Below are 72089 nucleotides of genomic sequence, written 5' to 3'. Positions count from 1 at the left end.
AAAACACGAAAAATACCAAGGGGGGTGAATACTTTTACAAATCACTGTACTCCAAGAATCTGTGTGCTGTCTGAGAAAGAAGTCAGGCAGCATACTGACACATCACACGGATACAAGAACATAGCCTTATTATGTATGGCACATATCCCTTAGTTTATAATCTACGTTCTTATTATATACAGCACTGTCCCTTAGTATATAGTGTACGTTCTTGTTATACATAGCATTGTTCTTAATTATATAGTTTCCTCCTTTATTATATATAACACTGTCTCTTATTTCGTACCATCCTCTCTATTTATATAAAGCGCCATAGCTTATTACACAGCATCCTCTCTAGTTATGTATGGGGTAGTTCTTTATTATACATGTCTTCTGCTATGTAAAGCGCAGTCCCATTATTACATAGTTAATCCCTTGTTATGTATAGCACCGTCACTTACATAACGTATTTTTTGTTATTGATAGTGCACTCTCTTTATTCCATAAAGTCCTCTCTTGTTAGATATAAAATGACTGCTGATGAGGCAGCATCTGACCAGAACACCAGTCCATCAGCCTTCTCAATCAGAAAAGAAGCTTCCCATGTTTCATCAGCAGTCATTTCATTATATATCTAACAAGAGAGGACGGTATTCTATAAATAACAAGAGAATCTGACATGTAAGGGATGATGCTGTCCACAACCAGAGAGGGCACTGTGTAATAAGGGCCAGCAATATACATAATGAGAGGCAACTATGTAATATACAGTCATGGCCGAAAGTGTTGGCAACCTTGAAATTGTTCCAGAAAATGAAGTAATTCTCCCAGAAAATTATTGCAATTACACTTTTTAATATACACGTTTATTTCCTTTGTATGTATTGGAACAACACAACAAAACTGAGAAAAAAAAGGCAAATTTGACATAATTTAACACGAGACCCCAAAAATAGGCTAGACAAAATTGTTGGCACCTTTCCAAAATTGTGGGTAAACAACTTTGTTTCAAGCATGTGATGCTCGTTCAAACTCACCTGTGGCAAGTAACAGGTATGTGCAACATGAAAATCACTCCTGAAATCATATAAAAAGGGGTGAAGTTGACTCAATCTTTGCATTGTGTGTCTGTGTGTCACACTAAGTATGGAGAACAGAAAGAGGACAAGAGAACTGTCTGAGGACTTGAGAATCAAAATTGTTGAACAGTATCAACAATCTCAAGGTTACAAGTCCATCTCCAGATATCTTTGTTACTTAGTCCACGGTGCGCAACATAATCAAGAAGTTTACAACTCATGGCACTGTAGCTAATCTCTCTGGATGTGGACGGCAGAGAAAAATTGATGAAAGGTTGCAATGCAGGATAGTCCAGATGGTAGATAGGCAGCCCCAATAAACTTCCAAAGAAACTCAAGCTGTCCTGCAGGCTCACGGTGCATCAGTGTCAGCGTGAACGATCCGTCGACATTTGATTGAAATTAAACGCTATGACAGGAGACCCAGGAGGACCCCACTGTTGACACAGAGACATAAAAAAGCTAGACTGCAGCTTGCCAAAATGTACGTGAGTAAGCCAAAATCCTCCTGGGAAAGCATCTTGTGGACAGAGGAGACCAAGATAGAGCTTTCTGGTAAAACATATCATTCTACTGTTTATTGAAAATGGAATGAGGCCTACAAAGAAAAGAACACAGTACCTACAGTCAAATATGATGGAGGTTTAAAGATGTTTTGGGGTTATTTCGCTGCCTCTGGCACTGGGTGTCTTGACTGTGTGCAAGGCTTTATGAAATCTGAAGATTCCCAAAGGATTTTGGGTCACAATGTAGTGCCCAGTGTCAAAAAGCTGGGTTTGCGTCCTAGGTCATGGGTCTTCCAGCAAGAAAATGACCCCAAAAATACTTCAAGAAGCACCCAGAAATGGATGGAAACAATGCGCTGGAGAGTTCTGAAGTGGCCAGCAATGAGTCTAGATCTAAATCCCATTGTAGAGAGATCGTAAAATTGTTTGGAGAAGGCACCCTTCAAATATGAGAGACCTAGAGCAGTGTGCAAAAGAAGAGTGGTCCAAAATACCAGTTGAGAGGTGTAAGAAGCTTGTTGATCGTGTAGGGTTTTATCCTCACTCAGCCGCATTTGAGGTAGGCACAGGACACTGTCTCTTTAAAAAGTCTGTGGCAGGTTTATTCAGGCTTCATAAACTTCACTTTCAAAGAAAACAAAAACACAGCCTTCACCGGCACAAAGTAACAAAACAGCAAAATAAACAGTCCATATAGTACTGCGGGTTCACCGGCTCACAGTTAGTGTCTTTTAGCACAGACACGCTGGAGGTCTCCACACCTCCAGCCACAGACACCGAATGAGACTCTCCATTTTATACACACACCCTGGGGTAAGGATATGTGAGCAGCCAATCCCACCTGTCTCTTATGACTGCTCATAAAAAACGGCCCTGATACGCCCTATTAACACTCTCAGCACTATGTGTGCTGGAGCATGCTTTCCCGGTTTTACATCACTGAAGCTACCAACCTCAGCGATACATATCTCCCCTCAAGGATGTGTCCGGCGGCCATGTTACATACCCCCTCTTTGCCTAAAGCCGGGGGACTTGGCACCTTCCGCTAACATACAGTGGACCTTTGACAATGCGTCAGCATTGCCATGCAGCTTCCTAGGCTTATGCTCTACCTGGAAGCTGAACTCCTGAAGAGCTAGGAACCACCTGTTTACTCGAGCATTGTTCCCCTTCTTCTCGCTCATCCACCTTAGTGGGGCATGGTCCGACACCAGCCTGAACATCCTGCCTAAGAGTTAGTATCTTAGGGTGTCTAGCGCCCACTTGATGGCCAAACATTCCTTCTCCACTATGGAGTAATTTCTCTCACAAGACGTCAGCTTCCGGCTTAAATACATTATGGGGTGCTCTTCGCCGTTCATCTCTTGTGAAAGGACCGCACCCAGCCCGACATCTGACGTGTCCGTCTGGACCACAAACTCCTTTGAGAAATGTGGTACCACCAACACCGGCTGTTTACACAGGGCTTGCTTGAGTTCCAGGAAGGCCGTCTCAGTTTCTGGAGACCACTTAGCCATAGCCGATTTTGTCCCCTTAAGGAGGTCTGTCAAAGGGGCGACTGTCATGGCGAAGTTAGGGATGAACGGGCGGTAGTAGCCCACGATGCCCAGGAATGCTCTGACCTGCTTTTTGTGAGAGGTTGTGGCCAACCCCGGATCGCGTCAATTTTATTTATTTTGGGCTTCATCACACCTCTACCTACGACATAGCCCAAATATCCGGCCTCCTCCATGCCCATGGCACATTTCTTCGGGTTGATGGAAAACTCTGCCTTCCGTAGAGCATCGAATATCGCCTGGACTTTGCTCAGATTGCTACCCCAATCCTGGCTGTAGATCATTTCTTGTGGGGAGCTAGGATCCGGAAGGTAGCTGGAGCTCCTTGCAACCCAAATGGCTTCCAGTGTACTGGAAACACCCATCTAGCGTTGAAAAGGCCGTCTTCTCCTTGGCTTCTTGGGACATAGGGATCTGCCAATACCCTTTTGTGAGGTCAAGGGTGGTAATGTACCTGGCCGGCCTTAGTCTCTCAATTAGTTCATCTACCATGGGCATTGGGTACGAATCAAACTTAGAGACCTCATTCAGTTTCGTATAGTCATTGCAGAACTGCCATTCTCCATCGGGTTTCTGCACTAAGACTATGGGACTGGACTAGCCACTCTTGGACTCTTCAGTGACCCCCAGATTCAGCAAGCGCTTCACCTCCTTCGAGGTTACCTCTCGGCGGGATTCAGAATCCGATATGGCTTCATATTCACTCGGACATGAGGCTCTGTAAGAACCTCATGCGCTATGACCTGAGTACAGCCCAAGAACAGGTCCCTGTGGTGCTGCAGCAACTCTCGGCATTGTTGCTTCTGGGCACGTGACAGCGACTCTGCCTCCTTGACTTCTTCCACGTCGGTTTCAGTTTTCGCCATCAAACATGGTGCTTCCACAGGCTCCCTGTCTCGCCACGGCTTAATGAGGTTGACGTGGTACACCTGGTAAGGCTTCCTTCTCCCAGGTTGGTGGACCCTATAGTTGACGTCGCAAAGCTTTTCAACCACTTCATTGGGGCCCTGCCACTTGGCCAGGAACTTGCGCTCCACCGTAGGTACCAGCACTAGTACCCTCACCCTCGCTGATCTATTGTACACCCTCGACTGTACTTGTTGTGCTTTGAGGAGGTGTTCTTTCACAATGGACATCACCTCTGCAATTCTCTCTTGCATTTGGGCCACATATTCGATTACACTCCTGTAGGGTGTAGACTTCGCCTCCCAAGTCTCCTTTGCTACATCCAGGAGTCCGTGGGGGTGTCGGCCATATAACAACTCAAGCGGGGAGAACCTAGTAGAGTCCTGTGGGACTTCTCTATTGGAGAACAGAAGGTACGGCAGTAGACAGTCCCAGTCCCGGCCATCTTTCTTCACGACCTTCTTTAACATGGCCTTCAAGGTTTTATTAAACCTCTCCACTAAGCCATCTGTCTGGGGGTGGTAGACTGAGGTCCTGAGTTGTGTTATTTGCAGGGTTTTGCACAACTCCCTCATCACCCGGGACCTAAATGGGGTCCCTTGGTGCGTTAGGATCTCCTTAGGTAACCCCGTTCTAGAGAAGATATGGACCAACTCTCAGGCTTTACATTTGGCAGAGGAGTTACGTAGTGGCACAGCCTCCGGATACCGCGTAGCATAGTCCAGTACCACCAGGATATGCTGATGTCCTCTGGCGGACTTGATCAGGGGTCCCACTAGATCTATGGCTATGAGATCAAATGGCAACTCAATGATTGGCAATGGAACTAAGGGGCTACGGAAGTGGGCCATCGGAGAGGTCAGCTGGCAGGTGGGACATGACCTACCAAAATGTACAATTTGTCGGTGCCAACCTGGGCCAATAGAACCTCTGGAGAATCCTTTCCTGGGTTTTCTCTACCCCCAGATGACCACACAACACATGTGTATGGGTCATATCTAACACCCTGCATCTGTATGGCCCTAGCACCAGTAACTGCTCAATTACCTCCCCTCTGAGCTTGGTGACCCGATATAGTAACTCCCCATTTAAGGCAAAGTGCCGATATCGGGTGTCAGCCCCCTGCTCTTGAGCAAAACCATTCAAGACAGTGACATTATCAAACGCCCCTTTTAGAGTCAAGTCTCTGAGCTGGGCGGTTCCAAAGTTTCCCCCGGACACCTCCAGCTCAGGGATGTTGACTTCCGGGGATGCTGCCTCAATCTCATCCCCAACAAGCACACAAAAAGGAAACCTGTCAGAGGCGGCCTGTGATGAGGTTTCTTCAGGAGAGACCTGGTTGTTGTCCGGACAACCTGGCTTCCTCCCTTTCTCCCACAAGTCCCAAAACAAGGCAAAGTCCCGACCTATTATAACAGGGTGCAACAGGTCCTTGACTACGCCCACCTCATGGGACTCGGCGCCACAGTTTGTGTCTATGACCACTCGGGCCACAGGGTAGTCCTTAGCGTCACCATGGATACAACGGATGCCGACCCTTTTTCCCGGAAACAGCCGATGAGGAACTGTGTCCCTCACTAGGATTACCAAACTTTCCGAGTCTAACAGAGCAGTCACTTGCACTCCATTTGCTGATACGAGGCATGCCTGAAGTCCCTCTCCTGGTTGAGGAACAGCAATGCAGGCTGGATATGCAAAGTAAGAACAGCGCCGTCCTGCGCTGCAGTCCATTGGTTTGATGGTCATGGGGCAACGAGTGGCTATGTGACCTGGAGTGTGACATCTCCAACATACAATGCTATGGGGTGGGACCTTTGGCAGCAACTCAGACCCCTCCTGAGCTCTAGGACGCCCTCCAGGTGTGGCTCTAGCTCCCCTCTTTTGGGTGTCCGCCCCCTTTTGGGATCCCCAGTATGGAGAGGCTACAACCCCTTGTTTCCCCAAGGAACTCTCAACCGCCTCTTACCTTTCCACCAACCCCACCAAGTTATCGGCATTACGGGGATCTCCCTGGGCAACCCAGGATTGCACAGACCTCGGAAGGGAGTGTATGAACCTGTCTATGACGACCCTCTCCACGATCTGTGCTGGGGAGGAAGATTCAGGTTGCAACCACTTTTGGACCAAGTGTAGGAGGTCAAACATTTGGGACCGGGGAGGTTTGTCATTGCAATAGGCCCAGTGGTGCACCCGCTGCGCCCTGACAGTCAGAGTCACTCCCAAACACGCTAAGATCTCCACTTTTAATTTGGCGTACTCTTTTGCGTCCTTCAAGAGCAAGTCATAATAGGCTTTCTGCGGCTCGCCTGTCAAATATGGTGCCAAAACCTCCGCCCACTGCTCCGGAGGCAATCTCTCCAGCTCTGCCACCCTCTCAAAGACCGTCAGGAACGCCTCGACGTCATCACCCGGGGTCATCTTTTGTAATGCTCTTCTTACCGTCTTCCTCACGTGAGAGTCATCACATGCTGCGCCTGCTGTTGCTGTAGAATCTGCTGGTGTTGCACTTGCTTCTGCTGGTGCTGCGTTTGCTGCGCCTGCAACAGATATTTAAGCAGGTCCTCCATTTTGTCCGGCATCCCGGCCTTCACCCAGGACATAAACGGTTTACTGTAGCAGTCACACTGCCCCTTGGGATTCGTGCCCCTGCTTCTAGCACCAATTGTACGGTTTTGTCCTCACTCAGCCGCGTTACAGGTAGGCACAGGCCACTGTCTCATTAAAAAGTCGAAGGCAGGTTTATTCAGGCTTCATAAACCGCACTTTCAAAGAAAACAAAAACACAGCCTTCTCCGGCACAAAGTAACAAAACAGCAAACTAAACAGTCCATATAGTACTGCAGGTACGCCCGTTCACAGTCAGAGTCTTTTAGCACAGATATGCTGGAGGTCTCTACACCTCCAGCCACAGACACCAAATGAGACACTCGGTCTCCATTTTATGAACACACCCTGGGGTAGGGATATGTGAGCAGCCAATCCCACGAGTCTCTTATGACTGCTCGTAAAAATCGTCCCTGATATGCCCTAATAACCCTCTCAGCACTATGTGTACTGGAGCATGCTTTCCCGGTACATCACTGAAGCTACCAACCTCAGCGATACATATCAAGGACATGTCCAGTGGCCATGCTACAATAGTTATAGGAAGCGATCAGTTATTTATTCTAAAGGGTGTACAACCAAATATTAAATTAAGGGTGCCAACAACTTTGTCCGGCCTAATTTCGTGTGAAATTATGTCCAAATTGTCTTTTTTGCTGTTTTTTGTGTTGTTCCAATATGTAACATAACCCTTCATCTGACCCCACTTCTAGACAGGTTTATAAATAAAATAAATACGTGGTGTCGTCTACCCATCTCAATTGTGGGAAGGGGCAACCTGGTAAAATTGGTATTAATTCCCCAATTGTTACATATATTGCACAATTCCCCTGTCTGGATACTGACATGTTATTTAAAAAAAAAGTCCACAGGTTATTTAGATCATTATTACTGTGGAAAAAGCAACAAGCCAGAATAAAGTTGGAGCATCTTCAAAGGGACAAACAGATGGGGGGGGGGCTAGCTTTTCTCAATGCTTGGATCTATTCTCTAGCTGCCCAAATCCAACAGATGAAAGGATGGGATCAGGGAAATGACCAAGTGAAAAGTGGACAGTTAGTCAAACAGATAACTCCTTGACATATACCTATTTAATTTGTAGAGGCAGGGTGAAACCTGGAAAATGACATTTACCAACATTGTCGATGATATATAAAGTGTGGGACAGAGGGAAGAACTTGCTGAATGGTAATGGTTGCACAGTAGTCACGCCACTCTGGCCCAATCCCCTGTTGCCGGAGTTCATGAAGCTGGAGAGTTGCTCTGAGTGGGAAGAGAGCGGTATTCTTAATCTGACCCAAATCCAATCCAGGAATATTTTGAAGAATTTGAGCAGTTGCAAAGTGAGTTTAACATACCTCATCACCAGTTCCTTAGATCTCTGCAGCTCAGACATGCCTACACAGCTCAGCTTAAGACGACAGGCCTCGCCATATGGCATAACCCTATGGTTGAATGGGTGTCGGGGGAAGGAACAACGCCAGGCCTCATTTCTAACCTATGTAAACTTCTGCTAACTGCATACCTAAATAAGTTCCCTCTTCCGATTATAACTCAACGGGAAGTCCCCCCTAAAATTGTAAAGTTTTGCGGAATATGTTGGCGCTATAAAAATTATTATTATTATTATAACAGGAAGCCGATGTGGGAGTGATACAGGAGGATCAGTGGGACTCCATATTAGGCTTAACGCCTCTTCTTTTCCTTTCCGAGGCTCAAAGGCTGCCGCAATTATATTTGATTCACAGAAAATATAGAACTCCAAAATTTCTACATTGGATTGGAGTGAAACTGCCCAAGATGTGCTTTACCTAATGGCCACCTCATGCATTGGATCAACACCCCTGGTTTACCGTCGAGAATCCTACTGCTGGAAAATATTTTCGCCTCTCTACACTAAACTTACGTTCCCTTTCAAGGCTTGTAATAAATGGAAACTTGCTGGACGGCAGATAACTTTTGTTTACACGTTGAATCAGAGGAATTACTCTTGATCTTATTTGCATATATGGCAATGGCAATATATGCTATAGAGAAGATACTCTTTAATCTTCCTACATAAAAACAGTTCCAGGACTTGTGTTTCAGAATGGAGGGGAGTTATCATTATCATCTTTTCTGTTTTTGTATGTGATTTATTCGGGGAGAACCATTACAACCATGGGGAATTACAAGCCTATGGTTGTAATTATTTGAAAAATGCTTAATAAAAAGAATCTGATTAAAAAAAAAAGTGGCTACTCTGCTGGGGAAAAGTCTCATACAGAATTTCTTATCTCCGGATTCCCTAATGCAGCATTTGATAGCAGTGAATATCCATAAGATGAATGGAAAACTAGCAGAATGCAGCACTTTGTCTCCACCTGCTGGCAACTACTTGCTATGACTCTATGAAATAGAGAAAGATGAACAATGGGCAGATTTATCCCATGAAATACTACAGAAACGCAGTTAGGCCTTGATTCATCATTTGAATTTTTTAAGTCAGTTTATCATCTTGTCTTTCTTTCTGCGCTGGCGGATATTGAGTAATTTGTTGCACAACACTTTCCAATAAGCTTTAAAAGGTTGTAAGTTAAGTCTTTAACTGTGCAAAAAAGGACAAACAACTTCATATTGTAATACCACATTTTGCCATTTATGTGACATAATTGCTAAATGTTTGTCACATATAAGGTATTTGAAGCCTACACGTTGGATGTAAGTTTGGTTTCTGGCTGCTGCTAACTTGCTATATAAGATACAGTATTGTGCTCTGAGTTTTCATCTAATAATACCGATGCACTATGAGTTGTCTGATTATGAGATTTATGCAATATTGAAGAGATTTTCTACTAACAGTATTCAATGCAGCATAAGAAATGAGACCCATAATAGAGCTATGGAGGAGTTTGTTTAGTTGTTTAAGGCCATGACTAAGGACAATCTGAAATGCGAAGGCCAGCAATACGGACTCTGGAATATTGTGTCCATAAACTGGACGTATAAGGGTGTGTGCACACTGAGGCTTTCTTTAGACTGCCGTTGTATGCGTCTGAAGAGGAGTGGTGGAGCACATGCTTCTTAATGAATTAGGCATCTTAAAAGTGGTGTGTGCATCCGTGAGCCTTCCTACAAATCTTACTCTAGTCAGAGATTGTAGTAATATTTGTAGCGTCACGTATGCCCAAAGATGTAACACTAATCACTAATAGCGGCCCCCGCCCGGCATCACACTTTTAACTATATCTGAATCCTGGAGTGTGTGAGTATATATAAATATATATATATATATATATATATATATATATATATATACACACATTTTTTTCCCCGTGTGTGTAAGAGGAAGCAGTGATACCCCTGAAGAGCGGGATGTGACATTAGTGGAGAAAGACTACCATCTGCTGGCCAGGCAAAATCAGGTGGAACCAATTTGTTCCGCAAGAATTGCAAGGGGAAGAACTTTGTGTGCTGGACCTAATCAGGTGACTCGCAAGACAGAGTTCCTGAATATAAAAGCCCTGCACACCAAATCACAGGTAGATTTGGCGCCAGGGAGAAGAGCGAAGCAGACGTGAACCAGTGTTTGCGCCAAGGCCAGCGTGACAGGCCTCAGCAGGAAGTCTACACCACAAAGGTGCCGGTCACCGCCGAGAAGACTCAGAGTTCCAACTAAGCCGGTCAATACCAGGATCTGGGCCCTACGCCAGCCAAGTCCCAGAGACCCAAAGTCACCCATCAAGAGCTGAATCCCAGTCCTTTCTGCCCCAGGCCCAAGAGACTCCCACCGACAGTCAAGCGGCGAAGATCCATGAGGTGACAATGACTAGAGAGGCACGCCTGCGATTACAGAAAGACAGCACAAGTGAACAGGGCCGTTACTTCCAGCTCTAACACATGGTACCGGGGTCAGCCGTTAGTGGGACAACAGGTTGGGAGGGGGCCAGATGATGTGTGGGAGGCTCAACGCACTTTTTTTTTATAACTGTAATTTTTATTAAAATTTTTCACATATTTTAGCAAACATAGAACACAGAAAAGTCATTCACATTTTCATATCAGAGCAAACACTTAGGCCTCCAACAGGCCGGCCCATTAGAGATCACTTTAAAGCTTTCAAATTCAAATATCTGATATGACATCCATTTTAAATAACAGTCCATGAAACACAAAGAAAAAAAAAAAAAAGACAACACAGAGAGAAGGAAGGGAAAGGAAGAACGATATAGACAAAAGATCAAGAAGCAGTTGATCATTCACTACGCTGCGCCCAATAGTAGTCCCATGGGACCCATACTGTCTCGAACAGGTCCATCTTTGCATTAAGACTTTGCATCCGCCTCACATCACAGACCCTAGCGTAGTACTCTTGTCTAGAGGGTGGTGAGTCCCTTTTCCAGCAAAGAGCAATCATGCATCTCGCTGCTGTCAACAAGTGGAGGAGCAATTTGGAAGAATGTTTACCCATTCCCCTAGGGGTCACATTGAGAAGGAAAACAGAGGGCTCCAGAGAAATCTCTGTAAAAACCTCCTGAACCAGTTTTCTTATTGTTTCCCAAAAGGGAACTATTTTGCTGCAGGACCAGAAAACGTGTCAGAGTGCCGACAGATGATCCACATCTCCAGCATACTCGGGACCTGCGGGTTCATTTTATTCAGGACATCCAGCTTGTGGTACCAATGCATTAAAATTTTATATTGGTTCTCCTTGTATAGGGTACAGATTGATGTCTTAGCTGCTTTAGACCATATTGTCTGCCATGTCTGAGGGGAAAGCCTACTTCCCAAGAATCCCTCCCACTTAGACATATAAAGGTGCTGGAAGATGGGTCCACCCACCGGTGAATTATTTTATATATATCAGAGATCAACCCCTTGGTAGAGGGACCTCTCCTGCACAGCCTCTCAAACTCCGTGGGGATGGACACTTTATATGAGCCAAACAGGGATCTAGCAAAATACTGAATCTGTATGTACTGATAGAATTCCCGGTTAGTGATGTTAAAACTTTCTTTTAAATAATCAAACTGATGTATTACTAAGGTGTTTCTGTCCACTATATCCGCAAATCTAAACAATCCTGCGTTGATCCAGGGATGAGCCATCGATGATTCTTGGCTCTGAGGGAGCAAAGGCTGAAAGACAAACGATATCATCGGGGAGTGTTTAGAAGAAAGAGGAAATCTCCTCCTACAGGTGTCCCATATGTCTCTAGTGAATTGCATAGGGCCCAGTAAAGTGGTTTGGAGTTTAACAGATTTCTCAGACCACAGTAGTGAATTCGGATGAACTGGGGCTATCCATAATTTTTCAATTTCTGTCCACTTATTATATGCCCAAAGGGATGACCACGAGGTAATCCTTCTCAAGTGAGCCGCCCAATAGTATTTAACCATATCCGGGACCGATAACCCCCCTTGCTCCCTCCCCGAGATCAGTACCTGCTTGGAGATTCCATGCCTCCCATTATTCCATATAAACTTCATTATACAGGATTGGAGAGCCCTCAACTCCCCCATAGGAACCCCAACTGGCAGAGTTTCAAAATAGTAGTTGAGTTTAGGAATAAGGGACATTTTCACCGCCGATATACGCCCCAAAAATGAGATATGAAGATTGGCCCACTTGACCATAAGACCCTTCAATTCTTTAAAAAGGGGTGGAAAATTATGAGCAAACAGGGTCCCATAGTCTGACGTTATGTTAATCCCCAGATATTTGATACTCTCTGACTTCCACCGGAATTTGTAATTCAGCTTAAGATGATCTAATTCTTCATGGGGAAGGTTTAGTGGAAGTGCCTCTGTTTTTTTAGAATTAATTTTATATCCTGAGATCATGCCATATTCCCGAAGTGTCACTTTAAGATTAGGGAGGGTGATATGCAGATTCGTGAGGGTCAGTAGCACATCGTCTGCAAATAGGGAAATTTTAAATACTTACCTCCACCCCCGATATGTCAGGATTAACTCTTATTGCTGCCGCTAGAGGCTCGATACACATGGAAAACAAGAGTGGGGATAAAGGACAGCCTTGCCTTGTACCATTTGCTATAGAGAAACTGGGTGATACACAATGGGGAAGTTTAATGGACGCCGTGGGAGAAGAATAAAGGGCCTTTAGTGCTGTTAGAAAAGCACCTGATATCCCAAAAGTCTTCACTGTCTCAAACATAAAGGGCCATTTAAGGCGATCAAAAGCCTTTTCCGCATCAAGACTGAGGAGAAGCGCCCGAGACTTATTCCTATTGACCACATCCACCAGGTCCACAGCCCTCCTTGTGTTGTCTCCTCCCTGCCTGAAGGGCACAAACCCCACCTGATCCTTATGAATCATGTGCGTAAGCCAGACATTCAGTCTATTTGCAAGGAGACGGGTAAATATTTTTAAATCCGAGTTCAAGAGGGCTATGGGCCTATAGTTGGCGCAGTCAAGGGGATCTCTACCAGCCTTGTGAATTAACACCAAATATGAATGAGACAGCGAGCTAGGAATCAGGGTTCCCGTCAGGAAGGAGTTAAAAAGGTCAACCATATAGGGGAGTAGTATATCCGCAAAAGTTTTATAATATAGATAGGTCAAACCGTCCAGGCCTGGTGACTTACCCAGGGGCAAATCTTTCAAAACGTCAGTTAATTCCCCAAGAGTGATCTGTTTGTTAAGGGACTCTTGTGCCTCCCTTGAAAGAACTGGCAGACTAATCCTCCGAAAAAAGCTGTCTATCTCTGATCGCCTATATTCTGGATTGCCTGCCAGTGGGTCCTGAAGATTATATAATTTCTTATAAAATTTATAAATGATATTTGACAATTCCCCCGGGTCATAGATGGTAGTTCCCTCATCGTCTCTAAGAGCCTGAGGAGCCACGGCCACAGAGCGATCCTGCAATTGCCTAGCCAACAGGGTATGGGCCTTGTTCCCTTTTTCATAATATCTCTGTTTTGAAAATACAAGCATCTTCTCCACTTTACAGATGGAGAGATCCTTCAATTTGTCCCTAGTGGCCAACAGCTTCCTCAGAGTCCCAGTCGACGGAGAAGAGGCAAATCTACGTTCCAGAAGGCGAATCTGAGAATTAAGATTCGAGAAAAGTTGCCTTGAATTTTTTTTAAGCCTCGCTCCCTCTGCAATACAACACCCTCTTATTACCGCCTTATGCGCTTCCCACAAAATAGGAAGGGAGGGCACAGATCCCAAATTTAGTTCAAAATACTGGGTTAAATGATTTGATAAAGATTTTTGAATACAGGGATCCTTTACCAGAAATTCATTCAGTCGCCAGTGACAGGCTCTGGAGGAACTGAGACCCAACTTTAAATTTAATTTTACCGGCGCAGGATCCGACCATGTTATGGACCCCACCTCCACATTCTCTAGCATTCTAAGTGTGACAATATTAGCAAAAAAGTAATCTATTCTGGTATGAGTCTGATGCGGATTTGAATAAAAAGTGTAAGCTTTTTCTTTGGGATGATCTATTCTCCACATATCAAAAAGGGAATTTGCCCGGATCAATTTTCTAAATTCCAATGATAATCGGGACAAACCAGCAGATGGCGGGTTCCCCCTCAAAGCAAGCCTATCATTTATTTTTGAGAACGGGATATTAAAGCCCCCCCCTCACCAACAATGCCCCAGGCTGCAGCAGTCGAAGGCTAGTTAGAACCTTGCGAATAAAGGGTATTTGGCCCGAATTTGGGGCGTAAATGTTGCACAATATTATTGCTTTGCCCTAAAAAAAGTCCTCAAGTATCAAGAATCTACCTGCCGGGTCCTCATGAGATTTAGAGATTTGAATTGGACATAAAGATGATATAAGTATGGCCACTCCATCCTTTTTATTATTATTATAGGCAGAGTAGGCAGAAGGGTAATGATGGGCCGCAAATCTAAACGTCCCACTCCGGTCATAATGGGTCTCCTGTAAAAAGGCAATGTCCGCTCTCTGAGCCTTCAACTCCTGCAGTGTGAGCCTTCTTTTTCTAGGGGAATTAAGCCCCTTTACATTGAAAGTGATCAACTTAACCATTGCTAGTGAGAAAAGGTGACCTACTGCTTATAATCATACTCACTGACAATCGTTGCAGCCTCCCGCCCCATAATGACCTGCCATGGAGCTTCATGAATGACCCCTGCTCTCTTGATAAGGAAAAGAAAAGCTAAAAAGGAGGGAGGGGAAAGACAGTGGGATGCGGGGGAGACACAGACTGAAGCAAACTAACATAAAGAGAAAACATGTACAAATATCAAAACAGATCAGAACAATTTTCCTAAGAGTAATTCTTGGAGAAGGGTTGTTATCGTGGCACAAGGTGAGCCCACTAAGTTTCAAAAACGTACTATGCAGTTAAGGGAAATCACAATGTCCTTGCTGTCCAACAACCCTTTGGAAAAATATATTGGAGGGAGTCCAGAAAAAGGGAAAAAAAACCGTCCTGTGAGAAGAAACAATAACCAAAATCCTTGTCCAGAAACCCAAGGAACCCCACTGAGCATTTATAAACAGGTTGTCAAAGTGACACTTTAAAATATTCATTCATTTAAGGCATAGAAAAATATCAAACATAAGTATTTCAGAACTTGACGTCGAGTACCGGCTTGTAAGTGAAAAAGAGCGATAAAGACAAAAAGTAAACACTTAAGCGAAGCCGCTTATGCTCCGGGTTTTACAGTCAACCATAGTTATTCTTATGCACTCCAGAGGGCGGGCCCTGCTCTCCAGGCCTGCGAGGTGTCCTTCCCTCTTTGCCCCGCCTCCCCACCTTTTGCCATACGGGAGGTGGAGCCTCCGGGGGGAGAAGATAGTCCAATTCCGGAATGTTCGGTGCTGTTAGTTGGAGGTCCCCACAAAACTTGGCCAAATCCCCCATAGAGCGGAGCACTGCCGACACCCCATCACTGCGAGCCATTAAAGCAAAGGGGAAGCCCCACCTATAGGGAATCTTCTTATCCAGGAGCATGCTGAGCAGAGGTTTAAGATGCTTTCTCTTCTGCAGGGTAATTCTAGACAGGTCCGGGAAGAGCTGGATGTCCGCCCCCCTATACTTTATGGCTTTCTGGGCCCATGCCTTGGCCATTATCTTTTCTTTCAGCTCAAAGTCATGCAAGCAGCATATTACATCCCTCGGAACTGCTGTAGTACCTTTTGGCTTCAAGGCTCTGTTAGCTCTATCAAATTTGATCGAGGCAGGCTATCACCCAGGATAGAGTTAAAGATCTCCTGAAGTATAGCTTTGCGATCCTCCACCCCCTCCGACTGGGGGAGACCCCTCACCCGTATATTGCTCCTTCTTCCCCTATTATCAAGATCTTCAATGTGGGCATGCATATCCTGCATCACTGATTTTTGCTGGGTGGTCACTTGTTGTAGTTTGGTTACATGAGCTCTAGTAGTATTATGATCATCCTCCAGTATTTCTATACGATTTGCCAAGTGCCTCAGGTCTTGTCTCACACAAGCAAACTCTGACCTGCAGGTATCCTTGACTTCCTTTATAAGGTTTTTGAAGTCTGTCTTGGAGGGTAAATGCTCTAGGTAACTCTGCCATGCAGGGGCACAGGACTGCAGGCTCCCAACCCCCCATTCATCCTCAGTACAGCCAGGGGAAGAGGACAAGTCTCCACCCCCTTTACCATGGGCAGTGAAAATATTCCCCTCTCCCTCAGTCTCCCCGGCTGCCTCTCCGTCTTCTGATGGGGGCTGGGGATGATCAGCAGCACATGCTGTTATCTGTGCAATTGTCTGTGGGGAGGAGGGGGAGGGGGGCTCTGATGTGCACCTGTAACAGTCTTATTTGCAGAGGAGACGACTCTCACAGCACTGCCTTGGCTTTTTGCTGTTAGGTGCCCCTGCAAATCCACATCAGCAGGGGCCGCAAGCTGAGATTGGTTCCCACTCCCCTCACCTCTGTGCTCTGTCTGAGGCCACTGCAGCCCGGTCTGTTCCAGCCAAGATGGCTGCGGGACACCATGAGGTGCTGAGTCCTTCTGAAGAAAGGTGTCCAGTGCGGTCGCTATCACTGGCCCTGGAGTGGATGCCGGTGTCCTAGCAAGTCGTGGCCCCATGTGTGCTGTAATTGAGGTGAAAATGCCGGCACTCTGCCTCTTCTATGCCTCTATTGTGTTCAGCTCAGCAGGAGCTCCTCACACACACTTCTTCTCACATTGAGGTCCTGGCAACGCACTTTTAATAGACTTCGTCAGAAAGACTTGCAGGAAAACCCGGTGACCTCCAGACTCTGGGACCTTGATTTCCAAATGAAAATTGGAACTCTGGGACCTTGTGGAGTGTGTCAATGACTGCAATCTGGACATCTGTCAAGTCAGCTGTCTTCCCCATGATTGTGGAGCCTACTGAAACAGACTAAGGGACCTTTTTAAACACTTTGGAAGCCTTTGCAGGTGTTTTTTGTTAATTAAGTTTACTGAGATAATGACCTTTGTGTTTTCATTGGCTGTAAGCCATAATCATCACCATTAACAGAAATAAACACTTGAAATAGATCACTCTGTTTGTAATGACTCTATAAAATATATGAGTTTCACTTTTTGTATTGAAGAACTGAAATAAATTAACTTTTTGATGATATTCTAATTTAGTGAGATGAACCTGTAGATTCTGAATGTTGTCATGGATGGGAAACACCATTTTCTTTCTTGGTCTTAAACCCCCAAATATCTCACATCTCATCCTGGACTGTGTGGGGCATTTTCTCTTTTTCTACTCCCATGGCATTCCGAACAAGTAATAGCTCCTCCATATCTGCCAAAGAAAATATATATTTTTTTATCATCATGTTCTGCATCTTTCACCTTCCTTAAACCATTCTTCAAAAACTGATATTTCCACCTCCGAGTCTGAGCTATCTTCTGGGGTGTATTTCCTCTTTTTTGACATTGAGGGACCCCCTATATAAGATTGGGAGAAGGTGGCTAAGGACGATTGGATCTCCTGTCGCGCTATCCCTCTAACTTCATCCATCAAAGAGGGTTGTTCCGCTAGGATGATTTTCTCCGTACACGCCTTTTTGTGGGTGGATGGAAGCTTTTTATTGCAAATGGCACACTTGCAACTTGCAGTTTTATCTTTAGACTTTGGCGTAGGATCCTTGTCTCGCTAAAAGAAAAAGGGGGGATGCCATAAGGATGGACCCTGCACCAAAAGGACCTACCCTTTCTAAGTATACTCACTTGGCTAGGGATTGCGTTGGGCTCTGCAGATGCAGCTCTAAGTGAAGATACCTGAATTAGAACCTCAGTCCCACCTAATGGTGTCTGCAGTCAGGGTCCTTTTATCCAGGAAACCGTGACCTAGCGCTTTCCTCATCCAATGGGATGAGATCTCCCCTCTTTGACAGGCCTTGTTCATTTGGGCGCCTTTTTGCGGTCTAAAATTCAAATTTCCCACCAAAATGGCAGTGCATTTAATCATGGAACACATCCAGCAGTGATGTCGCGCCTCCCTGCCTGCCAAGAGAGAGGGGAGATGATAAACTCTGCTGGGGTGCTACAGGCGGCCACCATCTAGCATTATCATGCGGCTCAGGAGGATGGTGCGGTCCTACTCTGGAGCAGCGCAGGGAAGGAAGGTACAGAACAATCGATCCCAGGCTGCCCAGCTTAGAGGTACACAAATGGAAAGACTGCTTGCTGGCCACCGCACTCAGAAACAAACCTCTTCATCCCTTAGGGACAGGAAAAATACTGAGGATGGAGGGAGGGCTATTTCAACCTTTTGTGTTTCCTGTTCCTAATTAGGATGGGCGGGCAACCTCCTGTGGTGCAGTCATGGAGGGGATTAGAAAAAATAAACTTTATTCTCCTGCCTGCATTTGGTTTGAGTCATGGGATCAGGTGGGGTGTGGGGGCGGCGCAGTTTCAATCATTGAGTATACAGAGCAGCGTCTGTAACCACATCGCCGACCGACCCTGACTGACAGCTGGCCCAATGCTATTTACCTGCACAGTAACAGAGTTACTTCTGGTGACAGGTTCCACTTAATTTTGTAGAACAATACTTCAATAAAATGGCTCCGGCCCACTCTATTCGACTCCATTGTTTTTGGAGGACCCTGTGTCTGCAAATTTGTATATATAGTGTCTTCAATAAAATGGCGCCGGATAGCATGGTATGTGCACACACAGACTCCGGCGCCATTTTATTGAAGTAATGTACTACAACATCAGCATAGCAGTGCGCACGCGCCGGCCATGGGGATAATGGTGATCGGTGGTGCATGCGGACTGCTGTGTTGACGTTGTAGTACATTACTTCAATAAAATGGCGCCGGAGTCAGCACGTGTACATACCGCGATCTCCAGAAACATTTAATTGAAGATACTGTATATACGAATTCACACAGTGTCTTAAAAAAAAACAAAACAAAAAAAAAAAACACCACGGCGCCGGAAATGTACCAATAATGATGCTCACCGCCCGCGCGTAGAAAGGGTTCAATAGCTAGTTTTATTTGAACACATCCAATTGTGGAACTTATTATTCTAAAATCTTATTGAATAAAATTAACTTTTGTTCGTGGGAAAAAACACCTTTTAATGACCCTTTAAAGAGGAAAAAGCTTATTCAAGATTTTCTTAGATAATGTAAATTACCTACTCTTTCTTCTAAAGCAACAGATTCTATCAAATTTTCCATCTAGTAAATATGACATTGCATCCTCAGTCATAAAACTATACAATGTATCAGTCCACACTTGCTAGAACTGTTTTTCCCAATTGTATGGTGGAGAAGAAAAAAAAAAAAAAAAATTTTTTATATAATATATATATATATATATATATATATATATATATATATATATATATATATATATATATATATATATATATTTTACACACACACACACCAAAGAGCTGATGCGAGAAACTGTGTCTATTTCATGGTTGGTTCAGCTTAGATGTCTAGGACAGAGTTCCCTCTTAGCCTCATGGACAGGGTCTCTTCACTTACAGATAGTTAGCTTCTTCTTTGATAAATGGCAAAGATTTTTTTTTTTGGAGGAACAAACAAAACAAACAAAAAAGCATACTGTACTTGTGACAGAAGGGGTGGTATGTGGCCATTTAAAGAAGAATTCTATGAGACATATCCATGACTAGAGGATTCCCGTAGTTTTAGGTTGTGTGGCCACGGTGACTTTTTGATGCTGCGTTTTGAACGCAGTGTCTTACAATTCCAACAAAGTGAATGGGTTTTATAGAAATCTCATGACCACTTAAACTGACCTGCGGTGCATATTTCAAATTTGCAATATGTCAATTCCTCGAGTACGCTGAGTTTTATGTGCGGATTTTTCCCCACAGACTTGCATTAGATGTGGAAAATTAACAAAAGTACATGTGTTTCCACAACAAAAACTCATCAAAAGGGCTCGTAATCCACAAAGATTACATTGACAAAACTTTATTAAAGGCAAATACCAAAAAAAATAAGAAAAGAAAAAGGTATTGAAGTAAAGCTGGTGCACAGCCACATTTGGCTTTTTTTGTTTTACCTGAAAAATTCCTGTAAGCGGAGCACAGACACAATAGTAAAGAAGGACATCAAAGATAAAAAACAAACAAAGAGCAGTGTCCATAAAATAAAGGCTCTAACAGTACGAGTTTGCAAATTGATTTTAATTCAGCAGCATACATTTTCTTACACCTCTCCATTAGTGCAGTTGTTTATACCCGTTCAATTTTTAACATATTGCAAGAATGTATATTTCACATGAGCAGTATCAAAATGTAAAAACCAACAGATCTGAAAAAGATATAGTTTTTGTTATAGTCCTGGATTTAGAACCAATACAATTGCTTTTAAAGCATCGCGTAAAAATATACAATATTTGTTGGAAAGACCTGTTTTATGTGGACGCCCAACTAAGGCCACAAGCCAGTTTTCGCAGAGTCGTTCCAGTCACAAAAACATAAATATATAAATTAAGAGGCGGCGTTTCCTGCACGGAGATAGCAGCTACCAGTAGTAGTCATCAGTAGAAAGATATAGAAACTTTAAAAACAATGTTCCACAATACTGGTTGCGTACAGTCATTTATTTTTATAGTAATTGCACCATTTTCTGCTGCTAATATACAGATACTCACATTGTGCTTCATTTTTTCACACTCGAATGCTCAGCCGACTTGTAGGACAGTAAAAGGGGTAGTGTACCCTCAGCCTTTCCGCTCACACATAGCAGGATAATGGACTGGTTTACCTTTGGCCATATAGGCATAGCCTCACCTTGCAATGTAGCAGTCACACAATTTTGCCTCGCTATATTCCTCAATGCACTCATGGATGTACCCGTAAAGGACATGTCCCTGGTCATCCAGTCAGTTGTCCTGCAGACATGTGGACAGGAATGAGGCTACTCACCCCTAGAACATGGCCTCAGCAAGTAATAGGAATATGCAATGCCTTAGCACAAGGCCACTGCCGATTCAGTAGAACACAAGAATCAAATGTATCAATCAAGCTGAAAGGTGTATAACGTACACAACAATTGGGCTACATCACTGCCAGCATGTCGCTTTGACTTTACCACAATAGTAAACAGTTTTACATTTTTCGCCCCCATCCTGGTAGGATCATATAGTGTATAAAAAGACGACACTATGAACCATAAAGACAGTTACCACATAACTGACTAGTGTGAATGTACATGTCTCTTTGGATGATGTATTGCATTGGGCAGCTCTGCGGAGCTTTGGGGATCCACCTCTAGTATGTAGGAAATTATCCATGGCTCATTCCCTGATAAAGCAATGAGAAGGAAAAAGGCAAACCAAACCCCCCCTCCTGTAAGCCACTAAAGCAAGGCCAGACACTAACTTACAAGATATGGAAAGGCACAAATACTTTAGTATATCTTTTTTTTAAATGTGCCCTTTATAGATAATATTTTCCTATATGCGCCGCATAAAATTGGCTCCTGGCAACAGATGACTAAGCCTATAGGCTGAAAGCGGTTAGCAAAACCGGCTCTACCACACACATGCCTAGTCTGATTGGACGAATGTGCAGGTTATTGTGTAAAGCTAGCCATCACCTTAGGGTATGTGCACACAACGCCTTTTAGACATCAGCATACCTGTTAAGTTTTTCAAGCAGAATATGCTTCAGGAAAAAACACTGCCTGTGGTACACACTTTTTCCTAGAGTGTCTTTTCTGTTGTTTTTTTAAACATCTATGTATAACATATTGAGTGGCTTCCAAGCAGAAGCTGCCTGCAGAATAGTCAGGTCATTATTTTTTTTTAAACACTCCTGAGGCTTTTTCATTTTTTTTTTTTTATTACAGCAGTGGAGTGGTGCTACTAATCTAAGTTCTCTGCCCCTAGTCTTATACGTCTTCAGCTGTTCCCAGCTCCGGTCAGTCTCCAGCAGTTTGTGACCTGCCAGACCGCTCCAGTGTTTGCTGGCCAATTGGGAAAGTCACAATTCAACGTAAGGGATCTTCCACAAGGCAGTATCTCCGGTACGAGTGGTGATAGTTTCCACACGTACCGGAGACACTGACACACGCAGACCCATTCAAATGAATGGGTCTGTGCACATCTCAGTGTGTTTTGACGGACCGTGTGTCTGTGTTCTCCACACGGAGACAAGTCAGTTTTTTTCGCGGATACACGGTCCCCAGAAGTGCCTCACGCTGAACACACACGGATGACATCCATGTGTCATCAGTGTGACACGGACCAGCGCCTGGGAATCAGAGCTACAGTTGGCGCTGTTCCCAAGCGCTGAACACCGTCGTCATCATGGTTCCCTGTCAATGCTGCCATCAGCACCAGCAGGGACCATGATGAGAGTAGTGGTAGTCTGAGCCCACAGTGTTCCCACCTGTAAAAATAAGAATAAAATAATAAAATCCTTAGTGAGTGACAGCACACCGCTCCTGAGCAGCAGCTCCAGAGTTGCTCATTCTCCCCGGCTCCTCTGCAGCAGCAGTCGCATGGATTACAGCGGGGGACACCTAGGAGACACTGCGGGATCAGTCTACCACTACCCTCATCATGGTGCCATCAGCACCGGCAGGGAACCATGATGAGGGCAGTCTTCAGCACCGGCGCTTGGGAACAGCGCTAACTGTAGCATTGATTCCCAGGCGCCGTCCGTGTGATCCTGATGCAGCACACTGTTGCCACACACAGACATCTCCGGTACCGATTTTTCCAGTACCAGAAATATCCGGACGTGTGAAACCGGCCTAAGTCTATAAGAGTCAGAACAAGGCTCTCAGACTTACACTAAGGTAACCGGTACCTTTGACTTCCGGTCAGTCAGAAGTTGCGGTTGCAAGATGGCTGCTCAGGATTGGAGCTCATTTATTGAGCACTTTCAGTTGGGTTACCCGCCTGAAAAAGAAGTCGTGTGCACAAACCCTTAAAAAGCAGTTAGTCAAATGCTTGTTTTATGTGTGCTAAATTGGAAAGAGAAGACTAAGCTGATGCTAGACACCTATTGCAAAGGATCAGGCATGTTGAAAGCCAGCCCATGCCAGATTTTTCTTTCTAACAGAATATGCAATTGAGAGACTGCTATATGCATTAGATGAGAAGCCAGTTCTGCTCAAGTTCATCTAATGTGTATGGCCAGCTTTAGTAATGTAGAGGAGAAATCTGATATCTGGGGAAGCAAAGGAATTGCCAAGTCAATAAAAGGGATACAACTATGGGTTTGAATTTACCTTTTTACAATACTAGACTGCACTCCAGGTTTAACTTTTTGAGCCCGGCTTTAAGCTTGCATATACTCTGGAGGTTTTCAGAGATTGAGACAACTCATTTAGAAAAGATATGAAGTGGGAGTCTTTCTCAGATTTCTTTGAATCAAAAATGACCACAATGGTAAAATGTGGTTCAGGTCGTGTCAGAAAATACGTACTTTGCACTTTATCATCATAGAAGTGGACAACCTTTTCTAAAGTGTTTAGATCTGCACTCTTTTCAGTCATTATCATAATAACATTTGGCCAATGAACCGCGGGTCTCTCAATTGGAAGCGAGACCACTGCAGGATATTGGTCAACCCCTTTTGGGGCTTCTCTGTAAGAATCCGGATGATGATAGCCATGACCCTGAAAGCTTTCGGATCCTCGGTTATCAAAAATTAAGGACACGTTGACTGCATCGTATTTTCTAATAAAGCTGGATATTTTTCCAAAGTAATCCGGATTCGTTTTAGCAGTGAGGGTCTTCATCTCAGAGGTCTGTCTACTCAGTGCTTCATGGAAGTAAAAGCTAAACTTGGCAAGCAGGATGTTTTTAAATTTCAGGAGCCACGAGAAAAGATGTGGTGGCTGCACCGCTTTCTGAGACTGTCCTCCAAAGAGATGTTTTTTGGTCTCCTTCTGTTTCTCAAATATCTGACCCCAACTTTGTAGCTTAGTATGAGCATTGTGCAAATTAACAAGGGACAAGAGGAATTTCCACTCAAATATTAGGCTCTGGGCCTTCAAAAGATGCACAAGAACATCAACTTCGAGCTGGAAACTATTTTCCAGAGGCGACAATATAGGATGGTGAAACCTACAAACCAAAAGAATAGAAAATGCATGGATTACTTCAAGCAGAACGTAGGCAGCATACAAAGAGTTAAAGGTGTTTTCACTTTTGGGGTCCACAGTTCTTAAACTTTCATCTTCCCCTGCTGCTGCTCCAGCCACTGTATTTGCTGCAGTGGTGACGTCATGTCGTCAAGTCAGATCACTGCTGCAGCCAATCACATATCAGCGGGCTCTGCTGATGCAGAAGGCACAAACCACTGAGCACTAACCGCAGCTGTGATGTGAGCTGTCGACGCCAAATCACCATTGAGGCTAAAATGATGAAACTGGAGCAGCGGCAGGAAGATGGCAGTGGAAGGGAATCGGGCTACATTTTTTTTTTACATTACTGGAATGGTTTGGGGTTCACTTTTCTAAAAATGGAAAAGACCTTTTAAAAAAAGGAACTTCTGCCTTACATATTAGAGCATTGAATAAATAAGACAAATTCTTTGATATCTTACTGTCAGATTCTGGGTGATGCTTAAAATATGACAGGTTTGGGTGTTAAGATACTTTACACAAAAACATGCTGACAATGACATGGTTTAACCCAGTGTTCCCAAACTCCAGTCCTCACGGCCCCCCAATACATCATGTTTTCAGGATTTCCTTAGTATTGTGGAGGTGAGAGAACCTGGGACAATTTCTGATGCCTTGATGATAATTCCATCACCTGTGCAATACTAAGGAAATCCTGAAAACATGATCTGTGGGGGCCCTGAGGACTGGGGTTTGGGAAACACTGGGTTAACCCAACCAGTTTAGTGGTTGTAGAATAAAGGATCTGGAATAAAAAGAAGATCGTTCCCACCTGGAGTTGTACTTTTTTAGGATGGCATCCAAGATGTTCACAAGCTCCTCAGTGTTCACAAACTTTTGACTGCTCAGAGTATACATTTTCTCATAGAAATCTGCAATTTCCATTCGAGCCTGAACAAAAAAGCAGAGCTGTTCTGACAGATGTGAAAGCAGTTCTTCCAAGTGAGGAGCTGTCCCACCAGTGGCATTTCTACCGATTGTGACTACCTTCTTCAGTTCATTGTACAATGAGGTGTAATTCGTTCTGATTGAATCCTTCCTGCTGAAGAATGACTGACCACCTGTAAGACACAAGACCAGACACTGGTGTGAGCAAACTTGACCCTGGATGGACATTGAAATGTAACCATGTGCAATGCCAAAATGTAACCCTCATTGGTTACAATGGCAGGAGACAGTTCTAAACATCTTGTCTATCAAACACTAGCACAGGGGAGGATCCAGCCAACCCTATGACCAGGAGAAAAAACGGATGACTTGCATACATAGTACACAGAAAATACTGGGCTAAGGCTCAGCAGGTGTGTTCTATAGCAAATTGGTACATAGCAGCGGCCATCATTCAAATGTTAATTGGGCGCTGAATGCATCCAGCATGTTTCTGTATTTTTGCAGAATTAAATGTCTGGTCCAAGCAACATCGTGCAAGTACTGCCCATTCTCAAGCAGACATCAGTGAAACTTAGCTTATGTATTGCAGGCCATGCTCGGACCATATATGGGTTCCCCCGACCTGAACTCAACAGCGTCATATATGCCTATGAGGTTGTCAAGCTCTGGTCAGCAGTCCCGCAAACAGTGTGAGTATTGTGGTCTGTGCTCGGACAGAGTTTTACAGACGTCTGCACGAGCCCTAAGTCTATTTAATAGGACCTGTGCACAATATTTGCTGGGAACTGGATGGTTGCCCTTCAACTGTACCATACAGTGTGTGTTTGGACCTCTCCATGCTCTATTGAGAATGAAACATGCTTCGACAACCCCTTCAACTCTACACACCTAGAGGTATTATACGTCGCCCTAAACGTGGAATTTTCAATTTTGACATATCCACAGGCTCTACCTGTACAGGGAGGCAGCTGCTGCATCCAGACAAAGAATGAATGAAGAGGTGGACGGGCATGTGTGTAGCCATCTCAGCTCCCTTCTATGTGAGAGAGACTGCATTCACATGTCTGTGTGAAGTGTTGGTGTGCTGCAGATTTTTTATCGGACAGTACACAGACCCACTGAGTGTATCTTATTCGGACTCTCAAAGTAGGACATGCTCTGAGCCTCACAGATCCATTTTACTCAATGAGTCCATGTGCTGTCCAACAAAAAAAATAAAGAAACAATCCGAGAGAAAACGGACCAATTATTTTCTCAGATTGCATCCTAGTTGCTTGTTTTGTTTTTTTTCCTCATCTTAGGCAGGTAGACTGTCTGGACTTTTTTATCCATACAGTGCTAATGTATAAGGTAAAAATACATGAAATTCGGACAGTTTTTCATTCTTCTCGTCATCCATGTGCCCACTTTTTTTTTTTCCTTCACATCTGTGATACATTCGTTTTTATACATATTTTAAAAGGTGCATGATCAAATACAGTTTGATGTTAACGATTGTAAGTTATCCATAAAGATCAGATGCTACACAGATGATCCCTATAGGAGCTGATATTTTTTATGCACCCACAGACTTACACAGGCAATTTCCATCCGATAAGCGGAAGAGAATAGCACAAGCTGCAATTTTTTCCACACGAACTCTAGGACCATGTCAAAAAAACTGATCTGAACGGCCCTACTGAATTCCATTGATCAGTATGCTGTCCGATTTTTACTTGGACAGCATTTGTCCGTATTACATTCATCTGAACGAGCACTACATTTTCAGCGTGTCATCAGTTTTACACGGATCCCCATAGACTTTAATTGGCAGAATCGGAATAGCAAAACAGATGAGAATAGGAAATGCTCCAAGTCTCACACACCAGAGACAAGGACCCATTTGTAAAACTGATGTGTGTATGGATGAATTAAACAATGGGTCTGACAGCACACCACCCTGGCACGCGGATGTGTGAATGTAGCCTTATGGAAATATTCCAGCCAGTGTCAGAAGACCTCTACATAGGTGACTACCCCAGATTTTAAAAAAGCATCTATCAGAAATGTATGGTATGTCCAGCAGTGATGCCATCAACGTCAAAAAGAGGCATACTTGGGCCTCTACTAAACTGAGTTCTTCCCCCATCTGTTGTGATTTGTCTCGACTTCTTCATGAACATTTTAAAGATGTAAAGAAACAGTCAAATTTCAGAAAAGTCGCATGTAGTACATGTCTTACACCAACGTCTAAGGAGGCAAATTTGTGAGTGACTTTTCATCAACAATCTATACATTTGGTTTTGTACAATGGTCATGTTATAGTCAGAGCTGTGGAGTCGGTAATAAAATGGACCGACTCCTAAAATACATAATAAATTGAGTTCAGTAGTACAATGCAGGATGAACTGTGAATGTTTTCATTAGAATTTGGGAAAGTTATGAAATGTCCTATAAATGTCTGTTCTGTTCCTGATGTAAGGATCTGGGCTTTTAGTTGAGATGAATCTGTGCTGCATTTTATGTACACGCTCAGTAGTGAGGCAGTACTGTGGTGTCATAGTCAGGGAAATTGAGGAGTCGGGGGTTTGGCTTACTGGCTCTACAGCCCTGCAATGATGTTATAGTTGTGTTATTTTATGGGTGGTTATGCAGTGTCAAACCCGCAGCGACCAGATGTTACAAGCATAGTGGATGGATTTCTAGAAATCCCATGTCCACTATGCGTCTCTGTGCTCCTGTGGAAACTGACATGTGGCATGTCTTTCAGACTGCAGCATGTTAATTTCTCTTGCGGGTCTGCATGTGGACTTTCCTAGACTAACATCAATGAGGAAAGTCCGCAGGTGAAAAAAATAAATGGCGTTGCTCATTTGCATAATGAGCGGAAGTCGCGCGGCAATGCTGCAGTGTCGGGGCCGCAGGAGGCTCCTGACCGAATGCACATATCCTAAGACGATGAACTGCGAGGGTCAGATTTTCCTCTTATCCAAGCAGCTGCAGCAGGAACCCCACTGTGTTATAACTAATAGTCACATAGGAACAGTGGTGGTGCCCACACGATCAGAACACTGTAATAGTGTGCCATGGCATATAGCAGGGACTATCACTCAGTAACGATGGGCAGCCATCACACCAACACCCTCAGGGCATAGGTCATGACAAGTTGAAGGGACATACCATCAGTGAGTGACTGGGGGCAGAAATCACTCCACCACTCTCGGGGCATAGGTGATGACAAGCCGCAGGGTCATCCTATCACTTAGTTACTGAGGGCACCCACCACCCTAAGGACATAGGTCATGACAAGCCGCAGTGACACCCTATCACTTAGTTACTGAGGGCACCCACCACTCCACCACCCTCGGGGCATAGGTCAAGGCGTGTCGCAGGGTCATGTATCACTTAGTCACTGATGGCACCCACCACCCTCAGTGCTGCGGCGGGGCAGGCTGGGTCACTAGATCTCACCCGGCTTCTGGCCCAGGAAGCTCATGCTGTGATACGCCTTCTCCGCGGCCGCCAGGTGAGCCAGGGCAGCCAGCGTGTTGGACCAGGACGCCCCCGCCGTCTTGTTGGCTTCTCTCTCGCGCTCCACGTTGTCCTTGGCCTTGTCATAGGAGAAGTGGCCGAGATGGGAGAAGAACGTCTGCAGCACATTCTGCTCGGCGGTGACCGGCGGCGCCTTCTGTGGGATCATCACCGAAGTCGTCATCAGCAGCAGCAGCTCGTCGTCATCCTCGTCCCCCTGCTCCGGGGCAGCCGGAGCATCACTCGCTTGCTGGGGCACCACCATACAGCGAAAGAACGGACCACGGCCCCGAGCCCGCGAAGAGATCTAGCGCCGGGAAACTCTGCTGACACCGGACTGTTTACCTGCCACACGTGACTGCGCCGGAAGTGACGTCACTTTGTCGTTCTGAAAAACTTTATTGCTAACAAACATGAGGGGCCACGTGTAGACTGTGCACAACGCAACCAATCACGTATGGTATCCTGATTTCCCTGTGAGGGGAACAGTATCACATGGAGGGTCCTGGTGGAGGGACGGGCACTGCACTACAGCCGCAGGCGGGAAGCCCGGCCCAGGCCTGGGTACAGGGTTACTGGGCCACCGGCAGTTTGGAGAGGTTTTTTTAAATTAGATTTCTGAACGTAACAGAAAATAAATAGTGCTTTGGCCTCTGCTGATGTCATATTAGAGCTGCAAAGAAACCAAACCGTGACCATACCTCCCAACTTTTGAAGAAGAGAAAAAGAGCCAGATTATGTGGCTGGGCCACAGCAAATTTTGGCCATGCCTCTGGTCACATCCCAATCCACGCCCATTTACTATTTCTGTCTCCTCTGGCAGGAGTTGTCAGAGGGACGCTGGTAATGAGCATTCTGCAGATGGCCCTCATCCCCAATCCTGGTATGCTTGGCACTCCTCATCCCCAATCCTGGTATGCATGGTACCCCTCATCCCCAATCCTGGTATGCATGGCCCCCCTCATCCCTAATCCTGGTATGCATGGCACCCCTCATCCCCAATCCTGGTATGCATGGCCCCCTCATCCCCAATCCTGGTATGCATGGCCCCTTCATCCCCAATCCTGGTATGCATGGCCTCCTCATCCCCAATCCTGGTATGCATGGCCTCCTCATCCCCAATCCTGGTATGCATGGCACCCCTCATCCCCAATCCTGGTATGCATGGCACCCCTCATCCCCAATCCTGGTATGCATGGCACCCCTCATCCCCAATCCTGGTATGCATGGCACCCCTCATCCCCAATCCTGGTATGCATGGCACCCCTCATCCCCAATCCTGGTATGCATGGCACCCCTCATCCCTTAATCCTGGTATGCATGGCCCCCTCATCCCCAATCCTGGTATGCATGGCCCCCTCAGACCCAATCCAGGTATGCATGGCCTCCTCAACCCCAATCCTGGTATGCATGGCACCCCTCATCCCCAATCCTGGTATGCATGGCACCCCTCACCCCTTAATCCTGGTATGCATGTCACCCCTTAATCCTGGTATGCATGGCCCCCTCATCCCCAATCCTGGTATGCATGGCCCCCTCAGACCCAATCCAGGTATGCATGGCCTCCTCATCCCCAATCCTGGTATGCATGGCACCCCTCATCCCCAATCCTGGTATGCATGGCACCTTCATCCCCAATTCTGGTATGCATGGCACCCCTCATCCCCAATCCTGGTATGCATGGCCCCCTCATCCCCAATCCTGGTATGCATGGCCCCCTCATCCCCAATCCTGGTATGCATGGCCCCTTCATCCCTATCCTGGTATGCATGGCACCCCTCACCCCTTAATCCTGGTATGCATGGCCCCCTCATCCCCAATCCTGGTATGCATGGCCCCCTCAGACCCAATCCAGGTATGCATGGCCTCCTCATCCCCAATCCAGGTATGCATGGCCTCCTCATCCCCAATCCTGGTATGCATGGCACCCCTCATCCCCAATCCTGGTATGCATGGCACCTTCATCCCCAATTCTGGTATGCATGGCACCCCTCATCCCCAATCCTGGTATGCATGGCCCCCTCATCCCCAATCCTGGTATGCATGGCCCCCTCATCCCCAATCCTGGTATGCATGGCCCCTTCATCCCTATCCTGGTATGCATGGCACCCCTCACCCCTTAATCCTGGTATGCATGGCCCCCTCATCCTCATTTTTATGGGCCCTGGGCGAAAGAGTCTCAGTGGGCCCCTTTAACACATACCACGATTCATGATGCACAGATACCGCAGAGAAATATGTATATAATACAATGCCAAAGATTTCACTGCTTAGATTACATGAGTGATATCTATTGTAAATTCTACAATAGCTCAGAAACTGGTGAATCCTCGCAGCGCATAGTGCAGACCGGACAGTATACTCCTCCATACAGTATAATGGGCACCACATAGTCCTCTATACAGTATTATGGGCCCCATATATTGCTCCATACAGAATAATGGCCCCCATAAAATGCTCTATACAGGATACTGGCCCCCATATAATGCTCCATACAGAATACTGGCCCCTATATAATGCTTCATGCAGGCTGCTCCCCCACATAATGCCCCATGCAGGATGTCCCCCTCCCCGTCACATAATGCCCATGCAGGATGTCACCCCCCATATAATGCCCCATGCAGGATGTCACCCCCCCCCCCATATAATGCCCCATGCAGGATGTCACCCCCCCATATAATGCCCCATGCCTCCATACATTAAAAAAAAAAAAAATTCCAATACTCACCTCACTTCTCATCTGCTGCCGCTGCTCCGGCTGCTCCGCCAGCGTCTTCCCGCTCTGCGCTGTGACTGCTCAGGAGAGGCTGCGGTGGAAAGACGTCATCGCGCCCCTTGACCTGAGATGTCACAGTGCAGCACCCGTGAAAGATGCAGGACCTGCTGCGGCGCACAGGGAGAGGTAAGTATTGTGCCGGCTGCCGGGGCCCCTGAGCAAGCGGGGGGCGGGCGCTGGCATCGCTCTCCTCCGCTCACGGGTCCCATAGTGCGCCGGGGTGCCCGACAACGAGTGGGCACCCCCGCCTGCTCAGGGCCCTGGCACTTTCCCGGGTGCTGACGCCGAGCCTGCATGGCCCCCTCATCCCCAATCTTGGTATGCATGGCACCCCTCATTCCCAATCCTGGTATGCATGGCACCCCTCATTCCCAATCCTGGTATGCATGGCCGCCCTTATCCCCAATCCTGGTATGTGTGGCCGCCTCAGACCCAATCCTGGTATGCATAGCCCCCTCAGACCCAATCCTGGTATGCATAGCCCCCTCAGACCCAATCCTGGTATGCATAGCCCCCTCAGACCCAATCCTGGTATGCATGGCCCCCTCAGACCCAATCCTGGTATGCATGGCCCCCTCAGACCCAATCCTGGTATGCATGGCCCCCTCAGACCCAATCCTGGTATGCATGGCCCCCTCAGACCCAATCCTGGTATGCATGGCCCCCTCATCCCCAATCCTGGTATGCATGGTCCCCTCAAACCCAATCCTGATATGCATGGTCCCCTCATCCTCAGTCCTGATATACATGGCCCCCCATCACTGCACACATGAAAAAAATAAACAATTCTACTCACCTTTCTTCCTCCCCTCTGCTCTGCTCCAGCGCTGTGTCCTGTCTGCCAGCAGCTCATGTCAGCATCTGAGCAGCGCATGACATCACTGCCAGACGCCCTCAGATGCCGAGGTGAGCCGCGGGGGATATTCACTCCTCTCCACGCCGGGACTATGGGAGTGGAGAGGAGTGAATAGTTCTCCTTAATAGCGCGCACAGCAGCGGCCGCGCTCCTGCTGCGACTCCGCGATCTTCTGTGCCCGCTACTAAAGAGAATGTTTATTCACTCTTCTCCATGCCCATGGGAGTGGAGATGAGTAAATATTCATTCTCTCTAATAGTGGGCACACAGGATCGCGGAGCCGCAGCAGGAAGCCGGCGGCTACGATTGACAGTGTGCGCTATTAAGGAGAATGAATATTCACTCCTTTCCACTCCCATGGGCATGGAGAGGAGTGAATATTCAGTTCCTTTAGCAGCGGGCACACGTGGTAGCTGCAGCAGCCGGCTACTACCTGTGCCTGCTGCTCCATCGCCGCAACCTGCCCCACCACCCTCTACAGCCGAGAGAACAGCTGAGCCGTGACAAGACACGGGACTGAGCCATCAAAGAGGGACAGTCCCGCAGAAACCGGGACGGTTGGGAGCTATGCTGCGACCAGCACCTCCGAACAAAATAAGGCAAGTGTGAACAGGCACAAGCGGCTATAGATGCCTAATATACAAACCAAAGACTACAGCAGCACTCTGTATAATGAAAAAACATTGATTATATGAACTGCTTTGTACAATATACTTCTATAAAGGAAGGACCAGTGCAAAAAATAGCCAATTCATATGAGACCACCAGCCACAAGGCCACCTTTCTCTGGAGGGTCCCTAACTATTTCTATAGGACATACCTCTACCAAGCCAAAAGGCTACAAATTTAAAGGGCTTTTAGCCCTGGAGAGGTAGGCTTTATAAATACTAGGCTAGGGTCCCAGCAGAGAAAGGTCACCTTGTCATGGCTAATGGGCTCTCATTAATTGGCCAATTTATGTGCCTTCATTTTATAAGTATATTCCATATAGCAATAATGCAGTTTATATTTCATATATTCACTGTTTGCAAATATTTTGGCGCATGCATTGTGCTGCTGTATTCTTTGGTAGCCATATTAGAGTACCCAGTACAATGGCACAGGAGTGTAAGGCCACGTGCACACGCTGAGTATTTGGTGAGTTGTTTACATCAGTATTTGTAAGCCAAAACCAGGATGTCATCGGTGTTTACCATCAGTGTTTTTCCGGTATGGTTAAGAGATTTAAATTACAAAGTTTCTCCTATACTTTGCAATCTTTAACACGTACAGTACACAGATGCCATCCATGTTTCACTGAACCATAGACTTGTATTAGCCCTTGTCATCTGTGTTGCCAGAAAAGAACTGACATGTCTCTCTGTGTTTTGCACAGTCTGTGTAAAAACACAGACATGTGCATGGCAGCATAGGTTATAATGGGTACATGTGGTATCAATGAAAAAAACTGATATCACATGTGCTGGAAACATGGATGTGTGAGGGAGGTCTTACAGACACAAAACTTCAGCTGCAATTACAAATAATGTAAAAATAAATCTTCACTGCATCTATATGATACATATCAAATCTGGTCCGCTGGGTGGTTTTATTTGGCTCGCAACAAAAGAACGACCACCTCTATGTGGGGGAATTATTCTGCATGGAGCACTATGTGGGGCCCATTATTCTGTATGGAGCACTATGTGGGGCCCATTATTCTGTATGGAGCACTATGTGGGGCCATTATTCTGTATGGAGCACTATGTGGGGCCCATTATTCTGTATGGAGGGGTATGTGGGGCCCATTATACTGTATGGAGGACTATGCGGGGCCCATTATTCTGTATGGAGCACTATGTGGGGCCCATTATTCTGTATGGAGCACTATGTGGGGCCCATTATTCTGTATGGAGGGCTATGTTGCGCCCATTATACTGTATGGAGGACTATGTCGGGCCCATTATTCTGTATAGAGGGCTATGTGGGGCCCATTATTCTGTATGGAGGACTATGTGGGGCTATTATTCTGTATGGAGGACTATGTGGGGCCCATTATTCTGTATGGAGGACTATATGGTGCCCATTATTCTGTATGAAGGTCTATGTGGGGCCCATTATTCTGTATGGAAAACTATGTGGGGCCCATTATTCTGTATGGAGGACTATGTGGGGCCCATTACACTGTATACTGGTTGGCCTGAGACTTTGTCCAAGTTTTTCATTTTGGCCCTGAGTTTGACATCATGGATCTATATGGACTGTTGGCAATCCCGGATCTCATCATTTTCCCCATCTGAAAATTTCAGTTCTTCATGCCACTAGGTGAGAAGACTCCTTCTCCATGTTTGTCATGTTCAGTTGTGGCAGCGCCACAGAACACAACATTCTGGAATCCCTTTTTTTTTTTGTTAGTTTCCAGTTTTGAGCAACTCACCCTCTCTACTGCTGGTTACACTGGTCCACTATCCTGCTCTTGGCTGGGGAACCCAAGCAGAAGGGAACAGAACCCAAGCTACTGCTAAGAGATTCCGTCAGCACAGGATGACTGTTCAGATTAAGCACCGCCACACCAATCATTTATATACACCTTCCTACCTGCTTTTTTTTTCCCTCTATCTCCACCCTCCATCTTTGATTGACAGCTCTGGCTTCATCGGACCAGAAAATGGTGAAGATAAAAGACAAAAGTTTGGGGTCATTTAGAAATTTCATTATGTTTGAAAGAAAAGCACATTTTTTTTTCAATGAAGCTAACATTAAATGAATCAGAAATACACTCTATACATTGTTAATGTTGTAAATGACTATTCTAGATGCAGACGTCTTGTTTTTATTGCAATATCTACATAGGTGTATAGAGTCCCATTTCCAACAAGCACCACCCCAGTGTTTTAATGGTACATTGTGTTTGCTAACTGTGTAAGGTGGCTAATGGATATTTAGAAAACCCTAGAAAACCCTTGCACAAGTATGTTAGCCCAGCTGAAAATGGTTTGGCTGATTTTAGAAGATATAAAATTGACCTTCCTTTGAACTAGTTGAGAATCTGGAGCATTACATTTGTTTGTTCTATAAACTCAAAATGGCCAGAAAAGAGAACCTTCGTGTGAAACTCAACTGTCTATTCTTGTTCTTAGAAATGAAGGCTATTCCATGTGAGAAATTGGCAAGAAACTGAAGATTTCCTACAACGGTGTGTACTACTCCCTTCAGAGGAGAGCACAAACAGGCTCTAACCAGAGTAGAAAAGAGAAGTGGGAGGCCCCGCTGCACAACTGAGCAACAAGACAAGTACATTTGAGTCTCTAGTTTGAGAAATCGACGCCTCACAGCTCCTCAACTGGCTGCTTCATTAAATAGTACACGCAAAACGCCAGTGTCAACGTCTACAGTGAAGAGGCGACTCCGGGATGCCGGCCTTCAGGGCAAAGTGGCAAAGAAAAAGCCTTATCTGAGACTGGCTAATAAAAGGAAAAGATTAATATGGGCAAAAGAACACTGACATTGGACAGAGGAAGATTGGTAAAAAGTTTTATGGACAGACAAATCAAAGTTTGAGGTGTTTGGATCACACAGAAGAACATTTGTGAGACGCAGAACAACTGAAAGGATGCTGGAAGAGTGCCTGATGCCATATGTCAAGCAAGGTGGAGGTAATGTGATGGTCTGGGTTTGCTTTGGTGCTGGTAAAGTGGGAGATTTCTACAAGGTAAATGGGATTTTGAATAAGGAAAGCTATCACTCCACTTTGCAACAACATGCCATACCCTGTGGACAGCGCTTGATTGGAGCCAATTTCATCCTACAACAGGACAATGACCCAAAGCACACCTCCAAATTATGCATGAACTATTTAGGGAAGAAGCAGGCAGCTGGTACTCTATCTGTAATGGAGTGGCCAGCACAGTCACCAGATCTCAACCCCATTGAGCTGTTGTGGGAGCAGCTTGACCGTATGGTACGCAAAAAGTGCCCATCAAGCCAATCCAACTTGTGGGAGCGGCTTCAGGAAGCATGGGGGGAAATTTCTCAAGATTACCTCAGCAAATTAACAACTAGAATGCCAAGGGTCTGCAATGCTGTAATTGCTGCAAAGGGAGCATTCTTTGACAAAAGCAAAGTTTGAAGGAGAAAATTATTCTTTCAAACAAAAATCATTATTTCTAACCTTGTCAATGTCTGTACTATATTTTCTATTCATTTTGGAACTCATTTAATAAATAAAAGTATGAGTTTTCATGGAAAACACAAAATTGTCTGGGTGACCCCAAACTTTTGAACGGTAGTGTAGATGGAAACTAAGCACTTGGGAAGGTTTATATAAATGACTGACCCCACCTTGAAGCATCAAGTGGCTGTACTTAGTCTGAACAGTCATCCTGTGCTGACAGAGTCCTTTTAAATGCCTGCTCCTCCTCTGTTTTTTCTGTGGCTAGCTTGCAGTGTCCACTGTCATCCTTAGGCCATGGCCCCACTATCAGTATTCGGTCAGTATTTTTTCTCAGGCGTGGGAGCCAAAACCAGGTGAGGAACAATCAGAGAAAAGGTATAATAGAAACAAGTCACCAATTCTGCATTTATCACCCACTCCTGGTTTTGACTCCCACTCCTGAGAAAAAATACTGACCAAACACTGATAGTGGGGCCTTGGCCTTAAAGAAACTGTCAGCACAGAATGACTGTTCAGACTAAGAATTGCAGCTCGGTGATTCATGGCGGGGTCAATCATTTATATACACCTCCCCACCTGCTTGGTTTTCCCCTATCTTTCCCTCCTCTTCTTTGATTGACAGCTCTGGTTTCATAGAGCCAGAGGAGGAGATAGATGGAAACCAAGCAGGTGGGAAGGTGTATATAAATGACTGACCCCTCCATGAAGCATCAAGCGCTTGTATATGGTTTGAACAGTCATTCTGTGCTGACAGAGCCCCTTTAATGCAGAAGTCAGGGCTTCATACACCCGATTAAGTTTCCTTTTGGCCTCCACCTGGTCCGTGTACATTATTACTGCACAGGAAAGCACATATAGTTGGCCAATGTAATAAAACGTCACAATTTTACTAATCAAGATAATGGCATGGTTGTATAGGTCAGAGAATAAAAATAATACCTGCCTTAAGCCTCATTCACACGTCCGTGTTTAAACACGTACGTGGAAAAAACGCTACAGGTGTCATTAGTGTTGTGCATTACTGTGTCAGTGTTTTTCACATATGGATAAAGAAATAAATTACAAAGCTTCTCCTATACTTTTCAATGTTAAACACGGACAGCACATTGATGCAGTGTGCTGTACGTGTTTTTACAGACCTATAGACTTGCAGGAAAAACTGCATGTCCGTGTGTTTGCATGAACATACAGTCCATGAAAAGCAGACATGTGAACATGTGTCAAGGATAACAGCCCAGGGAAGAGGGGTGTCACAGATCCAGTTATCAAGGATAAAAGCCGGTGTTAGTGTCTGGGGGGTGTCGCTTAGATCCCACCGTTGTTACCACTTTGTCACAGATCCCACCACTGCCACCAGTTTGGCACAGGAATGGAACTTCACTGCTTCCAATCGTCAGGACAATTATGCAATTGACTTGACGGGTGATGGACGCGGCCACTTCTTCTACGAGGCCAGTTATTGGGGGAACTCACAGTAAGCGTAAGGTATATACACCACCCATTCCAATGAATGGATTATACACCAAATTTTGCGGACTATAAGTCACACTTCTTTTCCCCACAAAATTTAGGAGGAAAATGGGGATGAGTCTTATAGTCCAAATGTAGCTTACCAGGGGAAGGGGTTTGGCAGCAGAAGAGCAGGGTCACAGGAGGCAATGACGAGATCTCAATCTGTCCATGCGCAGTCTCCAGAGCCAATTTTCCTGAAGGGACTCTACTCCTGCCTGCACCACTGACATTTGCATGAAGCACACCGCCGGAACACCCCATCCTCCCAGCACAGGCCCTGCAGAATCACCCCACTCCTACAGCAGCGACCCAGCCTCCTGTGACCTCGCTCCACCGTCCCTTCACGGTAAGCTAAATTCGGACCTCCCAATGTTTTTCCCGTTTTCCTCCTCAAAATTTGGGGTGCTTAAGGTCCAGTGCGTCTTATAGTCCATAAAAAACAGTGTGAATATGATATTATATATACACACACGCACATAGATGATACAAAATGGGAACAAAACAATACGGTATATACAATTACCTAAAAGTCCTTTGTCTGCCCTTATTCACACGGCGGTAAACTTTGACACATGGTAAGGTTTTTAATGTAAGAGAGTAAGTTCACCTTGTCATGGTAGGATAGCTTTCATACTATTTTTGATCAAAACAGTGTTACTAACAACCCTATTTTATTTAAATGCACTTTTGCTTTCCAGTACGTCCCCATGACAGCACCATAGGAGGAGTAATCCCATATCCTGTGTAGGTACAGGAAGCACAAGAGGTTAAAATCCCTCCCACCTCCAACCTCACTGTTTTTCCTGTCCCTACACAGGACAGGGAATACTGGAGGAGCACTGGTGTGAAGGAAAAGATACCTCAGAGGACCCTGGGGGGGGGGGGGGGGGGGGCACGGCTCTCTCCTTCCCGCCGCCAAGCGGGTCCTGGGCCGACACTCCCTGTCGGGAGTCCCTCAGCCCTCCGGTGTGCTGGAGCCTCCGGGTGCCACTTCTCTATCGCGGGGCTCTTGGCGTCCTGCTCTGGGCGGGTCCGGCTTCTCCCGGCTCCAGGACTGCTCAGCGTTGAAACCGGAAGTCCGGAGATGACAATTTCCGGTGGCGGTCGCGCGGGAAATTCAAACCGCGGTTAGACCAGACGCCAGGGAACAGGAGAAAATGACAGGACGACCAGGTAAGGTATAAGAAGGGGGGCTGGGGAGCAGCAAAAGCAGGCTTACAGCTTTGGTACCCCTGGCAGTACAATGGCAGATATGTCACACCCTGATACCCTCCCTGGATCGCCCCACAGTCATGTAAGTGTACCATTACCCCTTGTTATATCGCTAATGGGGCTTACACTTACCAGGCCCTCCATATTTTTTATAGGATGTCTCTGGGCAATTACCACCTCCTTCTGAAAAAAAGAAGGCTATGGAGAAAAAGGCCACAGTAAAATCCAAGAGGTGCCTGGATTGTAACATCAGACTTCCCGACTCATATACAAAACGTCTATGTGCTGAATGTAGAGCCTCCATGCTAAAGGAGGAGCACAGGGCTTTATTAAATGAGATGCCCAGTATAATTAAAGAAGCTCAGGCTTCTATCAGGTCTCTGCAGCCCCCAGGTTCAGGAGTCCAGGATGTCCCAGGACCCAAAAGACCCAGAGAAGATATAGCACCATCTTCTAAGGGTGAAATCGACCCATCTGGCGACTGACAGTGAGACCATTAGGCGGGGAACGGAAAAGATACATGTTCCACTCAGATGATATGGATATTCTTCTACAAGCAGTCCGAGACACGATGCAGGTAGAGGAAACGGAGAAGAGCAGTAACATTCAGGATGAGATGTTTGGTGGTCTTAAAACCCAGAGATCCATATTTTTTCCTGTTAATGCCCATGTGAAGGACATGATACTAGAGGAATGGGAGCATGCGGAGAAGAGACTCTCTATACCACGAGACTTCCGCGCCGATTATCTTTTGACCCAGAAGACACCAATGTGTGGGACACTATTCCTAAAATTGACGTCCCGGTGGCTAAGGTGGTCAAGAAAACCTCTATCCCCTTTGAAGACTCGTCAGGACTTAAAGATCCTATGGATAGGAAGGCGGATGGACTTTAGAAAAAAGCTTGGGAAGCTTCAGTGGCAATTATTAAATCTAATGTCGCTGCTACATCTATTGCCAGATCCATGAGAGTCTGGCTAGAAGAGCTAGAGAGTCACCTATGAGATGGCACCCCGAGGGAATCTCTCCTTCAATCATTGCACCTATTAAAAATGGCAACAAATTTTATGGCCGACGCTTCAGCAGAATCGGTCAGATTTGCGGCCAGAAATAATGCGCTTTCCAACTCAGCCTGTAGAGCTGTTTGGTTAAAAACATGGTCTGGAGATACAGCTAAGAACAAGCTGTGCTCCATTCCATTTTCAGGGCTCAGAGTATTCGGACCTGTACTAGATGACATTCTAGAAAAAGCGTCCTATAAAAAGAAGGGCTTCCCTGAGGAGAAAAAGAAGGAGCAGCCCTTTCGTAAACCGTTCCCCTCCCGTAAATATAACACGCAGAAAAAAGGGGGTTCCACAAGCTGGAGTTTTAATAAGGGGAACAAAGATAATAGATACCAGCCCAGTACTAGTTCTCGTCCAAAACGTCAATGACTATGTCAGAGTAGGGGGCAGATTAAAGTTTTTCAGAAACAGTTGGCATCGGGTAACGCAAAATCCCTGGATACTAACAACTATAGCGCAGGGTTACAGGATAGAATTTTCTAAAAATCCCCCTCAGAAATTCCACCTGACGAAAGGTTCCCCTACCTCTCTTTCCCGTCTGCAGGCAGACATAGAGAAGCTGCTACATCAGAGAGTTATTGTGCCAGTTCCAGAACACGAACATCAGGGCCATTACTCCTCTCTATTTTCAATAAAGAAACCGTCAGGGGAGTTCCGTACGATTATCAACCTGAAACCCCTAAACCGATGGGTCCGCTACAAGAAATTCCGCATGGAATCGGTAAGATCAGCCATCCCTCTAATAGACATGGATGCGGTAATGTGCACCCTGGACCTCAGGGATGCATACTACCACCTGCTAATACATTCCTCAAGTCAGCAATATCTGAGGTTTGCACTACCATCAGGCAGTCAGATTCTACACTACCAGTTCCGATGTCTTCCCTTTGGCCTGTCATCTGCTCCCAGAATCTTTACAAAGATAATGGCAGAGGTGGTGACCTTTATCCGACTCAGGGATATTACCTAGAACTTTTTGCATCCTGAACAAATGCGAAGATGACATCTTTCTTCTCTCTCGACCCAGGAGAGCATCCTCTGGCAGTGGACACACTCTCACAATATTGGGGAGAGGGCCTAACATATGCCTTCCCACCTGCTCCTCTAATTCTCTAAATCGGGCGACAGTCATAGCAATTGTCCCGTATTCGCCAAGGAGAAGTTAGTTCTCCCTTCTACGCCATCTAGCGTTGGAAGACCCAATCATTTTACCTTTTCAGGAAGATCTTCTGACGCAAGGTCCACTGTTTCATCAGAATCTTCAACAGCTCCAGCTCTCAGCTTGGCTTCTGAAGGGGAGATCCTGAAGAACAAGGGCTTATCCGCCAGAGTGATTCAAGACTATGCAGGCTAGTAGAAAACCAGTAACCCAGGCCATATATAAAAAAAAAAAAAAAAAAAAAAAAGTCTGGAGGACCTTTTGTCATTTCCACAGGACGGTAGACACCTCCCAGCCAGACATCCCTGCGATCCTTGATTTTTTTGCAGGCAGGATTTGACGCCTTAGACCAAGTACCTTGAAGGTGCATATTGCGGCACTAGGTGCTTTCTTTGACACATCATTGTCCTCGCATCCCTGGATAATCAGGTTTGTCAAGGCAATCCAGAGACTTAGGCCTACACAGAGAATTTCTTCCCCTCCTTTGCAAACCTGCCTTCGGCCCAGTTAATGATTTGGGAATAAAGAACTTGACTCTGAAAAGTCTTCTTGGTGGCAATCAGCACAGCTAAACGGTTGGGTGAAATCCAGGCTCTAATCTGTCGTCGAGCCTTTTAACATTCTGAAACTGGATCCAAGTTTCTCCCCGAAGGTGGTGTCATCGATGACCTTAAACCAAGAAGTGGTTCTTCCATCATTCTGAGAAAACCCTAGGAATGAGAGGGAGGAAGAGTTCCACCATCTCGATGTCCACAGAGCAGTGTTGGCCTATTTGGAAGCCACTCGGAACTGGAGATTAGACTCTAACCTTTTTATACAGTTTGGGGGAAAAAAATAGAGGCAGGAAGGCTTCAAAACCATCCTTAGCTAGATGGGTCACATCCATGATTAATCTAGCATATCTTTCAGAAGGACAGCCTCCCCCTGAAATTATCAAAGCCCATTCCACCAGAGCAATTTCCACCTCATGGGCAACTAGAGCTGGGGCTACCATTGAACAAATATGTACCGCAGCCACATAGTCAGGACATACTACTTTCTGCAAACACTACAAGCTAGATGTTCTCTCACAGCAGAGATCTGCGTTTGGTAGGAAGGTACTTCAGGCAGTTATCCCACCCTAAGCTATGAGTTCTTGGGTATACTCCTATGGTGCTGTCATGGGGACATACTGGAAAACCAGAATTAGTCTCACCGGTAATGATGTTTTCAGGAGTCCACATGACAGCACCCTTATTTCCCTCCCTATATTGCTACTATATGTGACTAACATGTCTAAGCAGTCTAAAATAAAATTGTTGTACCCAGCCAATGTGGTTCTTGGAAAATCACTGAGGAGGTTGGGGTGGGAGGGCTTTTAACCTTTTGTGCTTCCTGTCCCTACACAGGATATGGGATTACTCATCCTATGGTGCCATCATGTGGACTCCTGGAAACATCATTACCGGTAAGACTAATTCTGTTTTTTTATTTACAGGAGTGTTTGTTCATTTTGCTTCTTGTAGGTTTTTCTGATTTATGGCCATTGTGAAACATGCATTTATGTGCTGCATGTATACCAACTTAAACCAAGCTCAAATTTCATTTTTTCTTTGTATTTTTTGCAATCTGTACAAACCAGGGTGTGACCTCCCTTACTATAGCTGGTAATACATTTAAAAAGCTTCCCTTGGCTGGTGTCCACAGTTTGGGACCCAGTCCTGTCTGCCCTTATTCACATAGAGGTCAACTTTGACACATGGGAAGGTTTTTTTTTTTTTTTTTTTTAAACATTAGACAGAGTAGGACTATCTCAAATGAGTTCACCTTGTCATGGTGGAATATCTTTCATACTACATTTGAGCAAAAACAGTGTTACTAACAACTTTGTTTTATTTAAATGCGCTTTTGCTTTTTATTTACAACAGGGTCTGTGTTCATTTTGCTTCTTATAGTTTTTTTCTGATTCATTGCCATTGTGAAACATGCATTTATGTGCCGCATGTATACCAACTTAAACGAAGCTTAAGTTTTGTCTAAAAGGAATAATGAAAATTACTAAACCAGATGTTGCAGGAACAGCTCTCCTCTTGATAAGCACTCCGTATGAAAATGGAACACTCATAGCAAACTATGCCTTCCAAAATGAACAAAGACGGACACAAATTCAGCTTATTATATCAAGGTAACGCCCCTTGGAGAGCTCATGGGGGGGCTGGTTGTGGGATGTGCTAGGTCTGTTAGAATTTCAGGATCTCTCTGCCCCCGAAGGTCCCAGGTGGTAGAGATTATGTTTCTTATCACGATCACTTAAATGGAGCCTTGAAGATGCAGCAAGTTAAAGTTTGTTCACACTTCAAACATTTTTTGAGCAAAATAAATCACTGTAGTTTTTTTTTTTTTTTTTTACCATCAGATTCAGCGTTCGGTCAGTCAGTTTTTTCCATAATTTTCTCTCGTACACAAAAAATGAGGTTTCACAATTTATCAAACAGTAAGAACCAACACAGGATCATATCCTGTCTGATTTAACAGACCCATAGAACTGCATTGGCAAGTTTGAGCAGTGGTTTTTGCGCGAAGAAAAGTAGAGACATGTCCGATTTTGATACGAATACCATATCAAATTGGCAATGCAAGTCTATGGGTCCGTGGAAATAAAAAATATATACCATATTTTGAGGATTATAAGACGCACCCCAAATTTTGGGGTAGAAAATAGAAAAAAAAAGTTTGTTTTTTTAAATAAAATGGTGCGCCTTATGATCAGTTTTACCCCAAAACGAGATCTTAATCTGCGCATGCTCCGGTGGCCATTTTCCCAAAGCCCACTGCAGGGTTATGTACGGGAGAGGGACCTCTGCTCACCGCCAAATTCTTTTGAAAGGACAGGGCCCGCAGCATTGCCCCACTCCTGCCGCCGACCTCCTGTATCTGGGACCCACTCCACCGACACGCCCCCTCCAAGTAAAATACCACACCTTCGCATTATAAGACGCACCCCCCTTTTCCGCCCAAATTTGGAGGGAAAAAGTGGATCTTCTAATCTGAAAAATACAGTATATAGGACTGCACTTGATGACATCTGAGTGTGGTCTGATTTTCAGACAGAGTGGAGTGGGCTGAACAAAGCCCTAATGATATTGGTCATCCAGTAGGTTGCATGCGCACTTCCTGATGCAAGCAAGCATCACGGTCTATAATTCATAGTTTTGTTCTTAAAATGCAATGGGGGAGGTTTAATCATTAAAAAAGAAAAGGCAATAAGTTTACATTATATAGTCAGTGCTACAATTGATAAATGGAGTCTGACTAACCTAGCGACAAGTCACAGAACTATAAGCAGCAAAAGTGTTTAATGAACACCAAGGTGGCAGGTGAGCATAGTAATGGAAGCGAATGTAAATTTTGAATGGGCCAGCCACCAAAAACAAGAAACTGCAATGAATTCTGTCCATGTGGCGTTATGTCCAGGAAACAGATTGACATTCTATATAACCTATACACGCTTGCATATTTCTCCTCACAGCTGTATTGCAGCATTAGCCAAATGTCAGACTGTGCTCCCCTCTTAGATGCACCAGCTCAGGGAATGTGCCCGCGCACACTTTCTATAATTTACAGTTTTTGTCACTAAATTACTACAGGCCTTCCTTCCCATCTTTGATTTTTAAATTTTGTTTTTAACATCTGTCAGTAGTCATTTGAAGTGAGATCACCAATTGTACATGTAAAAAGCAGCAATAAACACATGTATTTACCAGTCTTACCAGATGCTATAGGGTTGTTTTGTGATAGATGTACTAGTAGATGTGAAATTAAGTGAGCCCCAACCAATCTAAAAGGTTTGCCAAAGATACTCAAAAAAAAAAAAAAAAAAATTAAATATTGACTGAAAACTGCAAGACATTTCCAAATAAGTGTTTTATTTGACCACAGAACAAGGATTTTGCCTTGCTTAGAAGAAGGTGTTTGGTCTCTTGGTGGTGAAGCGGGGCTTGTGCTGGCGACGCAAAACTCTGTGTGGCAGAGGGAACTTGATCTTTGAGTCCTAAAAGTTTAGAAAAATTGATGTGTTAAGCTTAAAAAATACAAAAACAGAGCACTTATTTAACATGGTAACACTTATTGCCAGTGGAAAATAGACTGAAATGGAAGCTTTGCCCTAGTCTTTAAACCCTAGTAAGAAGTCAGAGGTTTATCTACTCTTCCTAAAGGTCAAGCTGGCCAGTCCCTTCCTGGCTTTACTTATGTCTTAGGCCAAGTATGTCATTACAAGCCACTCCAGATGGTAACGTGTGTGCATATGCTGTGCACCAAAGCAGCCAAAACACCAGGAAAGGTTTGCCTTCAGTATACACATACCACATGCAGTAGGAGGGGGCTTGTTATGACATACCTGGTCTGCAGGACATCAAGCCAGTCAACAGGGTAGGGAAGGCGAAGCCAGCTTAACTGACGGGGAAGAGAGCAGCTTCACCCTTATGGCTTTTCACGATCATTCAATACAGCATTTTTTTTTATTTTTTTTTATTATCATTCATACCTAACCTGCCAGAATACATATTGTAAACCTGTCACTGCCCTGGATAACAGGTTGATGGTGATTTGGAGCCTAAATTTTGCTAACGAGGTTTCTTTTATGAATGTGGAGAACACATTAAAGGGGTTGTCCGTTCCAAACCGATAAGTCTGCAGTCACTGAGTGACTGCAAACTTATGAAACCCTCCGGCACACGCACTGTGTGCTGTGGGGATTCGCTGTTTTCTGAGCCGGGACCGGAGGGTGTGTATGCGTTATACATACTGCCTGCCAGTGGGTGTGGCCTCACCCTCTAGTGAGCCGCATACACTGGTCAGCCATTGTCACTAGATGGGGCCAGGGAGAATTCATAAGTTTGCAGTCATACAGAGTGACTACAGACTTATCGGTTTGGACCGGACAACCTCTTTAAGTGCTTCTAGACTGGCTTATGGTGTAAAGATGTCAGCCCAAAGCTGCTACACGGATTTCATAACACAGCCATATAAGTGACAATATAGACCCACATCACTAATAAAAGCACAACAATCTTTCTATTCCCATAAATATCAACCACTATTCAACAAGCCACTGATATAGACTATGTGAATCTGTGCAATGTCTGACAAGGATGCTCAAGAAAGCAGAGACTGTACAGGTGAAAAGTGTATATTTAGACATGAAAAGACCCATTCCAGTTTTAAAACTATTAAGTGATGGCTGTCTGACATGGGACTGCAGTGCTTACGTGCACATATGCCACAATTGTTCCAGCAGAGTAAACAGCAGAAGACTTAGCATGTGAGCACATTTATTTTTTGTTACAAAAAAAAATTGCCTTTTTGCAGGAAATGTATTTAAATCTTGGACAACCAACCCCTTGAAAAGTCGACTTGTTGACCCCCTTGTAGGCATGCAAACTCAATACAGTGCCACCAATTTTCTGAGATTTTTCTTGGATTCATACAAAATAAGAAATCCAATAGAAATGCTCAATGGCAAGAGCAATAATTGAATGTTAAATTACAAATCCTATTAGTCCTGTAATGCTTAGTGGCATATTACTTACATGGAACTGCTTGATGGCTGGTCTGCGACACTTGTTGGCAGGAATCACCTCAACTTTCATAATGTGAATGGAGTGGGCACGAGCACGATGGCGTGCACCCATATCACGGTCTAAATGGGTGAAAGCAATCGGTCAATAAAAATCAGGCTCAACAGAATGAGGGGGAACAAAAAGTAGATGACCAACAAGTTTATTAAACATTAATCCCAAAAGTTTAGTTTGTATTCTTGAGGCAACAAGTTTCCTCTTAATTTAGCACCACGGACTATGCATGTTTCCAAAAAACTAGGATCTTAACTTGAAGGCTCATTTTAATATAAAAATCTCTTCCTGCTAGAATATATAAATACTTACAACAGAGGGTCACCGCACCAGCTGTGGTTAGGTCTCTGTACTCCCTGTACATGTTGTGTGTTCCACTACGAGAGTCATAGCGCAGCCAGATGCCAAAGTTCTTCACCTTCTCAGGAGATTTCTCGAAAACCTGCAAAAACATAGGGGTTAAATATAGTGCTCTTTCATAAAACTTTAGGACTAGGTTGAAAGGCAATACTAAATGAGTTTGTCCATGTTTGGACACATACTTAAATGCATGCAATTGGGGCAAAACTTATTTTTTTGCAATCGGGCATCATTAAAAATGTTGCCTTCTATAGTATGTGCTGCATCATATTGCTGACTGCAGAATGAGTTAACTGAGAATCTACAAGTGAGCTCATTCTGTAATGGGGGAGACTAACTTATTTGTCCTTTTCAGAGCTCCTCAGCAGATTTATGAACAAACCACATGAAAGTTGAAGATGCAGAGAAACAGACAGTAAAAGGCAAACAGGGCAACATTTTTAATGAAACTCAATTGAAAGAATGATTTTTAGCTCCAAATTTAGAAAAATGTTTTTGTTAAAGATACAAAACCACAGGCCATTTGTTACCATAGACTTAAAAGGGACTGTCAGCACAGATGACTGTTCAAACAAAGTACAAGCGCTCAGTGCATCAAGGTGGGGCCAGTCATTTATATACACCTTCCCTTATAAAGCCAGAGCTTTCAGAGGTAAGTGGAGATGATGGGAAACCAAGTAGATAAGTTTGGCCAAGCCATGAAGCATCGAATGCCTTTACTTGGTTTGAACAGTCATTCTGTGCTGACAGAGCCCCTTTAAAAAGAGCAGCTATAGCAGAAAACAACTCTGAGGTATGAGCTGGCGTAGATTTCTGAGAATTTACACAAGTTTTTGGTGACAAGTTATAATAAATTTATTGCACTATCGTTGGCTATGTCCCACTGGACTTGGAAGTTTTAGTACAGCAGCTAGATGACTTACCCAACACATCTACAGGTCATTAATGGTGTAGACCAGTGTTTCCCCAAACTCCAGTCCTCACGGACCCCATCAGCTCATGTTTTCAGGATTTTCTTAGCATTGGCCAGGTGGTGGAAGCATCATCAAGGCATCAGTAATTCTCTTAGCTGTGTGGCACTATAGAAATCCTGAAAACATGACCTGTGGGGGGCCGTGAGGACTGGAGTTTGGGAAACACTAGTGTAGACTATAAGGGCTGCAGACATGCAGAAGAGGCGATGGACGCAGTACTATTTTATAATGATGTATCTACACACTGCAGCCACAGTGCTTTTTTTTTTTTTTTTTTGCAATTTGAAAAAGCCATGGAAAACAATGAAGTTTTGCCATAATCCCAAAAATCCACAGCTGCAGCATGTGAATGCGGATTTTAAAAAAACACACACCCTGAGTATCTGATTTTAAAACACACATTTTTTTTTCAAGCATCTATAGTTGAAAAAGTAACAGGCAGAAAAGGCATTTATAGGACCTTCAATTTCACTTTCATGGGCACATCAGCTCTTGAAAGGCGACAAGGTACAACCTTACTTTGGGCACACTAGACAAGATTACTACATGAGAAAATAGTAATCTTTGGGTTAAGTGTGCCTCTCTACAATTTCAGCCCGAAACACCAAACATACCGAGTATACTACAGGTCAATACTGTATAGAAGCACTATCTTTCAAGAATCTGGACAAATGATCCATGACCTCAGTATCTCAGTGTAGAAATCACTTACTTGTCCACAGTATACAATCTCTCCAGATGCCTTCTTCATTTTCTTGAGTTGAGACACAAAGTACCAGAATCGAGACTTTGCCACAACATGGTTGGGTGCGAAGATTCTCATACGATAGAGAGGAGGTGCAGGCGTCTTAGCTGTGGGCAAACTGCGCCCAATGACCTTGTACTCCCTCAGCTACAATGAGAAGAAACCATTAGACCAACATAGCACTATATAGATGGGAACAAGTCACAAGGGATCATTTCTGTGAGGTACCAGAACTTAAAGTTATAGAGTTTTGAATATATGAGGTTCTTCATTCCCTTCTAAGTTCCTCTGGGTCCAAACTATACCAGGGATCTAGCAGCTAAAAAGCCTTTGAACATCTCATCACATCAAAGCTCAATGTTAATGGGAAACCAAGCATTACATAGCTATAGGGGTCAGGGAAGTCTTACAGTATTTAACCCTAGAACGCATGACCATAAAAATCTACTTTTTCACATACCTGTTGCCTTTTAGGCCCGTGTGCAAATAACATGGAATAACTCAAACAAAAATGACAAACAACTATATACCTGAGGAATACCTAGAGTTTCAAAATTCTAACTAAAGTAATCTTGCAGAGAATAATTAACAGGGCGGGCCTGCGAGGCCCCAGGTATGCGTTCTAGGGTTAAGCATGCTCCAATAGGGAATGTAATAAGGACTTGTGTCAGGCAGACAACTCTTTAAATAGCAATTCAAGAGGAAATAAACAGTTATCACTCAAAAAAAAGTTGTCCACTACTTGCAACCCCTTTTAAATTGTCCTATTATGGATAATAAAAAAGAGGGGGGGGGATTTACATGTAGTGGACAGCCCTCTTAATGGGGACCTCTACCATATATGATAATGAACTGAATGAGTATAATGCCACCATCTCCAGTTATTTAGCCAGGCCATGCACACTAGATAGCCGCTGGCATATTGAGAGAAGTGAGATCAGCCATGTACAGGAATACTTGGCCGTGCATTCCCGTTCTCTATTAGAGGGCAGTGCCAGACAATTCTACACAATTATCTCCCAGTCGAACAAAACGATCTGGGTTACAACCACCCAATCCCTATGATGGGAAGCCTCAATACACATAACATGGTCAGATGACGCCACCAAAATTGAATACATTCAAAATACCACTTTGGCTTTTATTATTTCACCACCAGATAGGTATCAGTAATGTATGTTCCGTGTATGTAATAAAACACTTATTGGTCGTCGCTTCTACTGTTTCCAGCGCCGCTCAGAACCATCTTCGCCATCTTGGGACCGGCTGGAAATTACTGCTGTTACTTTCTCTTGGGACGCAGTCAGATAGTCATATAAATCTGAACACAGTGCAAAGACTAGCCAGCAGCTCCCCCAACTCAAGCGTAACAGCTGCATGAAGCAGTCACACTACAGTCGGGAGGGCTGCCGACCAGTCAGTCAGTCAGTGCACTGCGTTCAGATTTAAATGGCCATCTGACTGTGCTCTTAATGTAAGTTTGAGACCCTCGTTCTGAGTCTCAGATTTACAACAAGAAGTGACTTCCGGTCCACCCGCCAAACAATGGAGTGATCTGGCCAGTCACTTGGTGCAGAGGAAGACCAGAGCAGCAGAAGACTGCGACCAGTTTGTATTTTACTACAGACAGGGCACATACATTACTACTACTATCCAAACATGACATTAAACCAAAATATGCTGGAGGGGTACTAGAACATACATGAGGGTTACTAGCTAGTCGGATACTCCTCAGCCAAGAGCGTAAAAGGCCCATACAGCTGGTGCAATAGTCTAAGGGAAGTCTGACAGCTCTTAACACCCTTTAATTCTGTGGACTGCCCTAAACAGGTGAAGGATAACGCCTACTCTCATAACCAAGAGAAAATGTAAGTCACCCTAAAGCTGTGCGTGTAATTGACCTGCAGGGTGGCGCCCATCATCTGCAGGGTCACTGGCTCTGCCCTGAACCCAGGAGTCATGGCTAGTGAGGAGACCACCCAGCAGACACTAGTTTAATCCCCCTTGTGCTGCCATCACATTTTTTGGTTTAGGCTGCACCCAATAAATCGCTATTCCCCTAGCTTATCAGCAGATGGGACTCCGGATAGTGGTATAAATATAACCCCCTGTTCTAATGTTAATCTGCTGTGAAAACATAGTATTAACCCCAGCAGTCCAGTTCCCCACCATGCAGGAGCTGGAGAGGACTTCATAGGGATGTTGGACCTTCTGTATCACTGCCATGAGCACTGCAGCCCAAGGTAGGCGACAAGGTCCTGTCCTCTGTGCACAGCAGACAAGATCACCACGGAGGAGGCAGCGGCGATCTTTGGGTTTGTGTGCAGAGCACATGGGAGCGGCCCTGGGCCACCAGATACCGGCCTTGGGCCACCAGATACCGGCCCTGGGCCACCAGATACCGGCCCTGGGCCACCAGATACCGGCCCTCAGTACACGAGAGAGGGAGGAGGCTGCGGCCTGACAGGATACCAGGCATCCACAGACACTGCGGCCCACGCCAGTCCTCCACATGGCTGAACCTGAGCCGCCATGATGTAGGCCGCAAGAAAGCAGAGCTTCTATACCCCAAGTGAGCCGTGCCCAACCAGAGCCAGCACACACGGCGCCTCCAGGTAAGGCTTAGGGCCACCAGAGAGCGCGCCCTTCCCTAATATGTGCCCCCATGCCCTGAATCCCAGCAGATTCTTACAGTGCCGGACGCCTTCATGCTGCCTCGATCCCTGCCGCCGAGCGAAAGGAAGTGCCAGGGCCTGCGCCGTGATACGTCACCCTACTATACCCTTTCTATTGGCTGGCCGTGAAAACTCCTCGACTCCTGATTTGTTAATCTTCCTGTCAGTCATCCTATGTCTGGAAACGTGAAGGCTCGTGGTGGCGGCTTTGTGCTTGAAGTGCGCCGCGTAGTGGACTGTTTGAGTATTGACCTCAACTTTATAGCATTTATCAAAGCTGCCTGAAACCTAAATTAATTCATTATTACCATAATCACTATTAATATTATTTATGTTATGACTATTGTAATACATTATGTTATTGCAATTATTCATTATTATTACTATTATCATCATCACTGATTATTCCTACTTAGTGGCGTAACTAGAGTCCGATGGACCCTGGTGTCAAATTTGAACCTGCCCCCACCCTCTCCCAACCTGCCCCCACCCTCTCCCCACACACACTTGTATGTTGGTCAGAAGTATGGGCCCTTGCGGCGTTCTAAATCCTATACAAACATATATGTCACCCCCCCCCCCCCCCCCCCGACATTATCTAGTAATGTCCACCATCCTGGGCCCCATCAATATATTTGTCCCCCATCCTGGCTCCATCTAGGTGTATATGTCCCTTATCCTGGGCCCCATCCTGATATATATGTCCCCCATCCTGGTATATATGTCCTCCATCCTGATATATATGTCCTCCATCCTGATATATATGTCCCTCATCCTGGTATATATGTCCCCCATCCTGGTATATACATCCCCCATCCTGGTATATACGTCCCTCATCCTGGTATATATGTCCCCCATCCTGGTATATATGTCCCTCATCCTGGTATATATGTCCCCCATCCTGGTATATATGTCCCTCATCCTGGTATATATGTCCCTCATCCTGGTATATATGTCCCTCATCCTGGTATATATGTCCCCCATCCTGGTATATATGTCCCCCATCCTGGTATATATGTCCTCCATCCTGATATATATGTCCTCCATCCTGATATATATGTCCCTCATCCTGGTATATATGTCCCCCATCCTGGTATATATGTCCCCCATCCTGGTATATACATCCCCCATCCTGGTATATACGTCCCTCATCCTGGTATATACGTCCCCCATCCTGGTATATATGTCCCTCATCCTGGTATATATGTCCCCCATCCTGGTATATATGTCCCTCATCCTGGTATATATGTCCCCCATCCTGGTATATATGTCCCTCATCCTGGTATATATGTCCCCCATCCTGGTATATATGTCCCTCATCCTGGTATATATGTCCCTCATCCTGGTATATATGTCCCTCATCCTGGTATATATGTCCCCCATCCTGGTATATATGTCCCCCATCCTGATATATATGTCCTCCATCCTGATATATATGTCCCCCATCCTGGTATATATGTCCTCCATCCTGATATATATGTCCCTCATCCTGGTATATATGTCCCCCATCCTGGTATATATGTCCCTCATCCTGGTATATATGTCCCTCATCCTGGTATATATGTCCCCCATCCTGGTATATATGTCCCCCATCCTGGTATATATGTCCCCCATCCTGATATATATGTCCTCCATCCTGATATATATGTCCCCCATCCTGGTATATATGTCCTCCATCCTGATATATATGTCCCTCATCCTGGTATATATGTCCCCCATCCTGGTATATATGTCCCTCATCCTGGTATATATGTCCCTCATCCTGGTATATATGTCCCCCATCCTGGTATATATGTCCCCCATCCTGGTATATATGTCCCCCATCCTGGTATATATGTCCCCCATCCTGATATATATGTCCTCCATCCTGATATATATGTCCTCCATCCTGATATATATGTCCCTCATCCTGGTATATATGTCCCCCATCCTGGTATATATGTCCCCCATCCTGGTATATACATCCCCCATCCTGGTATATATGTCCCTCATCCTGGTATATATGTCCCCCATCCTGGTATATATGTCCCTCATCCTGGTATATATGTCCCCCATCCTGGTATATATGTCCCTCATCCTGGTATATATGTCCCCCATCCTGGTATATATGTCCCTCATCCTGGTATATATGTCCCCCATCCTGGTATATATGTCCCTCATCCTGGTATATATGTCCCTCATCCTGGTATATATGTCCCCCATCCTGGTATATATGTCCCCCATCCTGGTATATATGTCCCCCATCCTGATATATATGTCCTCCATCCTGATATATATGTCCTCCATCCTGATATATATGTCCCTCATCCTGGTATATATGTCCCCCATCCTGGTATATATGTCCCCCATCCTGGTATATACATCCCCCATCCTGGTATATATGTCCCTCATCCTGGTATATATGTCCCCCATCCTGGTATATATGTCCCTCATCCTGGTATATATGTCCCCCATCCTGGTATATATGTCCCTCATCCTGGTATATATGTCCCCCATCCTGGTATATATGTCCCTCATCCTGGTATATATGTCCCCCATCCTGGTATATATGTCCCTCATCCTGGTATATATGTCCCCCATCCTGGTATATATGTCCCTCATCCTGGTATATATGTCCTCCATCCTGATATATATGTCCCCCATCCTGGTATATATGCCCCTCATCCTTGTATATATGTCCCTCATCCTGGTATATATGTCCTCCATCCTGATATATATGTCCCCCATCCTGGTATATATGCCCCTCATCCTGGTATATATGTCCCTCATCCTGGTATATATGTCCCCTATCCTGGTATATATGTCCCTCATCCTGATATACATGTCCCCAATCCTGGTATATATGTTCTTCATCCTGATATATATGTCCCTCATCCTGGTATATACAGTTGTGCTCAAAAGTTTACATACCCCGGCAGAATTTTTCCTTTTTTGGCCTGGTTTCAGAGAATATGAATGATAACAAAAAAACTTTTTTAAGTCCATGCCTCAGAGACTGCAAGCTGTTATTAAAGCCAGAGGTGGTGCAACAAAATACTAGTGATGTATTGGATTGTTCTTTTGTGTGTTTGTTTTTCATGATTCCATAATTTTTTCCTCAGAATTGAGTGATTCCATAATTTTTTCCCTCTGCTTGGTCTGAAAACAATTACCCTTACTGAGTACCACATTTTTAATCTTGATTTCTTTTAGTGTTTCTTAAAGCCCTAAAGTTGCCATTTGAAATGACTTTAGTTTTGTGCCATGTCTGTGATCTGCTTTTTTTCAACAACATTAAACAACTGAATGAACATCCTCCGAGCCCGGTGATTCCATAATTTTTGCCAGGGGTTGTAATAGGCAAAGTAATGCATTAAAATAGTTTATTTTATTAAACTATTTATTAAAACCATAGTAAGACAAAACGATGAGACAAACAGTAGGTTGTCCCGGAATTAATATAAAATAGTATACAAAATTAATACGGTAACAAGGGTAGGAAAAAATGCTGTAGCTTATAAATAGAAGCGAAGGGGTAGTGTACACAAATTTATAATCAAGAAATACAGAGCATCACCCACATGTTACAATTTAATAAATATATATGAATAAATTCCTCAAGGAATGTTGCTAAGTAGATTAGCGCTAATATAACACCATAAAAAATAAAAGGTGCAGATTAAAATAATCAGGAGAGTATAATAATAGACTGAATACACAGGCAATGTTGCTATTTTAATGCACTACTTTGCCTATTAAAAAGCCCCCTTCTTTTTGGAGTTCATTATGGATTTTTTTGCTTTATGGCTATATTGAGGACAAATCAGTGTATTCATAGACTTGTATGGGTGCACGTTTTCCGATTTGCGGAGCCACACGTATGCTGCAGATCTGCACTGTGCCATAATATAACATTGGGCCAAGTGCTATCTGATAAAACATGGGATAGCACTGGTCGGTGGTACACACTGGTGTGAACGAGCCCTTACGGACACACATGCACTGCTGCTTCCTGGCATGAGCTGAGCACGGTGATGTGGAGGCTCCGCCCCTTCCCGTGACATCATCGCTCTCAGGAGCAGCAGTCTATACAGGGCCATGTGCGGAGCTGGATGGTGGACAGGGCAGACGACAGAACAACCCCTGGTCTGTATACCACAGTGCAGAGGCATCACGTGTCCTCTCTGTGACGTCATGAGCCTGTCTCTGCTGTGTACTGTCACAGAGGCTCTGCTTACATCTGGGTGATCCAACAGTTCCAGCTGCTCATCCATGGAATAATCCTTGTAGTAACCATCAGATTTCTGCTTCCAGTCTGCAGGATGCTCCCCACTCCTGTGCACTCACATGTCGGGCGTGGAGATTTTACTGAAGTGTATGACCCGGCTGAGGACACTTTTCTTTTAATTGATGCCTTGGAGAAGGAGGCAGAGGAGCTGAAATCTGGGTAATTCAAGTGCTGACATATATATTTGTGTAGAACTGCTGCTCAAAATCACCACTCAGCAGATCTATCAACTGTTTGCTGCCTGTAGCCACCAATCACATCGCAGCTTCCAGTTTTCATGAGCTGAATTCAGAATATAAACTGGGTTCTGATTGGTTGCTAGGAGCAACAAAGACAATTTTACAATTAAAAAGTTTCCTAAGGCTGCGTGCCCACTATGCGTTTTTGATGTGGAATTTCCGCAGCAGAAACGCTTTAAAAACACTTGGTAATACGTGCCCCGTGATGCCCAATGAAAATCCGCATGTTCTGTGCACATGCTGCGGAATTTTCCGCAGCATGTCCATTATTTGTGTGTTTCCGCATGCGGATTTGAGGTCACAATGCATTTGAAAAACGCAAGTCAAATCCGCATGTAAAAACGCTGCAAAAACACGTCAAAAATGCGTGTAAAATCCGCATGTAAGAACGCTGCAAAAACGATTAAAAAACGCGTGTAAAATCCACGTGCGTTTTTACTGCCAAGGACATGCAGAAACGCTGCAGAAATTTTCTGCTTCAATTCTGCATCGTGGGCACATAGCCTAAATGTCCCCGTGTAGGCATTGTATTCCCCAGCAAGGGAACATCCTTTGAGGAATATCATCCTTGTTGCTGAAAGACTGTGTTGTACCTGGAAACATTCACTGTCATCTGTTGGAAAAATGTCACAAGTCCGTGTCAGTTGAGGCTGTACACACGTTTACTACCCTAAAGCTGGGTGTATTTCACATTCTGTATACGGTCACAATGCCCGGTCTGGTGGTGGGTCTCCTGACCCAAACTCATATGTGTCTATTAGGGTATAAGTTCTGGTCAGGAGACCTGCGGTCACTCTGGCCATTCTGGTCCGTATACAGGCCGTGAATACGTGCGTGTGAAATCAGCCTAAGGCCAGGATGAGACTGACTGTTTAACGGTCTGACTGCAATGCCCAGACTGTTCATGGGTCATCTCAACTGAATTTACAGCCTCATAGGCACATATGAGTTTGGGTCAGAAGACCCATGGTCAGTCTGGGCATTGTGGTCCCTTTACAGTCCAGTAAATATACCCATGTGAACCCAGCCTAAGACCCAGACTGTCCATGAGTAACCTGATCTGAATTTACAGCCTCATAGGCACATATGAGTTTGGGTCAGGACTCAGGAGACCCATGGTCAGTCCGGGTGTCGTGGTCCGTATACCGGCCTTGAAATATACCCATGTCAACCCAGCCTAAGGCCCAGACTATGCATGGGTCACCTCACCTGAATTTACAGCCTCATGAGTTTGGGTCAGGAGACCCCCGGTCAGTCCGTGCATTGTGGTCCGTATACTGAACATGAAATCTGGCTGTCTGAGCCCGGCCTTGGCTTCATCCACACGTGTTTTTTTTTTTTTTTTTTTTTTGTCAGTATTTTGCATCTGTCTTTCCTTTTAAATTCATTTAAATCACCTGAATCCCACTCTATTCTTATCAGGACAGATGTAAAACATGAAGCTCTTGTGATACAAAGACAGCACAAGTCTACCAGAATGAAAATCGAGTTATAAAACTATTCTCTGGCTGTAAAAGGGTTGGGAAGCTCCAAAGCTGGGGACCACAACCCCCATGATATTCTTATGCACATGGACATGGGTTGTCTTGATGAGAGGACTTAAAACTGAAACGATCCCATCCTACACACAGGAAAAGGATAATTGAAATGTTTAAGTCTCAGACATATTACTTACGGCTCTATCCAAACACTTAAATGGATCAAAACACTGAACAAAGTGAGAACGTGGCCTGAGTGCATGAAAGAGGCAATGCATAGCAGAATAGCTTGTGTATTGAAAAACTAGGAAAATATACTTCTCAATGTCTAGTTCCTGAATACTACGAAATAACAAACGTAACTTGTAAACCCTTTATTTTCTGTAACAGATTCCTCTTTACGTCTCTTACAGAGTGGAGATCTGCCTAGAAGTCGGCTGTGGCTCTGGCGTGGTGTCCGCCTTTGTGGCATCACTTATTGGACCTCATGCGTGGTATCTGTACGTGAATTTTTCCCTGCCTTTGCTTGTGATAAATGCACATTTGTTTAGAGGTACAGGGGTCCTACTAATGCCATACAAAGGTGTATCCCCTATTGGGTACATGCCATATAGGTGTTATAGGGGGTCCCCTGTAGGGGTTTGGGCCTCTTCTATGTGCCTGGCGGCATGTAATACATTAGTTGGTCTACCAGCAGGGCAGGCGAATTACTGAAATCTGCTTCCCTCCTGGGAAAATGACCTGTTTGCCAAGGATTCTGAGACCTGGCTTGGAGTGATGGAACGTCATGTGGCCATGTTGTCAAACCTCTGCAGGCCTCCATGAGATTTTGTTCATAATGACAACGTAACTATAGATCCCAAAGGAGAAATGGGAAAGAGTCCAAATGATGGACAACCCTTTTAGCATTGTACTTGCATACCGTTCAGGCATTGACCCATAAGGCTTTTTCTCAAAAACTTTGGGGCAGATTTACTCAAACTGTCTACATTTTAGACCGTATTATTTTAGATGAGTCAGAAAAAGTGTCTAAGTCCTCATTCAGGCGTCCGTGTTGCACGTATGTGTTCTATCTGTGTTTTTTAACAACATGTACCCATTATAATATATGGTGTTATTCACATTTCCGTGTTATTTGATGGCCCAGGTGTCCATGCAAAACTGGGAGGGCTTCAGTGTATGGTCTATGTGCCTTCCGTGCTTACCATTGTAAAGTGAAGAAGAAGCTTCATCATTTATTTACTTATTTATCTATCTGTGAAAAACACTGATGACACACTGATGGTAAAAACGGACCGTACACTGATGACACACTGATGGTAAAAACGGACCGTACACTGATGACACACTGATGGTAAAAACGCACCATACACTGATGACACACTGATGGTAAAAACGCACCGTACACGGATGACACACTGATGGTAAAAACGCACCGTACACTGATGACACACTGATGGTAAAAACGCACCGTACACTGATGACACACTGATGGTAAAAACGGACCGTACACTGATGACACACTGATGGTAAAAACGGACCGTACACTGATGACACACTGATGGCAAAAACGGACCGTACACTGATGGTAAAAACGGACCGTACACTGATGACACACTGATGGTAAAAACGGACCGTACACTGATGACACACTGATGGTAAAAACGCACCATACACTGATGACACACTGATGGTAAAAACGCACCATACACTGATGACACACTGATGGCAAAAACGGACCGTACACTGATGGTAAAAACGGACCGTACACTGATGACACACTGATGGTAAAAACGCACCGTACACTGATGACACACTGATGGTAAAAACGCACCATACACTGATGACACACTGATGGTAAAAACGCACCATACACTGATGACACACTGATGGTAAAAACGCACCATACCCTGATGACACACTGATGGTAAAAACGGACTGTACACTGATGGTAAAAACGGACCGTACACTGATGACACACTGATGGTAAAAACGGACCGTACACTGATGACACACTGATGGTAAAAACGGACCGTACACTGATGACACACTGATGGTAAAAACGGACCGTACACTGATGACACACTGATGGTAAAAACGGACCGTACACTGATGACACACTGATGGCAAAAACGGACCGTACACTGATGACACACTGATGGTAAAAACGCACCATACACTGATGACATACTGATGGTAAAAACGGACCATACACTGATGACACACTGATGGTAAAAACGCACCATACACTGATGACACACTGATGGTAAAAACGCACCATACCCTGATGACACACTGATGGTAAAAACGGACTGTACACTGATGGTAAAAACGGACCGTACACTGATGACACACTGATGGTAAAAACGGACCGTACACTGATGACACACTGATGGTAAAAACGGACCGTACACTGATGACACACTGATGGTAAAAACGGACCGTACACTGATGACACACTGATGGTAAAAACGGACCGTACACTGATGACACACTGATGGCAAAAACGGACCGTACACTGATGACACACTGATGGTAAAAACGCACCATACACTGATGACATACTGATGGTAAAAACGGACTGTACACTGATGGTAAAAACGGACCGTACACTGATGACACACTGATGGTAAAAACGGACCGTACACTGATGACACACTGATGGTAAAAACGCACCGTACACTGATGACACACTGATGGTAAAAACGCACCGTACACTGATGACACACTGATGGTAAAAACGCACTGTACACTGATGACACACTGATGGTAAAAACGCACCGTACACTGATGACACACTGATGGTAAAAACGGACCGTACACTGATGGCACACTGATGGCAAAAACGGACAGTACACTGATGGTACACTGGTAAAAACGGACCGTACACTGATGGCACTCTGATGGTAAAAACGGACCGTACACTGATGGCAAAAACGGACAGTACACTGATGGTAAAAACGGACAGTACACTGATGACACACTGGTAAAAACGGACCGTACACTGATGGCACTCTGATGGTAAAAACGGACCGTACACTGATGGCACACTGATGGTAAAAACGGACCGTACACTGATGGCACACTGATGGTAAAAACGGACAGTACACTGATGGTAAAAACGGACAGTACACTGATGGCACACTGATGGTAAAAACGGACAGTACACTGATGGCACACTGATGGCAAAAACGGACAGTACACTGATGGCACACTGATGGCAAAAACGGACAGTACACTGATGGCAAAAATGGACAGTACACTGATGGCACACTGATGGTAAAAACGGACAGTACACTGATGGCACACTGATGGTAAAAACGGACAGTACACTGATGGCACTCTGATGGTAAAAACGGACCGTACACTGATGGCACACTGATGGTAAAAACGGACCGTACACTGATGGCACACTGATGGTAAAAACGCACCATACACTGATGACACACTGATGGTAAAAACGGACAGTACACTGATGGCACACTGATGGTAAAAACGGACAGTACACTGATGGCACACTGATGGCAAAAACGGACAGTACACTGATGGCACACTGATGGCAAAAACGGACCGTACACTGATGGCACACTGATGGTAAAAACGGACCGTACACTGATGGCACACTGATGGTAAAAACGGACCGTACACTGATGGCACACTGATGGTAAAAACGGACCGTACACTGATGGCAAAAACGGACAGTACACTGATGGCACACTGATGGTAAAAACGGACAGTACACTGATGGCACACTGATGGCAAAAACGGACAGTACACTGATGGCACACTGATGGTAAAAACGGACCGTACACTGATGGCACACTGATGGTAAAAACGGACCGTACACTGATGGCACACTGATGGTAAAAACGGACCGTACACTGATGGCACACTGATGGTAAAAACGGACCGTACACTGATGGCACACTGATGGTAAAAACGGACCGTACACTGATGGCAAAAACGGACAGTACACTGATGGCACACTGATGGTAAAAACGGACCGTACACTGATGGCACACTGATCCAAAACACTGTTGCGACCGGTACCCTTTGTCATATACTTGCTTAAGCACCAATGTGTGAATGAGGCCTTAGACACATAATAAATGTGGTTGCCTTTTGGGGCAAATTTTTTTCCTCTGGGGTATTGCAGCTATTGATAATAACAAACTCCCCAGGTCCTGCGACGCCTTTCTGCTGCTGCCCCGGTGATGTCAGCACTCCATTGCCCATCACTGCTGCAGCCAATCACTGAGCTCCACGTCTATGCCAATGTAGACGGCACAAGCCACTATGCCCAGTAATTGGCTGTAGAGCTATTGCCATACAGTCACCACTGCAGCCTGCACACAATGACCCGCCTCGCAGCCGGGAAGCTGTGCCGGACCAGGGGAGGGTGAGTAACACTGATTTTATTATTTTTAGCTTGGCCACCATGAATTACTAAAAAAAGTTGAAAGTGTTAAAGTGGAATACTCCTTTAAAATACTTATCCTTTCCTGTCAGACTTTATCAGTGAAGATCTTTTTTGTGTTTCTGATTTTTGCTCTGATTTTGTTTTAGATGTACAGATGTGAATCCTACTGCAGCATTGTGCACAATGGAGACTGCACGTGCCAACACTGTGCACATTGACACCATTATTACTGATTTGGTAATAAAAAAAATTTACTGACTCCGCTGCATATTACTGGATGCTTTTCCCCCTTTCCCCCTTCTCCCATTTCACCTCCCTCTATAAATGTTTTGGAAATATAAATTGTGTTAGTGAACAGACAGTGCTATTTCCTGACAAGTCAGCCACAGAGACTGTGTTTCCCAAGCAATTCCTCGTTAGTATAGTGGTAAGTATCCCCGCCTGTCACGCGGGAGACCGGGGTTCGATTCCCCGACGGGGAGGCTAGATTTTTGCATCTGTTAATTTCATTAAATGTTATAATTTTATTTTTAATGAAACCTGTAAACTTTGCGCAGACATGGTAACACATTATAGCGTTTCTCGCATCTATAATGCGCTACACACTTCTTTGCACTTGAGAAGGACTATATTTGCACAGTATAGGCTCATACTCCACATGTAACTATATCATTTAGACATAAGGACTTCTACTTTTCCAGAGAAACTGTGATCATATGATCAGTATGTGTACAGGTCAGTCTGCATATACATTGTAGGACATCTGTCTGACTGCCGTGTAGAAATAGGCTCTAACCATCTAACTCCATAGACTTCTATTAAACAGCGCCCCTAGTGGTCAGCTCACCAGAACACCCTTTGAAGCGCGGGAGTGTATTTTGCAACTTGCTAAAGTGGGATTTTTCCCAATTTTGTAGAATGTTGCAGATTGTATTTAGATCTGGATGAGGGATCTACTGTTAATTGCTGCTATGGCAGCCAATGACCAAGAAGCTACATTACTGTCAATCCTATGGTCATATTAGATTTAGTTTTCGCACATATACCTAAGGACACAAGATGTAGGATTAGTGCAGTATAGTGATGGCTGGTTCTTCTGTTATTGCTGTATATCCATAGCTATTGTTGAATTGCTGTATTTCTGGATAACTGTTTAGTGTGTTATTTTATTATAAACCTCCAGTTCTCCTCTTCCCTGGTGATGTCTCCCCTCATCCCACCGCATGGCATGTTTTTAAAGGGATTGTATCAAGTACATAAGTTATACCTTATTGATAGGACAGAGTATAATTTATTGATCACTGGGGGTCCGACCTCTGTTACAGCCACTAATACCAAGAATGAATCCTGTCCATATGAAGCACATCCGCTCCATTCATCCTCTATGGGCCTGCGCGCCTCTTCTCCATTCATCCTTTATGGGCCTGCACGCCTCCGCTCCATTCATCCTCTATGGGCCTGCACGCCTCCGCTCCATTCATCCTCTATGGGCCTGCGCGCCTCTTCTCCATTCATCCTTTATGGGCCTGCACGCCTCCGCTCCATTCATCCTCTATGGGCCTGCACGCCTCCGCTCCATTCATCCTCTATGGGCCTGCACGCCTCCGCTCCATTCATCCTCTATGGGCCTGCACGCCTCCGCTCCATTCATCCTCTATGGGCCTGCACGCCTCCGCTCCATTCATCCTCTATGGGCCTGCACGCCTCCGCTCCATTCATCCTCTATGGGCCTGCACGCCTCCGCTCCATTCATCCTCTATGGGCCTGCACGCCTCCGCTCCATTCATCCTCTATGGGCCTGCACGCCTCCGCTCCATTCATCCTCTATGGGCCTGCACGCCTCCGCTCCATTCATCCTCTATGGGCCTGCACGCCTCCGCTCCATTCATCCTCTATGGGCCTGCACGCCTCCGCTCCATTCATCCTCTATGGGCCTGCACGCCTCCGCTCCATTCATCCTCTATGGGCCTGCACGCCTCCGCTCCATTCATCCTCTATGGGCCTGCACGCCTCCGCTCCATTCATCCTCTATGGGCCTGCACGCCTCCGCTCCATTCATCCTCTATGGGCCTGCACGCCTCCGCTCCATTCATCCTCTATGGGCCTGCACGCCTCCGCTCCATTCATCCTCTATGGGCCTGCACGCCTCCGCTCCATTCATCCTCTATGGGCCTGCACGCCTCCGCTCCATTCATCCTCTATGGGCCTGCACGCCTCCGCTCCATTCATCCTCTATGGGCCTGCACGCCTCCGCTCCATTCATCCTCTATGGGCCTGCACGCCTCCGCTCCATTCATCCTCTATGGGCCTGCACGCCTCCGCTCCATTCATCCTCTATGGGCCTGCACGCCTCCGCTCCATTCATCCTCTATGGGCCTGCACGCCTCCGCTCCATTCATCCTCTATGGGCCTGCACGCCTCCGCTCCATTCATCCTCTATGGGCCTGCACGCCTCCGCTCCATTCATCCTCTATGGGCCTGCACGCCTCCGCTCCATTCATCCTCTATGGGCCTGCACGCCTCCGCTCCATTCATCCTCTATGGGCCTGCACGCCTCCGCTCCATTCATCCTCTATGGGCCTGCACGCCTCCGCTCCATTCATCCTCTATGGGCCTGCACGCCTCCGCTCCATTCATCCTCTATGGGCCTGCACGCCTCCGCTCCATTCATCCTCTATGGGCCTGCACGCCTCCGCTCCATTCATCCTCTATGGGCCTGCACGCCTCCGCTCCATTCATCCTCTATGGGCCTGCACGCCTCCGCTCCATTCATCCTCTATGGGCCTGCACGCCTCCGCTCCATTCATCCTCTATGGGCCTGCACGCCTCCGCTCCATTCATCCTCTATGGGCCTGCACGCCTCCGCTCCATTCATCCTCTATGGGCCTGCACGCCTCCGCTCCATTCATCCTCTATGGGCCTGCACGCCTCCGCTCCATTCATCCTCTATGGGCCTGCACGCCTCCGCTCCATTCATCCTCTATGGGCCTGCACGCCTCCGCTCCATTCATCCTCTATGGGCCTGCACGCCTCCGCTCCATTCATCCTCTATGGGCCTGCACGCCTCCGCTCCATTCATCCTCTATGGGCCTGCACGCCTCCGCTCCATTCATCCTCTATGGGCCTGCACGCCTCCGCTCCATTCATCCTCTATGGGCCTGCACGCCTCTGCTCCATTCATCCTCTATGGGCCTGCACGCCTCCGCTCCATTCATCCTCTATGGGCCTGCACGCCTCCGCTCCATTCATCCTCTATGGGCCTGCACGCCTCCGCTCCATTCATCCTCTATGGGCCTGCACGCCTCCGCTCCATTCATCCTCTATGGGCCTGCACGCCTCAGCTCCATTCATCCTCTATGGGCCTGCTGGAGATTAGCCATCACAAAGTGTACAAGCTAGTACTCACCATTGTAGGATTTTTTTTTGGTATACCTGAACCTTTTTGCCTATAGAATTAATGTTTGTTCTTTTTAGTCCATATTGGGTTAGTACTTATCCCAATCTCATACACAGATGTAATGTCTCTTTCTTGTTAAGTTTATCACTATTGTAGGATTATGTTCTCTCTGGAGAGCATGGCACCATGATGATAATATGATGGGCATGTGCTCTTATTGCAGGTCAGCGGATTACTGCCGCGATTGCAAGGACACATTGACCTTCTTCTCTTTAACCCTCCTTATGTGGTTACCCCATCTGAAGAGGTATGTTTTTACGAAAGAGACTAATAAATGGAAATCAAAGATGTCATAGATTAGCATGCCAACTCCATTACATTGAACGGCATTCGTGAGCACAGCGGGGCAGGTTTATTAAAACTGACAAAAAGTAAAACTCGTTCTTGCCCAATGCAACCGGTCAGAGTGCAGCTTTTATTTTTTGAAAGCAGACTACAAAATGAAAGCTGTGTTCTGATTGGTTGATATTAGCAATAACGTCAGTTGGGATGCATGCTATGAATACTTTATTTACCATGCATGCAGAAATGCTTACATCATGTTCTGAATTGCTACACAGATTGTTGATTTATGTGATTATTGTTATTCTGTAACGTCTTTTATTGTCTGCACAAGTCCCCTCTAAAATGTAAAGTGCTGCGGAATATGTTGGCACTATAGAAATAAAATTATTATTATTGCTGTGTTTCACATGTTAGGTATTTGCAGCAGATTTTTCTGCACCAAAAACCTAGATTGTTGGCAGGAAAAATGCTGTGTAAAATATTTGCGTTTTTGATGCGCTTTTTTTTTCCCCCATTCATTTCAATGTGTAAAAAATGCTGAAAGAATTTACATGCTGCAGATTTGAAAAAACACTTTGATGGCTCAAATCCGCAAGGAAAAAAAAACTGCGTGTGCATGAGGTTTCAGAAATCTTATTCACTTTGGCGGTACTGTAAAGTGCATCGGTTTTTACTCTTAAAATAACGCACAGAAAAAAATGCAGCAACAATGTAGCGTTTGACCCCTTCAAAACTGATAATATACCTACATAGGTGACTGGAAAACAAGGTAACAAGTTCCTATGATTCCATTTAGGTCACTATCAGTATTCGGTCAGTATTTTTTCTCAGGAGTGGGAGCCAAAACCAGGTGAGGAACAATCAGAGAAAAGGTATAATAGAAACAAGTCACCAATTCTGCATTTATCACCCACTCCTGGTTTTGGCTCCCACTCCTGAGAAAAAATACTGACCGAATACTGATAGTGGGGCCATGGCCTTATAGTGATAACATCAACCAGGGAAGTTTGCTTTGGGCTCCTTGCTGCTGATTGTATCCCAACTTTCGCTTCTTGACATCTACATTCTCGCAGCCTCTGATCCATATTAGTTGATATTTTGTTCTAGAAAAACAGCTTTTTATTACCGTTCTATTTAATTTTTTTTTTCTTCTTGATTTTTTTAGGTAGGAAGTAGTGGAATAGAGGCGGCCTGGGCTGGAGGTAAAAATGGTCGTGAAGTTATAGACCGGTTTCTCCCTCTGGTTCCCGAGCTCCTGTCTTCGAAAGGCTTGTTGTACTTACTTGTTCTGAAAGAGAACAATGTCGGTGAGCGGTTTCATTACATTATCCTGTAGGCCTTTATTATTTGGCCTTATTGGTGTAACATGCCAGAAATGGACAGTGGGAACGTTTGGTTTGATTCGGCACATATTTCACATGCTGGATTAGTAGACAACCTATCTGATAGTTTGGCACTTGTGTGTTTTCTTTGGTGGCCAAATATTAGGTGGCAGAAGTATATGTTCACCCTGAGATTTTGAGTAAACTGTAAGGGGATTTTTTTGTACTTCCATTTAATTTCAATGCCAAATTAGAGATTAATTGACATGACTCTTTATTTAACCATATGTTAAAAAAAAATCCACCATGAACATTATGGCCACGTTTCTCAGTGAAATGAATGGGAAGTTTTATTGTAGAATCCATGTAAAGAAACTCCTTATGATAAAAATCCCGACTGTTCTTTGTGTTCTCCTGGCCCAATGTGATGTGATTTTTCTATTGTGTGTGTGTGTGTGTGTGTGTATATATGTATATGTGTTTCAGCCCGACCATGGCATTTATTACTCATATGGACCTCGTGAGCACACAATACCTATCTAATCTGTCTTTTGGACTTCTGGTAATCTGCCACCTTTGCTGTCCAGATTATCTGACTTTTAATATAGATGAAACTTGCATTCATCTGTTTGCAGACTTCTGACCATAATGTTTCTACTTTCAGATGACATTGTGGAGAAAATGAATTCCTATGGATTACAAGGATCCACGGTGCTGTCTAGACAAGCGGGAGGAGAGCATCTTACTATCCTAAAATTCTGGAAATCTACTGGTTGACAATGAGCGCAGTGACATGCTGCTGAGTGTCCTCCAAGAGGAATATAGAACATAATCCATGTTCTTCAGATTACATAGATGTCACGGACAGTGACAAGAGAAAGTGCGGCTTGGCGGTCCATGGAGATGTAACTTGTCCATTCAGTGAGAGCTGCTGATCTCGCTTTGTGATCTCAGTGAGCTGAACAGTGGTATGCTCATAGGGAATCTTACAGATGTTAAGGACTGATGGAGAAAGGAACAGGATTCTGCAAAGCATAGATGCAAATATTATCTCCGTATAACGAGATATGTGCTCATTTGGGGTCTTGTGGCTGTGCTGCATCGAGGATACTTTCCTGAAACTTAAAGGGCTTGTTGGGTTTCATAGGGAAATAGAAATCACGCTGTTTTTGCTTTTAAATAGCCAAATAAGCAGTAGTTACCTGGTGAAGCCCCTGCTGCTCCAGAGCTTCTTTCTGTTACTGCCCTCTGCTCTTTGTTACACAACAGTAGCGGTGATGTTCTGTCTACAGCATGTGATCACTATCTACCTCGGCATCAGCTCATTGATTGGCTATAGTGGTCACATGATGTAGAGCTGATGTCTCTGCCGTGCTCCGTTTAGCATGAGCAGCATTGTCCTAATTTTATCATGAAACCCAACATCCAACTATCTGGAGAACCCCTTTTTAAATGAAGTAGTTCACCTTGTAATATAAAATAACTAAATACCCATTTCCAGCTTCAGCGCCGCTCCAGCAATGTCTGCTGGGGTTCACGTGGTATTGTTATGCCACGTCAGCCCTGCAGCCAATCAGCGGTTCCTATTTAGCTGCTGTGCTCTCACTTCTGTCTGACGAATGTCAGAAAAGTGAAAGAAGTGAGAGTATAGCACGCCCATAGCGGCCACTAACTGGCTAAAGCACACATGGCATGCAAATCCCGGACGTCCCAGCACCGACAATGCTGGAACTGTGCTAGTGCTGGAGGGGACTATATGTTATATATATTTTGCAAGGCTGACTAATTCATGTAAATACAAGTTGTCCAAGTAGTGGCCAACCACTGTAAAAATGGTATTCAGTATGTTGATCTATTAAAAGGTTGCTTTGGTCCACATCTGCAATGAATTTGTGGTAAAATCTGCATATTTTACATGTGGATTTCACTTGCTATATAAGGCCACGTTCACACATTCAGTATTTGGTCAGTATTTTCCATCAGTATCTGTAAGTGAAAACCAGGAGTGGGTGATACATACAGAAGTGATGACATGTTTCTATTATACTTTTCCTCTGATTGTTCCTCTCCTGGTTTTGGCTTACAAATACTGAGGTAAAACACTGATCAAATACTGATAGTGTGAATGTGGTCTAAACAGTGGCAATTTGTGGCATTTCTGAAACGTAATGAACATGGTGGGGATGTGGAAACTAATTAATGTGGACTCTCCACAGCAGATTTATGACCATTATCCACTCCTGGACCTAGCCAATGTTGTGTCTTCTGTGTTGTTTTTAAATACTTGTCATAATACATATTAAACTAAAGCGTTTTACATCCCACGTGTTAGTACCTTTTTTTTCTCATATAAATTGTGCTTTGAGATTTACAAATGTGTTACATGAAAATTGTGATTTATTGCTGATAGGACTAGTGGATCAGATGCAATTGTGGTTAAGTCCTATGTACACAAATCTAAAAATCCAGTAGGACAACTGAAAGGAGTGAATACAGAAAGAAATATATAGTTTTTTTTCTTTAATACCTTCCTTTTGGATCCACGCTTGGGATTGGTACAAAAGTATTGTGAATAGTTTTAATGGAGTTGTCATAGGAGGACATAGCCACTGATAACCAATCTCTAGGGCGTTACATAAGTGTCAGGTTGGTGGTGGTCCCAGCTGCGTACACTCTCCTAGCCACTGCAGGACCTGCCAAACAGTTGGGGTTTCGGGTTCCCACGATCTGAAATTGACGATCTTTCCTAAGGTTTGCCGATGTACACAGAACGAGCCACTGAGCCCAGGTGATTGGCTGCAGCACTATCGACATGACGTCACCTCTGCAACCGGTAAACAATCACCCTCCTAGAGCAGCGACATAAGTGCTGGACTGTGGAGGGTGAATGCCGTGTTTTATATTATTTTTAACACCGGCATGCTGATAGCTGTAGTTTCTTGATCGGGGGAACCCCTTTAAGTTTCCTTTAGCTTACTGTGGTTAGACCTCTGAGCGGGATTACTATCCTTAGAAAATATATATCGGTCTGGTGTCCTCATCTCATGGAGAATCCACTATGGAGGTAAAATTTGTTCTCTTCCCAAATGTGGGATTTAACACCAGGAGGTAAAAAGGACGGGTATAGGGAATACTCCAGCACTGGGTGTCGGCTCAGAAATCAGACTCTGTTGTGCTTTCTAACACTTCCTATAAGGCCATGTTCACACGTTCAGTATTTGATCAGTATTTTCTCTCAGTATTTGTAAGCCAAAACCAGGAGTGGGTGATAAATACAGAAGTGGTGACGTGTTTCTATTATACCTTTTCTCTGATTGTTCCTCTCCTGGTTTTGGCTTACAAATACTGAGGAAAAATACTGAGATAAAATACTGAACGTGTGAACTTGGCCATAACCTTAGGCTTTACTCAGATTTCATCAGTATTAGTATGCCAAAACCAAGAGTGTCCCCAAAACACAGAGCAGGTGTCAATCTTTCAATTATAGTTTTTCTCTGTAAGTTTTCCTCCTGGGTTTGGCATAATACTGCAAAAATACTGACATGTGAATGAGGCCTTAGGCCCCTTCACACATCCGGTACATGTGGCGTCTGTTTTCACACATCCGGTACATGTGGCGTCTGTTTTCACACATCCGGTACATGTGTCGTCTGTTTTCACACATCCGGTACATGTGGCGTCTGTTTTCACACCTCCGGTACATGTGGCGTCTGTTTTCACACCTCCGGTACATGTGGCGTCTGTTTTCACACCTCCGGTACATGTGGCGTCTGTTTTCACACATCCGGTACATGTGTCGTCTGTTTTCACACATCCGGTACATGTGGCGTCTGTTTTCACACCTCCGGTACATGTGGTGTCTGTTTTCACACCTCCGGTACATGTGGCGGCTGTTTTCACACCTCCGGTACATGTGGCGTCTGTTTTCACACCTCCGGTACATGTGGCGTCTGTTTTCACACCTCCGGTACATGTGGCGTCTGTTTTCACACCTCCGGTACATGTGGCGTCTGTTTTCACACCTCCGGTACATGTGGCGTTTGTTTTCACACCTCCGGTACATGTGGCGTCTGTTTTCACACATACCGGAGACACGTACCCATGCACATTCTTTATAATCTATGGGGCTGTGACCCACACGTAGACATGTCTGTTTTTTTCCGGCAGGACGGATGAAATCTGTCATTTCTATTCTGCATTCTATTCCGGAACATGTCGCACGGATGATGCACATGGATGATACGCACGTATACACGGACAGCCAACAGAAAACCACACGAATGGTAAAAACAGACCGTCTCACATCCACGTTTTTTAAGGGGCCGTGTGAAGGGGGCTTTAGGCAGAGTTGCCGTCACGTTACTTTTTTTTTTTTTACCACAATTGCGGCATAAACATATAGTTTTACTGTGGTTTTCGGAAAGGCGTGAATGCAGCCTTAGTGTATGTTCACATGGAGTTACTGAGTTTTTTTATGTGGAATTTGAAGCAGATCTGCTTTAAAATCCACATAAAAAAATCCATGTGAACATACACTTAGGGTATACGGAGTTCTGATGTATATTTTGAATTATTCCAAAAACCTCATCAAAACCGGTTCAAAAAACTGTTTCAATAAGCTCCGTGATCATTTTAATGTTGCTGCTTTTTGAAGTGTATAAAGACACAACATGTGAAAAGTTGAGGCGTTTCTGCTTAAACAAAAACATTCTAAATTTGACCACTGAATGAAGCAAAAAAAAAAATCCACATGCAAAAAGAAGTGAAAATCTGCAACAATGTGTTTTTTACTAAAGTAACAGGGATTTGCTACGTTAAAAGTGAATAAATATATATAAAAATAATATCACCATGATGGTCCATAACACATTTTATTTATTTTTCTTTTTAAATTGAATGACTGGCAAACTATA

The 72089-nt window shown here is 44.9% G+C and overlaps 3 protein-coding genes and 3 non-coding genes across 6 annotated transcripts; 2 read left to right on the top strand and 4 right to left on the bottom strand.

Annotated features, from left to right (window-relative positions):
• Positions 1-20022: 20022 nt before the first annotated feature.
• On the bottom strand, positions 20023-28999 carry KICS2 (KICSTOR subunit 2). The gene is made up of 3 exons (XM_073651661.1): positions 28553-28999; positions 24984-25272; positions 20023-24152 (listed from the first exon to the last, which is right to left on the bottom strand). The coding sequence occupies exons 1-3, from the start codon at positions 28875-28877 to the stop codon at positions 23342-23344; spliced, it is 1425 nt and encodes a 474-aa protein (XP_073507762.1). The 5' UTR covers positions 28878-28999; the 3' UTR covers positions 20023-23341.
• Positions 29000-45230: 16231 nt separating this feature from the next.
• RPL18A (ribosomal protein L18a) lies at positions 45231-51872 on the bottom strand. Its single transcript, XM_073651660.1, has 5 exons — positions 51726-51872; positions 49001-49180; positions 47267-47396; positions 46913-47022; positions 45231-45372 (listed from the first exon to the last, which is right to left on the bottom strand). The coding sequence occupies exons 1-5, from the start codon at positions 51741-51743 to the stop codon at positions 45280-45282; spliced, it is 531 nt and encodes a 176-aa protein (XP_073507761.1). The 5' UTR covers positions 51744-51872; the 3' UTR covers positions 45231-45279.
• On the bottom strand, positions 48738-48870 carry LOC141168038 (small nucleolar RNA SNORA68). The gene has a single exon (XR_012251794.1). It is a non-coding gene; the product is annotated as a small nucleolar RNA SNORA68 (small nucleolar RNA).
• Positions 51231-51361, bottom strand: LOC141168039 (small nucleolar RNA SNORA68). Its single transcript, XR_012251795.1, has one exon. It is a non-coding gene; the product is annotated as a small nucleolar RNA SNORA68 (small nucleolar RNA).
• Positions 51873-55734: 3862 nt separating the features above from the next.
• On the top strand, positions 55735-69478 carry HEMK2 (HemK methyltransferase 2, ETF1 glutamine and histone H4 lysine). Its single transcript, XM_073650687.1, has 7 exons — positions 55735-55833; positions 56002-56134; positions 58106-58192; positions 62259-62349; positions 65733-65816; positions 67020-67161; positions 67841-69478. Exons 1-7 carry the CDS (start codon positions 55800-55802, stop codon positions 67951-67953), a joined length of 684 nt encoding a protein of 227 aa, XP_073506788.1. The 5' UTR covers positions 55735-55799; the 3' UTR covers positions 67954-69478.
• On the top strand, positions 62523-62594 carry TRNAD-GUC (transfer RNA aspartic acid (anticodon GUC)). Its single transcript has one exon. It is a non-coding gene; the product is annotated as a tRNA-Asp (tRNA).
• Positions 69479-72089: the final 2611 nt, after the last annotated feature.

This window comes from Phyllobates terribilis, unplaced genomic scaffold, assembly GCF_046119375.1.
Source record: "Phyllobates terribilis strain yellow unplaced genomic scaffold, ASM4611937v1 Scaffold_11__3_contigs__length_659146591, whole genome shotgun sequence".
Lineage (NCBI taxonomy): Eukaryota > Metazoa > Chordata > Amphibia > Anura > Dendrobatidae > Phyllobates > Phyllobates terribilis.
Note: the sequence above shows the minus strand (reverse complement) of the source record. Positions and strands in the feature narration are given on the sequence as shown.

What these genes read in the sequence shown, in the direction of transcription:
- KICS2 (XM_073651661.1), bottom strand. Translation starts at nt 28,877, where the DNA reads ATGGTGGTGCCCCAGCAAGCGAGTGATGCTCCGGCTGCCCCGGAGCAG. An exon ending in CTTCCTGGGCCAGAAGCCGG is followed by an intron (nt 25,273 to 28,552) that starts GTGAGATCTAGT and finishes TGTGTCTTACAG; the next exon opens with GTGGTCAGTCATTCTTCAGC. An exon ending in CTAAAAAAGTACAACTCCAG is followed by an intron (nt 24,153 to 24,983) that starts GTGGGAACGATC and finishes TTTGGTTTGTAG; the next exon opens with GTTTCACCATCCTATATTGT.
- RPL18A (XM_073651660.1), bottom strand. An exon ending in AGATTGTATACTGTGGACAA is followed by an intron (nt 47,397 to 49,000) that starts GTAAGTGATTTC and finishes ATGTTTTTGCAG; the next exon opens with GTTTTCGAGAAATCTCCTGA. An exon ending in CAGCCATCAAGCAGTTCCAT is followed by an intron (nt 45,373 to 46,912) that starts GTAAGTAATATG and finishes CTAAACTTTTAG; the next exon opens with GACTCAAAGATCAAGTTCCC.
- HEMK2 (XM_073650687.1), top strand. Translation starts at nt 55,800, where the DNA reads ATGGTGGACAGGGCAGACGACAGAACAACCCCTG. An exon ending in TGGTTACCCCATCTGAAGAG is followed by an intron (nt 65,817 to 67,019) that starts GTATGTTTTTAC and finishes TGATTTTTTTAG; the next exon opens with GTAGGAAGTAGTGGAATAGA. An exon ending in TCTGAAAGAGAACAATGTCG is followed by an intron (nt 67,162 to 67,840) that starts GTGAGCGGTTTC and finishes TTCTACTTTCAG; the next exon opens with ATGACATTGTGGAGAAAATG.